Here is a 72,089-nt window from a genome sequence, read left to right as displayed (position 1 = left end):
AAAAAACTGGCTGTCATGTTAATGGGCATGACGGGGTGGTTGAATAAAGAGAAATATGCTTAAGCTGCTAAAAGGGATCTACCTCATGTTAATGGGCCAAAATAACTCGAAATCATTCTTTAAACCCGCTCCATCATTTAAACTGAACTAAATAATAACCCTTAGCCCACTTTATTCCCCGATACATAGGTATGAAGCTTGAGAGGGTGGGGGGAATAAAGGGGATCTTATGGGTTACATTATTTGGTTGGGTCGGGTTTAAACCTGATGGGCAAGGGAGGTTATTTTGGCGTGATGCCTGACCCTTTTTTCCTAGAAGCTTTTTGAATCTTTCACGAAGCTAATACATCATGTCATAAATACCCTAGCCGAATGCTTATTCAAAGGGGTCAAAAATACATAGGTTTGTTTTTGGCTCAAATATACTTCAAACTAACAAGTTAAAATTAACTCTTTAAAAAGCAAATGTTATTAAAAATTCAATTTAAAAAAAAAATGCGAATCTCAATTTTTTAAATCACGGAATTTTATTATTGACCAGATCATTTTTGAAAAAATACTGGATTTTTTTTTTAAATTCTGCAACATGAAAAGGGATTTGATAATTTGTAAGGGTATTATAATAAAGGATTTAGACCAAAAGGTAAGGAGGAGTTTTATGACCAATGTTTTGTTCATAAATCGAATTACTTTTGGATCATTTGAGTTGCAATATATATGTAAGGACTATAATAAATATAGATAAATTTTACCAATGTTTTCTTCATGTGGGAAATATATGATCATTATTACAATAAATTCACAAATGCAAATTTCTAACAATTTAAGGAATTTAAAAGTTAAACCTATGTAATAATAAACTCAAAGTGAATAACATTACCACCTAAAGCAAACATGTACATTAAATAAATAAATAGGTGTGAGTTTTCCGGAAATGGAGGTACAGTAATGGGAAGTAGGTTGGGGTATCAAATAGTATAACTTTTGGTATTTTATTGAGTTTACTCTTTATATATTCATAATGTTAAAAAAAAAAAAAATTATACAATCAAATTACATAAAAGATACCCACATGTACATGGAAAATAACAAAAAATAATTTGATTGTATAAAAAAAGTATTCATAACAGGTGCAAATAGTTACCTAGAAAATAAAGCAATATCGCTTAAATTATATTATAATATTAATGTGCATAAGGGCCTGTTTGGATTGGCTTATTTTAGGTGTTTTTAAGCCAAAATAGCTTTTAAGCACTTTTGTAGTGTTTGTATAATTTAAAAAAAAAAAATGTTTTTAAGCACTGATTATTAAGCCAAAATAACAAAAATAAGGCAAAAGTCATAAGTTAGGATTCCTAACTTATTAATTATCGCTTATAAGCCAAAAGTATAAGCTCATCCAAACAGGCTCTAAATAAATTTACACGGTCAATGCATGATAGTTAATCCCTTTCTTGTTGCATTAATAGTGGTAGTAAAATACAAAATTTGATAAAGCAAGACTATATATTGATCATTATGGAAAAAATATAGAGATAGTGTAAAGAGGAAGAGAGTTGATCAAAGATTACTTGGTTCTCATCATGATTAATGTCAACATGATAATCCTCCTCATAGTAGTGTGGCTCTAGTTGCTCTCTTTCTTTGGTGGACTCAAAATAGGAAAATGGCCTTGAACCTCTCTGGCGAAGAAGAGACGAAGGACAAGCCCTTTGATCAAAATGGTTCAAAGTTCTTCTTGATCTTGAAATCCACATAGCCATTGCTAGTGTTTCTTATGGAGAAATGTAACAAAACAAAAAAGAGCTTGAAGATGGTGTTATTATAGAAGAATACTAGACATGCAACTACTCCAATAATGTTGAATTTCCTTCTGTGTGAAGTAATATTTATAGGGCCTAAATAGGAAATAGTTGTACTTCGCCACTAGTTTCTCTCATTTGGTTATATAAAATACTATAGTATAATCAGAAGCAGAGCCAGAATTTCAATTTTATGAGTTCTGAATTTTTAGAATGACGACTTCAAGTGCTAGCTCGTAACTAATCGAGTTGTAAACTTAATATGTGTGCGTATTTAATATGAACATATTAATAAGGAATATCTATTTGTTTTGAGCAAAACTAACGAGTTCGAGCTTGCCGTCTCGGGGACTTCTAACTACGCCCCTGTTAGTACTTTATTTTATTAATTAAATTATATTTATAAAATCGATAATCGGATTATGAAAGAATATTTGTAGGTAAACCTTTTCAAAAGTATGAAATTTGTAATCTTAAAAACAAGGCAAGTTACTAATTGCCACGGGTAAAATGACCTAACGGTATAAAGTGTTATTTATAATGCCCGCAGTTAAAGTCAAACAATTTTAGTTTTTGAGTATAACATTAAACTTTTTTAGTGCAGATTTTGGTAATTTTGTTATAAAGGCATGCACTTTCTTTCGTACTTTTATGGTCATCTTGGTACCTAACCGTATGTTTTCTTGTCCAATGCCCATGATATCGATGTAGTCGGAGCATTCTATGAAAACTATAATACAAAGATTAAATAATAATAGAATCATTTAGTGAATACATTTTTTTAAATGATAATGATGGATCTGAAACCACAGAAAAGGCAGTACATGAACTATGTGTAAGGCTCATTGCTTTTCTTTTTTGGTTGTGTCAAATAATTGACGATGTTACCCTATTTGGCATGCTTTTAGAAAGTTTAGGATGGTTTGGTTGAAGGGATGATGATAATAAGTTTGGGATAAATGTGATATTGTTTTAACTTTATATTTAGTTGAAATTTTTTATTTTGGTATAAGTAATTCCTCAATTTATCTATACCGTAATTGTGGTATTATTTTTATACCATATTAACGTGGTACAACAATTTCGAAATTAGCGAATTGTGGAATAAATAATCAAATTTAGAAAATGCCCTTCTAGAGAGCTCTTTTTCCGGAGTCCTCTAAGATGACAAGGTTAAAATTTTACCCAAATTTATCTAATATAAAACCAAACACATATTTATATTACAGCACCTATATCCCATTTTAATCAAATTCACTAAATATCTAAAGAAAATGTATCCACTAAATAATTAATCATGCATATTGTAATTCTAATATAACTTATTTATAAACCAAACGACCTCGTACGATATCATGGGCACATTGAAAGAATTGGACAAACGTACGGACCTTAGGTACGAAGATGATCATAAAAGTACGAAAGAAAGTGCATTGCCGTTATAACATATTAACAAAATTTGTTCTAAAAAAATAGCATACTAAAGCTTTCGTCAAATTCCTCAACCAGAAAAACCACGCTTAGTTTAATTAGCGCTATACTATTCAGAAAATATACCTATCGAACACCTTTTTGACACTAAGCAAAATAATAAGGAGAGTGTGATGTACTCGCTAATGACGTGGAAAAGTAGCGAATCAACCGAGTACATGTGTCATTTTGGGTCCCAAATCTGAATGAAAATATTATGAGAAAAAAATTAAAGGGAAAAAAAAGAAAATAAGAATCTAATTTCTGATCCTAGCCCGACATACCAATCTTTCTTCCTCCTTTCTTCAACGCCGCCGTCCACCTGTCGTCGTCCATCCACCTAAAGCCAATATTTTTATTTTCTTTGTTAGATGTAATTCTTTTTTTTATTTTAGATATGATTTTCTTCTATCTAAAGGTGTGGTTCTATCTTCTATGGTTCGTATTCACTTAGCAAAGGTGGGGATGGTGAATCTCCATTTTTTCCGGCTACAAGGTGAAGAAAAAAAAAAGAACTTAAAAAGAACTATACTAAAAAAGGAATGAATTAAAGGAAATTTGAAAAAAAAAAAAAAAAAGAGAGAAAAAAGAAGAATGGCGGAGATAGAGGGGAATGGGGGATGGCAAAGATGTATTGCAGGGTGGAGAGTAAGACGTACAGTGTCTATTTCTTTTTTACTTCTATTTTTTTTTAATTATTTAGATTATAGATATTTTTAGGTGTATAATGCTGGAAAAAAAAATGAAAAATATTTTTTTAGCTTATTTAACACGCTTAGAGGGATTGAGAAACACTTTTTTCTTATATCGGACAAAGTGTTCGATAGGTACATTTTCCTTTGAATAGTATAGGTGCGAAATTGAAACAACGTTATTTCGATGGTCGCGAGGAATCCGATTAAATTTGGGATACTTATAATGGGTCTATCAATGATTGTGATGGTCCATACTCAAAAATTAAAATAGTTTGACTTCAACAGTGGGCACTATAAATAACATGGAGGAAACGAGAGAATTGACTATAGCATTTAACTCGATAAAGCCCTCTCCCGCTGTCCATGCTTGCATAAAAATGGAAAATACCAAAAAAGTAAGAGAGAACCTCTCCTTTAGGTCATAATAAAAAAAGAAAGAAAAAAAAGCTTCTGCATCACTAGACTGTGCAATTTCTGCAACGCATTAATAAAATCATAAAGATTTACCTACCGAAAGTTAGGTAGGCATTTGGGTATGATTTGGTTGAGATTTGAAATAGAGGCAGCGATAAAATTTTGAGTTTATAAGTGCTGGATATTAAAAAATGTATAAGTAACTTATACATATTAAGTGAATTTATAAACAGAAGAGTTTGAGCCGAAGTTACTGGATTATGCTGAATCCATTGAAGAAGCTCTAGCTCAGCCTTTGATTTGAAGTTAAATGAATAATGAGTATTTAAAAGTTAGAAGTTGTGTTTGAACATAAAAATAGACTTGGAGTTCTGTGAGCGGAACTTGCAAAGACTTGAAGAGAAAAAAAAAGCTTCAAAAATCTGCTTTTTCAAACTTCAAATTCTATATTTCAAGTTATAATTTAAATAAGGGAAAAGGGTAAAAAATGCTCCTCTACTTTGGGAAAAAGGCTAAAAATATCCTCCTTTACAAATTTGGGTCTAAAAATAAAGCTCCCATCATTAAAATTTTCAAATATAAGTAAATAAACCTCTCTCCTGGAGCCATCGTTGGGTCCAAAATTTTTAACTTGTTATAGAGGATGACTATTACACCTATAACGGCATTGATAATTAAATAATATTTCGATGTTATAGGCAAAAAAGATGCATAAAATCTAATTTTCATATTTAATTGCTAAATTCTAAGCTTAATCACACTTTGTATGACGAAGGAAAATCGTTCAATGATAAAAAAATATTCATATAATATTTTTTATTGTAATAGTTTATTAAATGTTCAAATATTTGGTCAAAATCTCTACACTTATTGTTGGTAATCATAGATATTTCATTTGTATAAAGATGGTTAATTATTATATTACCATAAAAAGAAGATAGTTGTTATATGGGGGGTAATTTTACAAAGAGCCTACTGTTATAAAGTTGGTTGTTGCTGTTATAAGTGAAATGTTGTTATAGAGAACTAAATTTTAACATAAAAAATCGGTTCCGAAAAAAATTGGCTGTTACAGAGAGGTGTTGTTATATGCGGGTGCTATTATAGAGAGGTCTGATTGTACCCTTATCTTAACGGAAATCCCCAAAATAACTCGATGTTATTTTTAAACCCGCTCCATTTAAACCCAACTCAACTACATAAAAAACCCATATGCGACTAATTTGTTCCCGAGTCCTACATTTGGAGTCACTAGGCCAAGGAGCGGGTAACCATATGGATTTTTTATTTAGTTGGACGAGTTTAAATGGAGCGGATTTAAAAAAGAAATTGGATTATTTTGGGGATTTTCATTAAGACGGGGTATATTTGAAACTTTAATGATGGAAGAGGTATTTTTGACCCAAATTTGTAATTAGAAGATATTTTTAGCTCTTTTTTCAAAGTAAAGAGGTATTTTTGACCCTTTTCCCTTTAAATAATGAGTCAATTTAATAAATAAACACTTATTTAAAATAACTTTCAAATTTTAAATACTTGAGCCAAAACAATGGCCAAACGGGTGTAAATATCTTTTGACAAAAGCAATATTTAATGTTCGTGTTGCAATTTGGTCAATTATTTCAACTTAAAACACATAATTTAAAATTTGAAAAACGGGTTAAAGAAATATTTCAAGTGAATAATGATATTCACTCACAAGCTCTCAATCTTTTCTTAAGTGAAATTCACATCCAAATACAACTTTAGTATGATGGATAAGCAAAAATAGTGATGGGATAAAAATTTAGTACCACCTCATCCTTTGTTTGGTTACTAATCGTGGGATAAGTTATCCCAGGATTAAAAATAGTGATGGGATAACTTATACCCATCAGAGGGTGGAATTATTATCTTGGGATAACTTATCCCAGGATAAAACAGTTAAATTGACTAAAATAGCCCTGAGGTTCTCAAAATCCTTTTTCTACTATATAAGGTGGAGGATATTTTTGTAAACAAACAACTTTTTCTTAAAAGTTATGCAATGCATGTTACTTTTAATACAACAAACCAAACAATCGATAAGAAATAATATCAGGATAACTAATCCCAACATAAATAATCCCAGTATAACTTATCCAAACATAATTAATCCCATCATAACTTGTGTTCAAACCAAACGACCACTAAGTTTTAAATATATTATTTTCAATTTTAACCTTACAAACGCATTTATTTTTAATTTCAATTGAAAACTATCAAATCGCCTACCTAATATTTACAAATGAAGTCATGTTTCTTATTGGGTCTTACGAAATCAGAGCCACAACTAGGATTTGAAGTTTGTAAATTCGGTATTTAATCCTTTTTAATAACTAGGCTCTAAAATAATAAATTATATATATCAAATAATTTTTTTAAGATAAATATAAAAAATAATCAAAACTATTAAGTAGGCGTTTGGACATGCGGTTTGAAACCATGGTTTGAAATCATGAGATGAAACCAACATTTGGACATGCATTTCATCTCATGGTTTCAAACCCCAAATCATCCGAAAAGGCATGATTTGGGGTTTCAAACCATGGTTTCAAAAAATTTAAATATAAAATTTGACTCATAAGTTTATATTTTGTAAAAAGAGACCCATAAGTCGGTAGATATTTTTAACAATTACTCCCACCAACCATTTACCAACTTCATTAACTTTCATCAACATTTATTTATGTCTACCAACTTCATTACTATTCATGTTAAATTTTCGTTTGTATTGAACTAAAGTTTGATCAATTGATATTGTATTTTTTAGAAAGACGCCTACTAGCGTATTAATTTTGTTATGAACTATAACTTGCTCATTTGGTAAGATTGTATAAGAATTGGGAACATTTTGATAGTTTTCACAACTTGTGTAATTTTTATGTCTATAAGAGAAGATACAACTTAATATATCCAAATTGCACGTCCAAACATAATTTGAAACCATGATCAAATCGTGGTTTCAAATCATGTCCAAACGGCTCCTAAGTTCGGTCAAACCCGCAAGCAATAGTTTAACTCCGCACGAAACCCCACCTGCGAAGAGATGAAAGGAGTTCCCACAAAGTTTGTTCATATCAACGGCTGCTCTTTCTCCATTTTTATTAGAAAGGAATAGCAGCCTAACATGAAAAATCCTTTGGGCCACATTGATTGTAATCTGTAGACAAAAAGACGTTGGGGGACTCCGGCTTGTCATGGCATTGTTGCACCATATACCGTTTTGATGACCCATTATAATTCTTTTTTTTTTTTTTTTAATTTTATGTCATGTTGCAAATTGAGAGAAAATGCAATAATATAAAATAAGGTATATTTAGGAAAGAGATGTAGAGAGAAGGGAGACGACTTTTCTTCTTATTTCAAGTGTGTATTTTCATGTGCAAAGAGTGTCCTATATATAGTTTCAAAGTACATCCCAAAGGTTACTAAGAATTAAGTTACCATAATAAATAAATAAATAAATACATGTACACAAGTGGTTCATGAAATGTAAACTATTGGGAAACTAAATGTACAACACCATAATGTAATTGTCACACCCCGATTTCCAATAGGGTGTGATGGGCACCCGACCCTTACCTAGGGCCGAGCGAACCCGCAGACTCTCATAATACTCATAGCCATACTGGGCCCACAAAGCATAACATAAGCACGGTGGTGAAATTTTTTTTTTCGGAAAACACCATGCCTTCCATTTTTTTTTCAAAGCAAAGCGAATTCGTAACCATAGCGAATCTATAAACACACGAGGTTCATAACACAATCGTCTTCGATACATAGGCTTACATAGCCGTTTACAAACGAACATTTCATACACACGACAACTTGTCTGCAAAGTCTCTAACATAACTCCGAATACCGTACAAAGCATTCGACTCGGCAAAGACTCGGAGGAAATGGAGCTCGCTTGACCTAAATAGAACATCTTCTTAACATCATCCGCTCAGTACATTCAGGTACTACATGCGGCATGAAACGCGGCCCCGAAGAAAGGGGGTCGCACGGAATATGTGTACCGAGTATGCAGCGTAAAATACGAGAAAACGAAATAAAGTGTACCAAACGCGAGAATAATAGTCCCGAATACCAACGCACTTACATCCGACATCCGGATCATACATGCATTCACACCTATACCGCGGCCCGGGGAACCCGGCGGCTAATATCAACAATATATAATTATACCGCGGCCGGAACCGGCGGTTAATAGCACAAATATACAAACAACACACACACACACATACCGCGGTCGAGAATCCCGGCGGTCGTATCACGACCAGCGGTCAATATCCGACGGACGATATCACATATACACGTGCCGCGGCCAAGTATCCAGCGGTGTCACCGCAGCTCCAGCATCAAGTATCCGGGACAATATCACACATACCGGCCGGGACTCGGCGAAAAAAGGTAATAACAATACACACGAGCGAGAATGCGTAGCAACCATACGTACATAATTTCTTTTGTGCAAACTCGGCGAGAACAACCCAAGCAAGCCATTCTTTTAAAAAGCAAGTCATTAGTCGTCAAGTCGGGTTTATCGGAATTAGTGTACAATAGTTACAATTTTGCGAAATCGTTCTTATGTGTCAAAATGTATTATCAAACGTAATAAAGTAGTTAAAATAATTATTTTAAAATAGTCGGGCAATGGTCAAAGGTTCTCTTTTCAAAATCACACAAATATACCAAGCAGGGCAACATTGGGAGATCTCGGGATGCGCGGGCTCCACCTCAGGTCGAGCCGAGGCGGCGGACATAAATTACAAACATTAGGCTACCTAAAGCCATCCATAAAAGTTTCGGAGCGATCCGGATACGTTTGCAGCTACAAGGGTTTAAGCAACCTTTTGACCAAATATGAAGATTATAGTTCAATTACGGCTCGAATGAATAGTAGGCAAAATCAACTCGGCTTTCCGAGAGCACTATCCCCGAGGTTCCGATCTTAGCCTAGTAGGGCTAGGACATGCCAAAAAAAGAAAAGGAAGGCTTTACATACACGGATGGCGGCTTACGCTCCTTAAATCTCGGTTCCCGTTTCGTCAAAACTCGCAAATGGTCATTCTTACAATTACTATTCATGCAAGCTTATATTTCAACTTGGGGTTATTCTTGGCTACCGAAATTCCGGCAGCACTTCCCCTATAATTATGACACCTCCGAGATTCAACTCGGCTCAAAACAATCAACAACAACCAACAACAACATCAACAACCCAATAAAACGCAATATGACCTATTTGGTCATCTTTCCAACATAAGGTCATAACTTCCGTTTCCAACTTCGTATTTCCAATTCAATCTCAACATATTAATCAAGATCACTACAATTCCATTCGGAAACATATCATAACATTTCTACCACGCATATACAAAATATCGGTAAAATATACAAAGCATGCAAACTTTCCACCAAAACCACAATTTATCCAATTCTTCCAATCTTTAACATACAAGTTCGTAACACATTTCCATCATCCAAATTCATCAACCTTAATCATAATTTACACCTTAAACACTTCATTCCCGTCATTTCATCAATTCATACTAAATCAACATAAACTTCCACATTCCATTTTCATACAACTTACATCATTTTCTCTACACTTACAATACAAGGATCATAACAACACATCTAACATATCAAACAAAACAATTCATCATTATTTCCAATTCTTCCATATCCACGGCCAACTTCTATATTTTTCCAACTCAATCAAATTCATTCAACTTTCAATTCCAAAACGATTTCTACCATAACCACAACTAGATTATAACATAATTTCAACACCAATTCCATGCACACACACGCGCCACATATCTACATACACACACACGGCCTATTTCCAATTCATAGCACTTCCATAATTTCCATTCATATTTACATACTTCAACATGCATACACCCTTCACAACACAAGAAAGAGAAGCAATTCTTACCTTTTCTTCCACTCCACACGTTAGCTCAAGTCTCCAAAGATGAAAACGAATGGCTTGTTGGTCCAAACAACGATTCCACGTTAACGAGCACCCTTGAATTAGTAGGAATACAATAAGAGAATAATTTTTGGGGACAAAATTTGAAGGGTCAAAAGTTGATGACCATGGCGAATGGCCATGGTTTATGTCTCCTTTTCTTTCTTTCTTCTTTCTCAATTTTTCTTGAAGCTTCCAAATGATAAGGCTCCCTTATATAATTGTCACATGGAAAATTAATTAAGTCAAGTGGGCTTGGCCATTGTATGGCCGGCCACCCCTCACTCTTTTGGGCCTAATTTTTCCTTTTTATTTTTTTGAGCCCAATTGGTTGTAAATCTCGTTTTGTAATTCCCGAATCAAATTCTCAAAATTCCAATTTTGCCCTTGGCCTTCCTCAATATTTCACATTCAATATTTCCTTAGACATCACATGCACCTTAAGTAAGATCCATCTAAAGCCTTATTTCTTACCATTCCGAATTATCTCCCGATTTTTTCCGAATACGCACAAAATGCGAAATATAACACCAACCTTACTCTTTAACACTTCATACCATCGAAAGATGAATATATCGACTTATCTTCAAGGAAAAATCAACAAAATCGGAAATTAAAAGTCTTGTCTTTAACTCGTCGCAAAACAACTTAAAATATTCCGACATACAAAGTACGGGGTGTAACATCCTTTCCCCCGCTTTAGAACATTCGTCCTCGAATGTTCAACTAGCCTTACGAGGTCTTACAAGCACCGGGGAGATTTCGACGAGTTTCCACTCTACATTTCTTGCTATCTCAAAACCTCGGACACGAAGAAAATACCAACAAAGTGCCTCATGGCCATCATACGTACATACATCATACCATATCGCGACCACGCGTGGCTCCCAATATCATCAATAATACCAAACGATAAACATACCTCGCATGCCCAACTCAAACGGCACCTGCTACACCTTCTTATTTGCTTTCCCCTTTAGGCTTCAACTCGTACTTCGATCGCAACTTCAATATCTTTCCCAACATACATCTTCATACCTTTGCTTACCCGTACTTCGTGACTTCCAACATCATCAATCACTTCCTCCTATCGGCGTCGTTCATTTCTGCAATCACAAATCGGGATAAGGAGTCCCATCTCCTATGTCTTGGCTCTATGGCACGATCTCGAAATGAAAGGAGAGTAACCATCCTAAATGCCCAAGTAGCCTCCTCGTTTATAATGTGGCGCGCAACACACCATAAACAAGACTCTACTGGACACGACTTTGCAGACAACCCCTAGGACAAACCTGGCTCTGATACCACTTTGTCACACCCCGATTTCCAATAGGGTGTGATGGGCACCCGACCCTTACCTAGGGCCGAGCGAACCCGACTCTCATAATACTCATAGCCATACTGGGCCCACAAAGCATAACATAAGCACAGGGTGAAATTTTTTTTTCGGAAAACACACATGCCTTCCATTTTTTTTTCAAATCAAACAGAATTCGTAACCATAGCGAATCTATAAACACATGAGGTTCATAACACAATGCGTACTGATACATAGGCTTACATAGCCGTTTACAAACGAACATTTCATACACACGACACTGTCTGCAAAGTCTCTAACATAACTCCGAATACCGTACAAAGCATTCTGACTCGGCAGCACTCCGGAGGAAATGGAGCTCGCCAACCAAATTTTAACATCTTCCTCGCTAACATCATCTCATCCGTGGGTACACACGCGGCATGAGCTTAAACGTGCGAAGAAAGGGGTCGTGCAGAATATGTACCGAGTATGCAAAGCGAAAAATACGAAACGAAATAAAGTGTACCAAACGCGAGAATAATAGTCCCAATACCAACGCACTTACATCGACATCCGGATCGTACATGTATTCACACCTATACCGCGGCCGGGAACCCGGCGGCTAATATCACCAATATATAATTATACCGGCCAGAACCCGGCGGTTAATAGCACAAATATACAAACGACTACACACACACACACACATAGCGGTCAAGAATCCAAATCATGTCACAAATGCAGGATCATATCCGACGATATCACACATACACATGCCGCGCTAATATCCGGCGGTCATGTCATGACCGCTGTCAAGTATCCAACGGACAATATCACACATACGGGCCGGGACTCGGCGAAAAAGGTAATAACAATACACACGAGCGAGAATCGTAAGCAACCATACGTACATAATTTCTTTTATTGCAAACTCATAGAACAACCCAAGCAAGCCATTCTTTAAAAGCAAGTCATTAGTCAAGTCGGGTTTATCTAATTAGTGTACAATAGTTACAATTTTCAAATCGTTCTTATGTGTCAAAATGTATTATCAAACGTAATAAAGTAGTTAAAATAATTATTTTAAAATAGTCGGCAATGGTCAAAGGTTCTCTTTTTCAAAATCACACAAATATACCAAGCGAGGCAACACTGGGAGATCTCGGACGCGCGGGCTCCACCTCAGGTCGAGCCGAGGCGGCGGACATAAATTACAAACATTAGGCTACCTAAAGCCATCCATAAAAGTTTCGGAGCGATCCAGATACGTTTGCAACAGCTACAAGGGTTTAAGCAACCTTTTGACCAAATATGAAGATTATAGTTCAATTGCGCTGAATGAATAGTAGGCAAAATCAACTCGGCTTTCCGAGAGCGTAATTATCCCCGAGGTTCCGATCTTAGCCTAGTAGGGCTAGGACATGCCAAAAGAAGAAAAGGAAGGCTTTACATACCGACGGCGGCTTACGCTCCTTAAATCTCGCCCGTTTCGTCCAAAACCGCAAATGGTCATTCTTACCAATTACTATTCATGCAAGCTTATATTTCAACTGTTATTCTTGGCTACCGAAATTCCGGCAGCACTTCCCCTATAATTATGACACCTCCGAGATTCAACTCGGCTCAAAACAATCAACAACAACCAACAACAACATCAACAACCCAATAAAACGCAATATGACCTATTTGGTCATCTTTCCAACATAAGGTCATAACTTCCGTTTCCAACTTCGTATTTCCAATTCAATCTCAACATATTAATCAAGATCACTACAATTCCATTCGGAAACATATCATAACATTTCTACCACGCATATACAAAATATCCGTAAAATATACAAAGCATGCAAACTTTCCACCAAAACCACAATTTATCCAATTCTTCCAATCTTTAACATACAAGTTCGTAACACATTTCCATCATCCAAATTCATCAACCTTAATCATAATTTACACCTTAAACACTTCATTCCCGTCATTTCATCAATTCATACTAAATCAACATAAACTTCCACATTCCATTTTCATACAACTTACATCATTTTCCTACACTTACAATACAAGGATCATAACAACACATCTAACATATCAAACAAAAACAATTCATCATTATTTCCAATTCTTCCATATCCACGGCCAACTTCTGTATTTTTTCCAACTCAATCAAATTCATTCAACTTTCAATTCCAAAACGATTTCTACCATAACCACAACTAGATTATAACATAATTTCAACACCAATTCCATGCACACACACGGCCACATATCTACATACACACACACGGCCTACTTCCAATTCATAGCACTTCCATAATTTCCATTCATATTTACATACTTCAACATGCATACACCGCTTCACAACACAAGAAAGAGAAGCAATTCTTACCTTTTTCTTCCACTCCACACGTTAGCTCAAGTCTCCAAAGATGAAAACGAATGGCTTGTTGGTCCAAACAACGATTCCACGTTAACGAGCACCCTTGAATTAGTAGGAATACAATAAGAGAATAATTTTGGGGACAAAATTTGAAGGGTCAAAAGTTGATGACCATGGCCGAATGGCCATGGTTTATGTCTCCTTCTTTCTTTCTTTCTTCTTTCTCAATTTTTCTTGAATCTTCTAAATGATAAGGCTCCCTTATATAATTGTCACATGGAAAATTAATTAAGTCAAGTGGGCTTGGCCATTGTATGGCCGGCCACCCCTCACTCTTTGAAATTTTTCCTTTTTATTTTTTGAGCCCAATTGGTTACAAATCTCGTTTTGTAATTCCCGAAACAAATTCTCAAAATTCCAATTTTTGCCCTTGGCCTTCCTCATATTTCACATTCAATATTTCCTTAAACATCACACGCACCTTAAGTAAGATCCATCTAAAACCTTATTTCTTACCATTCCGAATTATCTCCAATTTTTTCGAATACGCACAAAATGCGAAATATAACACCAACCTTACTCTTAACACTTCATACCATCGAAAGATGAATATACGACTTATGCTTCAAGGAAAAATCAACAAAATCGGAAATTAAAAGTCTTGTCTTTAACTCGTCGCAAACAACTTAAAATATTCCGACATACAAAGTACGGGGTGTAACAGTAATGTAATTGTAACACTCCCCCTTGGATGTCCATTTGAGAGATAGCGTGTCTCGTTAAAACCTTAATTACTAGGAAAAAGAGTACACACATCTTGTAATACGCATTGAGTGCTGCCTCGTTAAAAACCTTACCAGGAAAACCTAATTGGGATAAAAGCTAGATTAAGGGAAAAAGAGTACAACACGAATTTTCTTCCCCCTGATGGAAACTTCACTTGATATCTTGGAGACGACACATTGCAATCTTTTATCTCTGCTTCTCAGTGGTTGATGTTGGTAATGCCTAAGTGAACAAATCTGCAAGATTATCAATCGAATAGATTTGTTGAACATCTATTTCACCATTTTGTTGAAGATCATGTGTGAAAAAGAATTTTGGTGAAATTCGCTTTGTTCTGTCTCCTTTGATGTATCCTCCCTTCAATTAAGCTACGCAAGTAGTATTATCATCAAACAATATTGTTGGAATCTTCGTTTGCAAAGAAAGACCACATAATTGCAAAATTTGTTGAGTCATTGATCTCAACCATACACACTCTCGACTAGCTTCATGAATGACTATCTCCAGCATGATTTGAAGACGTAACTGGTAGAGTTTGTTTCGTTGAACGTCATGATATAGTTGTATCCCATAAGTAAATATGTAGCCTGTTTGATACCAGGCTTTATGTGGATCGGACAGATAAGCTGTATCTGCATAACCAATCATCTCTGATTTAGATTCATTAGAATAAAATAATCTCATATCAGTTATTTCCTGAAGATCAGTATTGACCATTGATCATACTACTTGCAACACAATTTAAAAGAATGCAGGTGGTTGATGCAGAGATCAAGAGAGTTGGAACTCTAACATATAGCTATAGGAAATAAAATAGGATAACAAATCTACTCGAGAAAGAAGAAAGTAGAGAAGTTAGCAAGCATAAAGCTTTTTGAAAATACATTTTTACCTAGCTAGCCTCTTGTTTTGTTGATGAAACAAATTAGAAATTACTTGTTTTAGACAAACATAGAGTAATACTAATTTGGTAAGGAACAATTTAAATTTGTGAGGACAAGCAGTTCGTCTCACACTGTACTTTATTATGACACATAATAATATCGTCCGAACCTAATAAAAGAAAGTAACATCTGTTTACCCCAAAATTAGGTAATAAGCTGAATTTGTAAATGAGGTATAGGATATGTGGATACTTTAATCTATTTCGATTAATGAGGAATGTATATGCGGATTCGTTTATATTATGGATTTGAGCTAGATATATATATGTATATTTCAATGCTATATCGAATATGATAGAACGACGTTAAACAGTACAACCCGGGCCAAAATTAGAAAGAGAGTGAGAGAGAGAGAAAGCTTCAATATAAATTCTAATACAATGTTTTAGATCTGAAAAGTTAACCCCTAAAAGTAGGGAAGTGGCCCCTATTTATAGTTTTTCTCTATGGGTCTTTCATACATCATAAAGCCCTTTTAGAATAAAGGAAGCCCTAATATGGATAAGGTTGGGTCGTACGGTCCGTCACCCGTACGACCCGACAGTAATATATGGCAAAACGGTCTTCACGATTGACGGTCAATGGCCATCACGATCAACTCGGCCGTAGCAGAAACCGGACCAACGGCCCGATCAACTTTTCGGCCGTAGAAACCGAACCAACGGCCACGATCAACTCGGACGTTCCCTCGGTTTCTTCTCAAGGAGCCGAGCCGATATCTCAACCGAAGAGAAACCATAGCGAGCCTACGGCACTTTAGACATAGTTCGTCCAAGCTCAACTACAACAAAGAATTCGAAGTCGAGAAACCTTCCTAGTTGCGGACGGAGGCACGCACGTAAGGCGATATCTCTGCGTCAATTCACCGAAGATAAACGATCGTGTCCTGGGCGGTGTGATGGGATAACCGTACGGGTGCAAGTGTTCGCCCCCGATCACCGATGAATCGAATTATCGACCATAGGAAGGCTTTTTGTATGTCAACGCTCAAGCTCAAAACCCACAATCGATCCCGATTATATTGGAGATGTCACCCAGGACTTATAATGTAACGGCTGCTCAAATTGGTCCGATAACTGAGGACCGTAGTCGCTCCTCACTGCTGGCCAACAACGCCAAAAAAGAATTCACGACGACCCATTTGATCCGCTTGTATTCCCAGAAGCCCGTTCAGGGGTGTAATAAAGCTGAGACTCTAATCAGATCTTTTCCAAAATGGATGAAGACGTAGACCGGGATGGTTAGAGCACGTCTAGGTGAGGACCGCGACATTATTCCGGTGAGTATATGCCCTTCCCGAAAAATGAACGATAACCGTAAGTTCTCGATTCTCTCATTATTTATTCTTGGATTCTTTCATCTAACCCTTCGTATTTACACTTCCCCTTTTCTTTTCATCAGTAGTGGTACGGATACCTCAGTAGTTCACATATGAACGAGTGGGTTGAAGCGCTCCCTCGACTAACATAGCCACGAAGAACTGACATGGGGAATCCTGTCGCGCGGTCGATGGGTTGCCTAAAATCATAGTTACACCGCTTTTGAGTTAGAATATAACGTATCTTCATATAACGTATCTTCGCCGTTTTTTCTTCTTTTTCCATAACCTCTTCGATATTTAGTTTACCCAAGGCCTTGAACGAATCGAGGGCACCGAGAAAGCGCCCGAACAAGTCGGCCGACAACCGCCGTTGTTCGACGACGGTCATCCCGCATCATCGCCGCCGCAACAAAAGACTTGGCCGAAGCCCCTGGACAAAGGGAGAAACCGAGGAAAAGGGCTGGTGACATCGTCCTAGACTTCTAAGAGACGAAGAAGAGCCCGATTTGATTATTCGACTGGGCGGCGTGGCCCCATCCTTCGAGTCCGTCCCGAGAAAGAAGCTACCGTTCCACCCTCCTCGGCCCCGAGAGACCTTCCGTCCACCGCTAACAGGAAGAAATCCTTTACCCGACACCTCTAAGGTCCATTGAATTCATTGATTTTTCGGTGATGCCCTTCCGAGGAGATTCCCCCGGCAGCGTTCCAGAAGATCCCGCCGACTCCGACCGCCGAGGCCGACCAAGCGCCGAGCCGACACCCGACACCGAGGTCTCAACGGACATCGGCTCACCCAGCCCCGCCGGGGACCCGCCACCATTCGACACCTCGCTCCTACCGAGGCCGCCGCGTTTATTCTCGCTCTTCTCATCGCACCGAGGTCGACAACCTCGATGACATGTTTTTTGATACACTCGCTACCTGGAACATAAGCTCGACATCTTCCCATCCCTTGTAGCCACGAGGCGCTAGTCGGGCCCACTGAAATTGGTGCAAGGAGAGTTTAGCGCGCACCTTTCCCGCTCCAACGTGGAACTCGGTGAGACTCTGGACGGCCGTGGTTAACGTTCCGGAGCAGACTGCAGCCTTTCTTCGTCTCGATCGTGCGAGGCATACGAAGGCCCTCGTCTCGGGAGCTCTGGAGGAAGAGCAAGCACGGTCGGAGTCCCTCGCGCAGCCCAATTAACGAAGGCACGCAGATGCTGGCACCTGCAAGCTTATCACCCTATCCTTGCATAATTCTATGTGAATTTTTAGTTTTCGTTTAACTTCTCCGTTTTTTTACAGAGTGTGGTGCTTGTTAACGAAGCCTTCATCCTGCTCGAAAGAAGAGCAAGAGCACGACCCAGAGGTCACCGGACGCCTGCCGTTCCGGGAAAATCTGAGAAGTTCAAAGACCTTGCGGTGCAAAGGAGATGAACCGAGCCGAGCAGCCGTCCTCACCAACCTTCAGCCCCGAGTTGATGCAACAAAGGCCGGTAGAACCTTTGATTAAAGGATGAGCTGGCCGGGATTGCGGAGAAGAACCGGCTTCCGGGCCGGAGAAAGTCGGTCTCAACCAAGACAACGCCGTTTTTCTTCCAAGCTTAGGCGAGCTCGAAACCATTATCTCTTAACTCCGAGAGGAGCTTGACCCTGGCCAAGTCCGCTGAACATGGCCGAGAGGCACCGATAACTTGAATCCGAGAGTGCTGGCATGAAGAGAGAACGCAGGGCATTCGAGCAAAAGTCGAGGGATAGGTCTCGAATACGCGATGAGCTAAAAACCACATTCGAGGAGACGGCCTGGGGGCTAATGACCTTCTCAAAGCCGAGCTTGAGTCGGCCACTCATCACCAGAGAATCCTCGAAGGAAGCAGAGAGGGACAGAGCTACCGGCGGAGCGGCCCGGCCGAGGCCGATTTGGCGTAAGCCCGAGAAGGTGGAAGTCGCGAGTGCTTACTCCACAATTGCAGAGCATGAACGGTGGAAGTCTCGATGCGATCACTCTCGATGAAGCCGAGCGTGGCTTTACGATCTCCCGGCCCTTATACTCGAGGCTAGAAGGACCGAGAAAGAAGCCGAAGAGCCCTTGATTCGCATCCGAAGACTCGAGCGCATGCTGTCCGAACATCTCCGTTTCCTCCAACATACGGACAGGCCGTGTCCGTATTAGCCTTCGTTTTTTTTTTTTTTGCCTTTATTTTTTTTTCAACTTTGTAAAATTTCAAGTGTAAAAAAAATTTACATATATATGAAAAGCGCATCTTTCTTATCGACTATTCTTTGCTCGAATGTTTGTTATGATTTTTGTCCCGAACTCACGGTCATTTTTTTGACCGCGCCTTATACATCGTTTTTTAACTTCACCCGATATGTTTTTTCCGAGAACCGGATCGAGTGGTTTGCCCTCGCGGACTTATTTATGCTTTGTGAATTCGTACGTCTCCGAATCACGTTAGGCATTTTTTGTCGTATATTCTTTGGCTATTCGCTTATCTTAGATTAGGTTCGGACACCGAATCTTTGCCTTACCAATTTCTCGATGTAGCAGCCCTATTCGGGGGTGTTAAGATTTTCGCCGGTTCAATGTGAGCTTGTTGCCTTTTGTCGAATTTCAATCGTAGTGCCCGGAGTTGGGTATACAGACAAAACGATGTTCTCGATTTTCTCGTGGGTAACGTGTTTTTTAACAAGAAGACATATCCGAAAATGTAACAATTTGATTTTTCAATAATTCTAAGTATTTGTACATGATATGAGGGCTTTATCCGTTTCCTTCGTTTTTTTTCGGGTAGCAAATTCTAAGTTGACACGATTCGTTCGATCGTTTGGTCCTTACATCAAACCTAACATGGTATGTCCGCTGTTTTGCCGTAGCAAATATTAAGGACACGATTCGTTCTTGATCGTTTGGTCTCACATCGAAACTCCACACCGAGGTCCTGGTTTACGAGACCCAACGGTATTCTTTGTTAAACTTCTTCCGTTTCCAACTAACCGGGTAAACCTCGACGCAGATAGCCTTTAGCGCTTATTCGAACTCGCGAAGTCCGGTAAGCACTATCAAGTCCCTACTCGTGTGTTCGTTTCTCCAGTATTTGTCCTTGTTTTTTTAGTAACACGTTGTACTTGTTGCCTCATTAAAAACCTTGTCGAAAAATCTAATTTGGGACAAAACCGTACTAAGAAAAAGAGTACAACACGTGTTTTCAGACCTAGCAACTAACTATATCCGGTACTAGGTTTCCTGCAAAAAAGGAAAGGTTAGTAAATAAACAAAAAGTGTCCATACCCAGCGTAGTATCTCCTTCAAATGAGCCGCATTCGCTATCGCGCAACCGTTGCCCGTCTACGGATTCCGTACTCGACATGACCTTGCCCGTTATCTCGTTATCTTCACGGCCCTTCCCGCCGGGGCCCGCTTTCTCTCGTTGGGGATTCTTGGTGTTCGCGGCAACTTTTCGATACCAAGTCCCCAATTTGAAAATGTCGAAAATTAGCCCCTCCTAAGAGCAAGACCTTTCCATCCTCTCGTCGAAGGCAATACTGACTCAACGCTGCGCGAAGTTCATCCGCGAGATCGAGTCTTACGGGCGATGACCTCCTCGGTTGATCTCGGTGTAACCGAATCGAGACTTGGTTCACCGACTTCGACGGTGAATGAGGGCTTCGGCCTCCGAGACCAATCGGCGGCGTTTCTCCCGTACTGGATTTTGATGCGTGTTCTCAGAGGCCCACGAAAAGAGTTCCTGTGAGTATTTCTCCAGAAGATGGCGATGTTTCAAGTCTTTTTCCTCAAATTCGAATTATTGTTTTGTTCGTAGATTCCGCTTATCCGCTAGCACACGGGTGATACGGAGTTGATACAATTTTCTTGATCTTCAACCCTTCGAGGAAATCATTGACTTTGCCACCAACAAACCGGGAGCCGTTGTCACAAGTTATTTCGCTTAATGCCGAACCGCAAATACGTGTCCTATATGAAGTCAATAAACTCCTTTTCTCTTATCTTTTCGAAGGCTCGTGCTTCAACCCATTTGGAGAAACAGTCACTATAAAACAAAAGAAAACGGCCTTACTCGGTGCCCATGGCAATCTGATCAACAATGTCCATCCCCCACTTCCGAAGGGTCGGCGATATCACCGAGCGCAGAGTTCCCAAGCTGATGAATCACCCAGGCATGTCTTTGACACCCGTCGCACTTCCGGACAAATTCTTCGAATCTTCCTCCATCCGGTTCCAAAGAATAACCGCCCGATGATTTTTCGGACTAAGGTTTCAAAGACGGAGCGATTGCGCAAGTCCCTCGTGTACTTATCACGTACTCGGTTTAACCTCCAAACACTTGGCCAAAGGACCCAAGAAAGCTCGTCGATATAATGGCCGTCTACTGCCGTGCGGCCGTTTTTGTCCTCGTTAGACCGTGATTCTTGGGTCACTCGGGAGCTTTCCATCTTGGTTAGCGGTCGACGTATTTGTTGCGCCAATACCAAGGTAAACCCATTGTGTTTATTTCAAAGATGCCCGTTTTCTATTGCCGACTCATCATGTGTACCCCGGGTTAATTTCTTCCCCTTCAACCGAAGATCCTGGGTTAGCCACCCTGGGCCACTGTTCGCTCCTCCTAAGACGTACGTACGGTCCATTCTTTAAACCCGTGGAAGAGATCACTTGGATTTTTTTTTCATACTTTTGCATCCGTCATCGTCTGACCTCAAAGACGCCATTCACCCGGTTAACGACCGAGAGAGTCGCATTTTGCTTCAATTACTTTCGGCCCCCATACTCCGAGCTAATTCCAATCCCGCAATCATAGCCTCATACTCGGCTTCATTGTTAGTCAATTTAATGGGGCCCAATGGATTGCCGAACCGCATCTCCGCGGGAGTTCTAAGAATGATTCCTAGCCCGAACCCTTAAGGTTCGAGGCCCCGTCCGTGTGTAGCGACCAAATACCCGAGGCTTTTTCGAGGTTAGCAAGCTCCTTCTCAACCCGGGGACCATGGTCGGGACGAAGTTCCGCCACAAAGTCGGCTAAGATCTGGGGACTTGACGACCGTCCGAGGCTTGTATTCGATATCATATCTGGCGAATTTCTACCGCCCATTTAGTTATTCTACCCGATAATTCGGTTTACGACGATGTTTTTAGAGGATAAGTAGTCACTACACATATCGGTGGCACGAAAGTAGGGCTTCGTGAGATTGGGCACTTACTGCCAATGCCAACTTTTCAAGACGGATAACTCCGTATCCCCCAAAGTTCTACCACATTATATGAATTGCGTACCGACTCTTTCTCGTACCAAAAAACACCACTTACCGTGTTATATCCCGTATTTTGCACATTGGGACAATTCGGGTTAACTATGATAAGTTAGGGTCAAGACCATTCCGGGATACGAAGTCGAGACTTTTGACCTTCGATTTTATTTTAAAACATGAGTTGTTCATGAATTTGTTGTCATGGAACATTTAGGAAAATTTGGGGCTAAAAGTGAAATATTGGAAAGTTGGCAATTATTGAAAAATTGGCCATGTTGGTCGTGTGGTTTGGAGATGGCCCCATACATTTTGTGGACAAATTTAATTGGTCCAACCCATGCGTGGGCCATGGACACTTGTATAACTTATATTAGTATACAAAAGATGACTAATAAGTCATCTTTTCATTCTCCCACACTTAGAAAAAAATTCAAGAACTTAAGATGAACAACAAGGCCATTCGACTGTTTCCTCCCAAAATTTGAAGATCAAATTTAGCCATCACAAAATTATTTCTTCCTAGCAAACCCACTAATCAAGTGGTCCCTTAACGTGAAGTTGTTGCTCGAGGCAATAAACCGCTCGTTTTCATCCGGTTGCTAACCCCAGCTGTTGTGAAGGAGAAGAAAGTAAGGTTTAATCTTGTTTTTATATGTTACATGGAAGGTTTATGTATGTCGTAGTATGAAAATATGGATGAAATTCAAGAAATATGGCATGTCGAGCCGAGGCCGTGTGCATGGTATATAGCCGTGTGCATGTGATATTGTGTTGAAGTAATGGATTAAATTCTATGTAGCATGTTTGGTTATTGTAGTGTGTTGAAATGAATGAAAATCATGAAGTGTGTATGTGGGTGTGTTGGCCGAATATAGCCTCTCATGTGTGGCAAAGAATGAATTAATTTTCTTAGAGTTTTGGTTGTTGTTGTTATGTGGATTCTATGTTGGAAATGAGAGTTTAATGATTCAAGTTGATGTTGTAATTGTTATGGGCTGATTTGGAGGTTAATGTGCATTTAAGGTGATTTTTATATTTATGAGAATGACATGGTTAGAGTGTGGATTGTTGGTGCAAATCATGATTCGGAAGTGAGAAATGTTATGGACGTGGTTCTCGCTTTGGGATCAACAGTAAATTGGAGTGTTGTTTGGGATGTTTGAAATATTGTGTGAATTGTTTAAAATGTCCTTGAATATTGTTGGTATGGGTTCGGCTAGTATTTAAATGTATGAGCTAATGTTGGTTTGAATGTGTAAGCTGTTGAACTGAATGTAATGAATGTTGTTGGATTATGTAGAAAGAGTATTTAATGTTAGAATGCGCTTTGAATTGATTATTGATGTTGCTAGTTTGGTTGTCGGTGTTGTTGTTGATGAACCGCCGAGTTGATTTCGGGTTGTTGCATTTATAGAGGAAATGCTGTCCAAATTTCCGTAGAATTACGTACTAGTTTGGAAATGAACTCCTAAATGCCTATAGTTAACATTGGTATTTATTGATGTTATGTAGATCTTGGGGAGTCCGAGACATAGGTTTGATTTGGATTAAGCTTCGAGAGCGAACGAGGTATGTAAAGCTTAGCCCTTCCTTCTTGCATGCCTTAGTTATGAATAGGCTATGACACGAGCCCTCGAGAAAATTCTATTTCGCGATCCGAGTATGCCACGATTCTTATTTGTATTTTATCTTTGACATTCGTAATGTGGTGGAATAATGGCCCTTATGTTTTTGGAATAATTGGTTTTCAAATGTTGCATAAAAAGTTTTGTTTCTTAAAAGTTCTTAATCGCTTTAAAAAGTGGCCGTAACTTTCAGAGATGAACCGGATCGCTCGATATGTTCGTAGGAGATTTGATGGCATATGATGATTATGCCGGATAGGCGGGCCCGGCCGGGTCGACACTCCGTCCGTGGTCCCGCGACTTTCCTTTATATATTTCGATGACTTTTGAAAGAACATACTATGACTATTATCCCGACTTCAAGTATGGTCGGGCTTTGTTTATCTTTTGAGTCTATGATAATGATTTTATGTACGTGGTTACTCACGACTCTACTCGTGCAAACGGTTATTGCATCTCTCGCCGAGTCCCGGCCTGGGTTATGTTATCGTGCGCACTATGTGATATTCGGAGTATGATGTGTCCGGCTCACGAGCCCCTCGCTATAGGCCGGCACCGTGTATATTCGGGGGATGTGTCCGGTTCGCCGAGCCCCTCCGCCGCGTGGCCGGTATCGTGTATATGTGATATGTGATATGTCGGGTTTCGAGATATGAAGTCTTCTCGGAGTATGATGTGTTATGGCGCCATTGACGGGCGGGCGACCATATTTTCTCGAGCCCCATGCATGATTTGTATTTTTAAAAATAAACGTTTTGATATTTTGGATATTGCACTCATTTTTCGTATTTCGTTTCGATTATGACACGCTTCCTCGCTTACCGTATTTTCAGCTTTTGCATACACAAGACATATTCCGTACCGACCCCCTTTCTTCGGGGCCGGGTTTCACGCCCTCACAGTACAGACGCCGCACGCGCCCGTGATCCGCCGCCCAGGGACACCTTTTTCGCTGGCTCGAGTGCTCCCTTATTCCGGGAGCCCACATTTTGGTATATATTCGTCCGTTGCATATGTATTTGTTTGTTCGTGGGCACGGCGGGCCCCGTCCCGTCATATACCCCGTTGTTCCGTTTAGAGGTCCGTAGACGTACACGTGGGTTGTGCCTATTCGTACGTGTGTTTATACGTGATATGTTCGGGGCGATCCCATTCGCCGTGGGGCGCCCCCGTCGCTCGCATTTGCACATACTTTGGGCCGTCGCGCCATTTGACAGCCTTGCGTTTCCGTGATATATTTGTTTGTGTTTGAGACGCTTGAGACAACGTTCGATATTTGTATACGTATAAGCCATCTCTTTGTCAGTGATTCGGATTAATGAATATACGTGCTCGGGCGCCCGCCCGGGCACTAGTCACGGCTACGGGGTCGGGTCGCGACATACCGCTACCCCGACACGGCAAGGCAGAGAAAAAACCGCCGTCCGTTATCGGTGTGCACAGAGGCGGGCCGGATAAGTACCTTTTTTAATTTGTAAGGTTTTTTGGCATTCCGTGTCCAAGTGAAGAATCGTGACTCTTGTCCGAAGATCTCGATATGAACCGACTCGCCCGCTATCCTTCCGGCGAGCCTCGCACCCTTTTCGACTTTATTTACCACCTCAATATCCTCGATTGCTTTGATCTTGTCCGGTTAATCTCAATTCCCTAGTTAGACACCATGAAACCGAGGAACTGCCCAACCGGACACCAAAAGCACATTTCTCCCAAGTTAAGCTTCATGTTATATTTTCGTAAACGTCGAAGGTTTCCTCGCAAATGTTTTAAATGGTCCTCTCGTTTCCGTGGACTTGAAAACCATGTCATCAATATAAACTTCCATTATTTTCCATATGTTCTTCGAACATTCCATTAACTAGGCGTTGGTAAGTTGCACTAGCATTTTTTAATCCAAAAGGCATGACATCAGCAGCAAGTCCCATATCGTGCACAGCGATGTTTTCTCGATCCCCGGGTGCATCCGGATTTAGTTATACCCGGAGTAAGATCGAGAAAACTTAACATCTCATGCCCGGCCGTCGCATCGATCATTCTATCGATGCGAGGCATCGAAAATGAATCCTTCGGTATGCTTTGTTTAAGTCCTTATAATCAATGCACATTCGAAATTTATTACCTTTTTTCGGCACCACCACTACGTTAGCCAACCAATCCGGCATTTTACCTCCCGAATAAAGCCTATTTTCAAAAGCTTGGTTACCTCATCCTTCACGAAGGCATGCTTCTGCTCTCGCGCATAGGCCTCCGCTTTTGCTTTACCGGGGAAATCTCCCCGTCAATGCTGAACTTGTGAGTTGTTGCTTCCGGCGGCACACCTGTCATATCTCTATGGGACCATGCGAAACAATTGGCATTAGATTGAAGAAATTTAATTAACTTGTTCCTGAGCTCCGAGGTTAACCCCGTGCCCAGGTATACCTTTCTATCCGGTAGATGATCAAACAAGGTGACCTGCTCCAACTCCTCTACTGTAGATTTTGTCGCATCCGAGTCATCCGGCAAGACGAATGATCTGGGTATACCGAAGTCATCCTCTTCATGCCCCGGGTCCAACCCCTTCTGCTCCGTTGTCGAACCCGTGCACGGTAGTTGCTATTTGGAATCCTTACCCCCGGTTGATTCTTCCTTTTGATCCGATTTTTTGAGAAGGGGTGATGCTTCCTCAACGGCGAACATCTCTCTTGCGGCGGGTTGTTCTCCCGGAATGATTTTTACCCCCTCCGGGGTCAGGAATTTCAACAACTGATATAATGTCGATGGCACGGCTCTCATGCTATGTATCCACGATCTACCCAAAGAATGCATTATACTTCATATCCCCTTTCTATCACATAGAACACCGTTGTCGGATAGTGCCATCAATGTCGACCGGCAAAGAAATCTCACCCTTCGTGTTTCACCGCCCTTATTGAACCCGCCGAGCACCGGGCACGGCAGACGATCCGGTCGAGTAGCCTTAGTCGTTCAACCACTCTCCACCGGATGACGTTGGCCGAGTCGTTCGGGTCAATTAAAATACGTTTAATTTGTGACTTAAAAACAAGAATAGAAATTACCAACGCATCATCACAATAACGATGCCTTCCGCATCCTCGTCGCTCGAAGGCGATGGAAACCTCGCACGTAATCCCGCCTGCGCTTTTCACGAACAATGAAAACCTTTATCCGTTTCATCACCGCCCTTCAGAGCATCCGTACCCCCGATTATCATGTTGATTATATGCCGAGGTTCTACCGTTCAACCCGTTTGTTTGACTTCTTTTCCTTGTAGTGGCTTTTCGCTCACTGGAATTCACGATGTGACCATTTTTCAAGAACGGCCACCTCTTCCCTTAATTGGCGGCTTGGCAGCCTTCGCCCGCGACCACGGGTTCCATGGTATTCACATATCATGTTCGGTCCCGCTGACCGGGATCCGACCTCAATGGTCTCGCCACCTTGCTTTTGCTACGCGACCTACGGCTCAGACGAGATCCGAGGTATTGACATTAAAGTTGTATTCCGATATCCTCGGGCCGGTTTTTGCTGGTAGCCGAGCTTCCGCATCACTCCTAAATGACAACCCTGCTATTCGACGGCCACGACTCCGGATCGTAATTCTTTTTCTCGATCTCTGTAGCCTTTGTTCATGTTTACGGACCCGGGGAAGTTTCAGGAGTCGGTCATCTTCTACCCGAATCTTTGATTCGCACCGTTGTGCACGTTCGCCTGTGTCACACCGTATTCCAATAAATTTTCCTTTAGTTTGAACGAGGCCGTCGAACTCCGAGGATCGAGTCCTTTAGTAAAAGCTTGCTCATTCCTCCCAAGACCGAGGGAGTTCCATCCATTCCCTTTGGAAACGGTTGGACAAATTCACGCAATAACTCATCGTCCATTCGGGCTATCGGAAAATATCCGCCACGGCCGCACCTTTGGAACCGGCATGAGCTTTTATGAACGCATCCGCGAGCATTTCGAAGCGATCGAATGCTCGGCGTATAGTCATACCAAGTCAATGCTCCTTTTGACGCAGTCTCCCGAATTTTTTCAACAAAACGGATTCAATTTCATCTTCTTCGACATCGTTGCCTTTTATGGCACAGGTGTATGAAGTCACGTGTTCCTGAGGATCCATTGTACCGTCATATTTCTGGATATCCGGCATTTTGAACCTCTTCGGATTAACTCGGAGCCGCACTGGAGGAAAAGGCTCTCGAACGTACCGAGTCCGGTCCTTTCGTAATGAGGTGAGCTCCCCGGATCTGATCCACCCGAGAGTTATATGTTGGCAAAAGACATCAAAACCCCCCCGAACTGTACCCGAAAAGTCGATATCACACCTAAACTATACTAACGACCTATTACACACCTTAACTTAGTAAACCGAATTAAACTACCCCTCGACACCAAAACTCCCAATCGTTGAATGTCGTGCAACACTCGCCCCAGGATGAAGCCACGTATTAAATGAACTAATTTATTTTATAATCACGTCATAATAATATATTTAACATAATTAAGCCATTTTAATACCCAAACCCATTTTTAACCCCCCATACCCATTTTAACACCCCCAAACCCGTTTCATCCACCCTAACCCACCCAAACCCACACACATCGACGCCCAAATGTAGAAAATCAAACGACAAAGACAAACAACAAATCGTTCAATATTCGTCCTAAATCATATATTTTTATAGTTTACCCTCGCTCAATATTGTCGGATTTCATACAGTTTTTTAGTTTTTCTTCATCGTAAACCTTTAATCGAAGTGTTGGTGATTGTCTGAACTTGGACGATTCCAAGTTGGGTTTTTTGTTGACGTTTGGAGGGCAAAAATCGGCTGTGCTACTAAAAGGTTAGTCCATTGTCTCATTTTGTTTCTGTATCGTGCGATTAGAACTAGGGTTTTTTTTCGCTTTAATTTTTCTACAAATTTACAAAAAGGTAAACGACCGGGTAAATGCTTGAAACGTAAATGTCAATTTGGTTGTTGTGTATTTCATTGACTATGAAATTGAAGTATTTGTACCGTTTTCAGGTGCGGAAATATGTCTTATGAATCGATTACTTTGCGATTTTACCACGGTGGTAATTTAACGATCGGCAAAAAAACCCTACGTCAGCGGACAAGTAACCGAATTTACACGTATGGATTTAGATAGATTTTGTTACTTTGAATTGCTTGATTGTGAAAGAATTAGGGTATGACCCCGATAAATGCACCATTTATGTTAAATTTGTCGATAGTGTGGTATTGGCAGTAAATCAAACGTGATATGGATACAACCCGAGTTGTCGATGTTCGGGGGACGATGGGGATTTTGAGGCTTTTCTCGTGTCACACGGTTGAAGAGCCCCCAGCGGTCCCACCCTTATTAGAATATGTAACCATGAGTGAGGAAAGTGATGTTTCTTTTGATAAAGTGATCGGTCAAGACTGGGGTAGCGGTGTTCCATCTTTCGACGCATTTCCGACGTCGATTTAGCCATTCAACGAACTCTCCTTTTTGAACCAACTCAAAACATCGCTCTCTCCAACCTAACTCTCCAAGTTCGTCCTTGTACTCCTCCAATCGTCGACAATATCGAATCAAATTCGCTTTTACCACTATCACGCCGCATCAAATCCTCGCCCCTAATACTACTATCGAACCAAATCCCCGCCCCTAATACTATCACGATCAAATCCTACCCCTACTTTTTCCGAAACCGGTAGTGATTTAGATTCATACCTAGATGGATTGTTTGACGAAGGAGAAATACATAGTGAAAGTGATGTAGATGAGGAGCCTGGTGGGTTTTATGATGTAAGAGAGAGCCGGAAAAAGAAAAGAAGGAAGAGGTGTGGTGAGAGCCTCGTTCCCGAACATGTTAAGTTAGGTTCGACCAAAAGGGCATGGGGTGGGGTATGATGAATCCGGGCGTGCTACTAGAGACACCATGGAAGGTAAGTTAGGCCAGGACGATTTAGCCTTATTACCCTCGACGAAGCCGCCGCTTTCAGATCGATCCGTATTTACACATCCGATGATGACGGCGATAGTTGAACAAAGAGTAAAGCAAAAAGAAGGAAGTCGACAAACAGAGTTGTGTTTGATAAAACCTCCAAGAAAATAAAGCGGAAACAGTGCCTCCAATTTGAAAGTGTTAATGAATTTAGAATCGTTAGCTACCAAGTACGCAGTCCACGAGCATGTTGCTATTGAAAATGTATTAATGAACCTACAAGGGTAAGGGTTAGGTGTGTAGAGGGTTGTCCTTGGCTTTTATTTGCTAGTCTTGACTCTAGGACAAACAACTTTTGCGGGTGAAGACCTATAATCCAATTCACATGTGTGACCCTACCAATAGGAACAAGCTTTGCAATACCAAATTCTTATCTAGTCACTATAATGAGAATAAAGGAACAACCAAACATTAGGATTTTTGAGTTCAAAAGAAGCTCATTAAGAAAGAGTTGATCTTTATGTTGGTAGAACTGTGTAGTAAGAAAGCAAAAACAAGGTTTTAGCCGAGTCGAGGTGACCATGTTGAGTTTGGGGAGGATTTTAGACATAGGATGAGTTGTTAAGATCAAATCCGTGTAGTACATGTGTAGTTAGGCTTAGTGATGAGACATTTGAAGGTGGAAAAACGTTTAGAGGATTCTACATATGTTTTGACGCAACGGAAGTCATACTTACCGAATGGTTGCAGTGAAGGCATTGGTTCGGGATGGTTGCTTTTTGGTGGAATCTCAAAGGTCAATTACTTGTCATTGCCGTTTGTAAAGATGGAAACAATCGATGACGCGCCACCGTCCGGCGTAGTCGAGGTTGAGAACAAGCACAATTGGACTTGGTTTATCGAATTTTAAAGGAAGATCTTCGACTGAGACGGATGTACATGGCCGTTATAACGTATATGCATGTAAGATTTAAGTGTCAAATTCCACTCCATTTCATAACTCTTTACCCTAATGTTCTTTTACTTTTTTACTAATCGCCTATTTTTTATTCCTCACAGGTCTTGAAAGTGCCATACCGTAGCAAATTGAATGTTGAACATGAATGTGTGCTAGGCATGTTTTAGCCAATCGTCCCAAAAATACGAGGCCTTTGAGAGGAAGAATCGTTTCGGAGGTGTGCAAAGTCAACTTTTGAGTCTCAAACGAGAACTTAGACCGCATGAAATCGTTGGGAGAAGAATGCCTTGATAAGTTGATGTACTACAACCCCGAAAGGTGGAGCAAGGTTTACATGAAATATACCACAAAGTGTGACATTATAGACAACAACATGGCCGAATGTTTCAACTTCGGATACGGGCCGCAAGGCACAAGATCGTAATAACTATGCTTGAAGAAATAAGAGTCAAAATGATGAAGAGAATAGGACAGATGAGGGAGTTTGTGACGGATTCATGACTTTTCTCCAATGGCATTGAAAGTTCGACGGACAGAAAGCTTTCACGGCAAGTGTCTATGAAATGCGTATTGAATGGAATTCGATACGTGATACGAGGTTGTTGAAGGTCATTTTAGACATATTGTGGATCTCGCTCAGACAAACTTGTTCTTGTAGAGCATGGATGTTGAAAGGCATCCCATGTCCTCATGCAATCGTCGCTTCTTCACCACAAGAGTTGAACCCAATGGATTACATTTCTCGGTGGTATTCTGAGATACCTATACGAAGACATATAGCTACTTTATTCAACCAGTTCTAAACTTGAAGATGTGGCCACCATCCACAAATCCTCGTTATACCACCCGAAGCGAGGGGAAGATGCCGTGTGCCTAAGACGTTAGGAGGAAAGAGGCAAAGCGAATCCAAAAAAATAGGAAAACCGTCCAAAAGGGGGTTGAAATGATACATGCGTGTGTCATACCCCGTCATAATAAAAGGAAATGTCTTAGTAGATCCCGCAACCGGGCCGGCCAAGTGCAAATGCAAGTGCTGGCCCAAGTGCAACCGGGGCAAGTGCCGGCCCAAGTTCGCCAGCAAGGCCCAAGTGCAACCGCAAGTCCGGCGGCAACCGGCAAGGCCGGGCCCAAGTTCGCCGGTGCGAAGTCACGGCCCAAGTGCAACTGCAAGTGCTTCTGCTGGCCCAAGTTCAAGTTCTGGCCCAAGAAAGGCACCGTCCTCCAACTGCAGGAAGGGGTAGGCCAAAGGGATCAACCGAAAAGGTAAATAATTTCACATTCTTTTTCATGCGTACGCTCCGTTGTCAACTAGTTGCTAATATTTTGGCATAATTTGGTAGTGTTGCTACTAAAAGGCCAAAGATGGTCAGAATGGGAGTGTTGACACACAAAGTGGAGCAAATCGTCATCAATGTAAGATCGTTCTATGTTTAACAATTAAATAACATTTTCTCGAAATTAAGTACCACTAACAAGTAGTTCTATTCATTTCGGGAAAGAAATTTCGGATTGCCTAGCGAAAAGGGTTCAAGCATCAAATCTAGTGCATTGTCATCAGTGAACTGCAAGACAAAGCAAGTGGTGGTGTGAAATGGCAAGGAAGACAAGCTATGACCTCAGGCTGACTTCAATAAGGAAGGAACAAAAAGCGAGAGTCAAACCGAGACTAAAGTCAGACAAATGAGCCAAGGCGACTACCGCCTCGTGAATTTGACCATTCTATCTCTATCGATCGTTTTTGGCAAATTAGATCGTTTTGTGAATTTGTTTATGTAGTTTTTTAAATACTTTGTTTAGACAATTCGTGATCGCATTTGGTTGGGGTTACTACAGGCAAAATACATCAAATCTATATTTTTGGTGCACTTTAAGTTGTGATTTGGATGTATTTTGCCTTAACTATATGTAGTGTTTTGGTAGATATGATCGCATTTAAGTTTGTTTTTGGGTACCGTGATCGCACTTGAATTGTTATGGATCGCACTTGAATCAAGCACCGTGATCGCACTTTTAACGTTAGTTCTTGTCTATGTAAAGTCACTCTCTTTGATCAACGGGTATGTACCGTGATCGCATTTAACGTTAGTTCTTTAGCCTTAATTGTTGCGCTTGTTAGCCTTAATTGTTGCGCTTTGTTAGCCTTAATTGTTGGGTTGAATGGCACGATTTTATTCGCCTTTGGTCAAGTCTTGGTACACTTTTTGAAGTCATTGTACTCGTTTTAATTCAAGATTTTGACCATTTCCTTTGGCTTCTTTAAGCGAGGTGGTTGGTGGTTAATGCTTCACCCAAATCGCCTTCTTATTAAATCATACTTCTCTCTCACTAATTCTCATTACAACCTCAAACCAAAAATGACTACCATCCTAACAACATTTGAGAAGAAGTTAACAAAATCATACGTGGACAAGGATGACTTCATATTTCCTTTACATACTTTCGAATTCCTTCCAAACCATGACCGTGAAGCGGTTGTTCTTCACAATGCTCACGCCTACTATATGCAATATAAAGTGGGTGCATACAAGCGTCTTTGCCAAGGATGGAAGGCGTTTGTTGATGACAACGGATCGCAAAGAGGAAATGTTTTGGAATTTCAAGCTTTCATGGTGTCAATGGGCGCATATGCTTTTCGTTAATAAGAAGGCACGGAGATCGTAATCATAGAATAGTCTCTTTATTTATTTTCATGTTTTATGCCTTCGATTAATGAAAGTTCTTTCAATGTTAAATGAAATGTTGTCACTGTTATATGCCTTATACTTACTAATTTTGAGACGCAATTGCACAAGACTAAGAATTGCACAACAACAACATTACTGGTGCCAACATTGCCATTTCATTTCACAAAATTCCAACACCAACAAGTTGTTTACAACACTAACAAGTGCAATGCCGCAACGACATGCCAAACTACAACAAGAGCTTAGGGCAACTTCATTGAAACACCTCTAAAAAAAAGTTTTGAAATAGAAAACTTACTACTACAATACAAATACACAATAATGAAATCAAAAGAACTTTCTCCCTTTTTGGACTTAGCTAACTTACTCTTCCACTTCTTCTTTTTCCTTCATCTTCTTAATGTCTTCTCCAAAATTTTCTAGTTGAATTTCTATGTTGTTCATATCAATTTTGCTTTCCACGGAGTTTGTTGTGAGAGAAGGCTTGTAATCATCTTTTCCAAAAGACTCCAATGATGCTTCAAGTTCACCAATTCTTCCCACCAATTTAGGAATAACAAATTTGGATCTTGGATCAATGTCGCATCCTTCCAAAGATAAAAATCACATGATCTAGCACCCTAAAATGTAATAAAATGAATTAAAAACAATCGCCTTTCAACTTTTCAAAGGCAAATTCACTTCTTCAAAGTTCAATTTTTGAAATAAAATTCACTTACACCATAATATGGACAACCCAATATCTTTCACTGTGGTTTCTTGGGGTCCGAAGTCAACAATGGCAAAAGAAATCCATGTTTGCATCGCACATCCTTCAACTCATGATCATCCTCTGCTTACAAAACTTACTTAAGCCTATTTTAGCCATTGTATAACAATCTTTAACAGAAAAAAGAACAAAAAAATCAACTTAACAAGTGCTCCATACGAAATTAAAGAAAGTACGGATAAATGCAACAAAAAAAAGAGATGTAAAACGGCAAAATACGTAGAACAAGCTAAATAAAGTTGAACTTAGTTACCTTTGATTCAAAAACAAACGGTCTTTTGCTCCGATTGGGGCGTGTTCTTCACCAAATTTAGGGAGAAAGGCTTCAAGCCCAGGGTTCTAAAACGGGTATGGTAAATGTGGGTGGGTGAAGTAAATGTAGAAGGATGAAAATGATTTGAACCGTAATGTTAATTAGGTTTTAGCAAGTTATTTTCCATTTTTTTAAATTATCACCGGCCCTCCTTTTAATACTCCAACGCGCTCAAAAATGTGGATAATAACGCGCCGAGTTTTGGTCCGTCGAGGGTAGTTTAATTCGCTTTTACTAAGTTAAGGTGTGTAATAGGGTCGTTAGTATAGTTTGGGTGTGATATCGACTTTTCGGGTATAGTTCGGGGGGGGGTTTGATGTCTTTTGCCTTATATGTTTCACCCTCTTCTCGGCCGAGTCTACCCCTTCGCTAATGTTTGAGTATTCTCGACGCCGGTGGACGAACCGGCCCCGACCTATTGCTTTCGACCATCCGCGCTTCACCGTACTTCTAGGTTCCCAAGAACACCCTTAGTCTTCTCCGAGTCGTTTCATCATTTTTGCTTTGCAATTGGGCTATTGCGACTCTTGTTCGGCAATAGCCGCCTCTCTGTTCTAACATTTCAAAGATAAGACGTAAGTTAATATCATCGGGTATTTGACACTTTCTCGCCTTTGTGCAGGGACAAAATGGCCGAATTAAGAGTATTTAGGCGGACGGTGGCCGGTTGGGCGGCGTTCTCAGGTTCACGGTGTTTTGCCGAGGCCTCTCCTGAATCTAGACTCGTATTTTGGGTCCGACGGCCCCGCCGGCAATCCCCGTAGCCCACCGTTCTCGTTTCCGGCACCACAATCTCGTTGTTGTTGACGTGACCAGATTGTCCACCGTTCGCCATTTGGTCCGTTTTTATAGAGACGAACAAAAAATTGAAAAATCTTTGGGTGAGCAATAAAAAAAGCGAGTGGGCGCCAAACCGTTTACCCAAAATTAAAGTAATAAGTTGAATTTGTAAATGAGGTATAGGATATGTGGATACTTTAATCTATTTCGATTAATGAGGAATGTATATGCGGATTCGTTTATATTATGGATTTGAGCTAGATATATATATATATATATATGTATATATATATATATATATATATATATATATATATATATATATATATATATATATATATATATATATATTTCCGCTATATCGAATATGATTGAACGAAGTTAAAGACAACCCGGACCAAAATTAGAAAGAGGTGAGAGAGAGAGAGAAGCTTCAATATAAATTTAACAATGTTTTAGATGCGAAAAGTTAACCCTAAAAGTAGGAATGGCCCCTATTTATAGTTTTCTCATGCCTTTCATACATCATAAAGCCTTTTTAGAATAAAGCGGGGAACCCTTTAATATGGATAAGGTTGGGTCGTACGGCCCGACACCGTCGACTCGATGCATGATAATAGGTGCGCAAAACGGTCTTCCACCGTGGCGATTGAATAACCGATTGACCGGTCCAACGGCCACGATCAACTCGGCCATGTAGAAAGCAGACCAACGGCCCCGTCAAGCTCGACCATGTGTAAACCGACCAACGGCCACGATCAACTCGGCCATGGTAGAAACCGGACTAGCGCTGGATATGAAGTTTACCCCCCGAATAAATCGACCTTACGGTTTCCCTCCGACTTCTTCGATCAAGCACTACCGACGAATACCACTCACCGAGCACTCGTGCTCGTTTTTCTTCCTTTTCTTGGTCCCAGTCTCATGACTAAGCCTTAATCTAGGTTTTTACCATATCGACATCATCAAATTACAAGTAGACAACTTAACTTGTCTCTCCTTTGTTAGTTGAACACTCCAACTTACGCAATGATCATCTAGATAACTCCAAAATTTTGTGCCACGTTAGTGCCATGTCAGCATTTGTGTTTATGTCTTCAACTTTATACAAATTGGGGTGTCCACTTGTGCACATTGAAATTGGAGGCGTCACATTTGATGTAACATTTGCCAGTGCGGTTTGTGTAGACATATTAAGTTGCTTTAGCCACAACTTTACAAGAGGGCAAGGGTTGATGCTTCTTCAAACTTCAAGATAATGTTTCTAGAAGTACACTATTTTTAGATCAAAACTTCAAGGCACTGTATCATGGTTTAGTCTTTCAATTAAAAATGGACTTTTAATTCAAAACTTTAGGACATTTAGTCCTGAAGTTTTGTTTTTTCAGTTCAAAATTTCATGGGATGGTATTTTTAAGTTCAATTTTTCCAGTTCAAAACTTTAGGATATTATGTCCTTAAATTCAGTTTTTTTCAGTTCAAACTTTAGTATATTGCGTCCTCAAGTTCAGCTTCTTTTTTTTTCCCCAGTTCTAAACTTTAGAATATTATGTCCTTAAGTTCAGTTTTTTCTAGTTTAAAACTTTAGTATATTGCGTCATTAAGTTCATTTTTCTCAATTCAAAACTTAAAACACAGTGTCCTTTCGTTAAGTTTTTAGTTCAAACTTTTGGATTTCAGCTTTAATTTTTCTAAAATTGAGCTATTTCAGTTCAAATAAAACATAAATTATGTATTGTTTGAATCACATGGTTTGAATGTGAAACAGATATCTCCTTATTTATATTGACACCACAATGAAACGAAAATCTTATTATATGTACTGCAAAGAAGGAAAATTTGAAATTTGAATTGAAAAAACTGAATGAAACCTGAAGTATCGGACTGTAGAGTTCGACAGTCCTGAAGTTTTAGCTGCTCTTGATTAAATTGTCCTGAATTAAAAAGTACTTGGAGTTAAGTTTGAGATTGATACGCAAAATAAGTGACATTTTTTTATTGTTTATTATAAAAAATAGTCTAATAACTTTTATGATATTTAAATAAAAATAAGGGCCCGTTGGCCATGAGAATTTTTCACTTTTTTCGGAAAATTATTTCACTTTATTTGGAAATCAACGGTTGGCCATGAAAATTCCAAATACAACTTGAAGTTGTATTTGGAAAACTACTAAAACCTTATTTTTACTTTTTTCACTTTCAATATATTTAAACAGCCAAATATTCTTTGCAAAAACTATAACTAAACACAACTCTATCCTCAACTCAAAAATTCCAAATAAAGTAAAAAATATTTGATTTTCCTGGTTTGGCCAGAAAAATTATTCACTTTATACCAGAATTTTTTTTCACTTTTCAGCGTTTGGCCATAAGAATTCTGAATACAACTTGAAGTTATATTCCGGAATACCAAAAACTCAAAAAACTTATTTTTCAAAAAAATTCACTTTTTTCACTTTTTTACAACTACATTTTACCAAAAACAGCAATTTCAAAAACTATGGCCAAACACAACTCCAATTCCAACTCCAACTTCAAAATTCCAAAAATGTGATTTTTTTTTTTTTTGTTTCTATGGACAAACGGGGCCTAAGTCTTTTTGCCTAATTAAAAAGAAGGGAAAGTCACACAAATACAACTTTTTCAAATGGTAATTAAAAAAATTACAACTACTTTAAAAAAATTACATAAATACAACTTATTCAAAATTTTAATTTCTTAATTACAAAAATACAACTTTTTACAAATATTAATAAAACTTAATTTTAGAAGTTACTACCATTAATCCATATCCACTTTTTACTTTCTCTTTCTTTCAAAATCATTAGAATGTAATTTTTGAAATAAACATAAAAAAATCAACTTCAAATCCCATATTCCATCTACCGTTTTAAAAATATTTTTTTCCTTTCGTTTCCTCCTTTTTATTCTTCTTTTTTTTAATTTCACTTGATGATAATTCAATTATTTTTTGTGACAAAGAAATTATTTGAATATATTAATATTAAGAAAAGTACATGAAAAGATATGGTATATGGAAATATGGTATAAGAAATGTACATGAAAATATACCTTAAAAAGTATATGGTATATTCAAATTGGTATATTTAACTGAAAAGATGATAACAAAATATTTGTGAATATAATAGTAGAAATTAGTATATTTAAGTTTGTATATTATATATAGTATATAATATAATAATATTATTTGTGCATATAGTATAGAATATTACGATATATATTACTATTATATATAAGGGACAACCAAGTAATATAGTCCTCACAATATTTTTTAATTTAATGTCAAACTTTTCAATTAATTACTTCTAGGTCAAATTTATTTTTTAATATAAAATATTTTTAAATCTTATTGTCTACTTTTCATTACTTATTATTATATAAAGAATACCCATTTTTACTTATGGATTTTTTTTTTTTTTTTGGACCTTTTTATCCCTAATTAAAATTTTAATGGCTTTGTGAATCTTACATTAATAGTTGACAACTTTAAGGACCTTTTTCATGCCTCTAAAAATGATGATTAAAAAAGGTTATAGAGGCTTAAAGCATACTCATGCATATTTGCCATCAGAAATATTATTAAACTTGTTTCAAATTATGTTTTTTCAAGAATTTTTATCTCTCATGTCATTCAATTCAATCTAATATAGGAAAATTATTGAACTAAAATATATTCTTAAATACTTATTAGTTATTATATTTATTTAATATTTTAATAAACAATATAATTTTCCTAATATATGCAATATATTTATAAGGATTTCACTTAATATATATATATATATATATATATATATATATATATATATATATATATATAATCGAAAAATGATATATATTAATTAATAAATTTTGTTCGTACACAATTAAAATAAAATTTATTTACTATATATATATAAAATATTATTTTTTATATTCCGAAAATGTTTGAAAAAATAATGGTAGTTAAAGAAATTATTTTATATATATATAGACAATTGCAAAAATATATTTTTTACTTTTTCTTATATATTAATATTTTACAAAAAATAGGATAATACTTATATATAGTATATAATAGTGTAAATTTCATAAAATGATATTAAATTATGAAAAGGTGAAAAAATATATTTTTTTAACATGCATCTTTTTTAAGGAATTAAAGTCAAAATATATACTTTTCAAATTTTTTTTTGTATATTTAATTTAAAAGATTAAAATGCTTGTAATATCAAGGCTTTTTTTATTATTTATATTTATTTGTAAGTTAACTTTATGATTTCATAATGCAACAATATTTGGCATCATATTGTACATTGAATCACTAATATCTTTAGTAAAAAAATATTATTAGCCCAATATATTCAAAGAAACAATGAAATTAATTTAACATGTGAAAACTTAATTTGGATCATCATAGACTTTAATCTCAAAAAGTTTAAATAAGATGGAAATTAGAAGAGCTTTCAAATGTTTGATTTTTTTTTATTTTATAAATCTAATATATAAACTAAGAAAAATACTTTTCTTTAATTTTTAGGTATTTTTGTGCTTTAATATTTTCAAAATATCAAATTTATTTTACAAAAATAAAGCAGCAAAAGCAGAAAAATTTAAAAGATATCTACAAATTAAAATTTTAAACGCGCTTGGGCCCCACTTAGCATGGCCAAATGAAACTGTGTCAACCAATTGTACCAATAACATATAAAATATACAATATACAATATATAGAAAGAATAACATAATTACTTATGGATTACCACACATCGATCTTAATTAATAATCCACCCCATTCAATAAAACTTGCACTTTTGTCTCTATTAATTATTCATTTTCTCTCTCTCTCTCTCTCCCATGAAATAGGAAAAAATTAACTCAATTAAATTTATATTTGTATATATTTAATATAATAAACTATATATGCCTAATATATACAATAATGTATCATCAAATATATATATATATATATATATATATAATACTTTAGTTTACTATACATAAGAAATTATTTTATATATAGTATAAACTAGTTAATAAAAAAAATAATATTAAATATAGTATATAATAGTGAAATATACGTATATATAAGTATAACAATATATATACTTGTTTAAGGAATTTCTAATATATATCATATTAGTATACTATTTTAATTAAAATGCTAGCTGAGTAGATTGGGATGTTTAGAAAAGTTAATGTGTTCAAATGTATTTAATTTGGTTATCATTTATATTTTAGCCTTTTATTCATAGCAATTTTTTTTTTATGGTATAAAATTATACATATAACCTAAATATAGAGTATATATTGTAGATTATGTAATTTAGTTAATAGTTGTAGATTATGAAATATTTTAATTATTTACTTGTATTTATGTAACTTTCCCTAAAAAGAATCTAATAAAGCCAGTGCAAAAATAGAAAGAACTGGGTTGAAGCAGCGGGTGCGTGCATAAGGAAGGTGGGCCCATCCATTGTTGCAGTAGTCCCAACTCCATTTACCCACACACCGACATAACCGAGTGTCATTTGCACTTTTGTCTCTATTTTGTGTTGGTTTGTAATTTTTGGCCCTCAAGTAAAATAATTTTTTTTTGCGACTTGTAAGGTTATATCTTCGTGTCATAGTATACTTATAAGTTATAGTAATGACTTTAAAATTGATGTAAATGGGGTCATCTTTATAAAAATAAAAAATTTGAGCCCATTTGAAAATTGAAAAATTAAAGACCAACCCATTTAAAAGTGAAAAAAGTAATTTCCTCACATTTTTGGACGTTTTACTTCTTCAAGTATTCATTGACTCAAGAAAACAGGTATCAGAATTTCTCGTGAATAATTCTCATGGCCAAATGGCCCTTATAACATTAAGGGGTCATTTGATTGGGAAAAAAGTTATCCCAGAATTATTTATCATAGAATTATTTATTACACCCTCCCATAATGATAAAATAATACTATAATCTCGAAATAACAAATCTCAATTTTATCCCAATCAAATATTAAATAAATTCATCTCAAATTTAATCACCAAAATATTTATTCCTTATTTCCGAAACAAAAAAAGCAAAAATCGACCACCAATTTAATTAAAAAAAAAACATTAAAGACCACAAAATAAGGGTCCAGTTCCCCAAATAATACGGTAAAAAGTCGCACCAATACCATTCTTATTGTCTACCATCTCACAATTTCTTTCCCTTCAGGTTCAACTTTGTTTTTTCATTTATAACTCTCATTCTTTTACAAATTGATTTATGATATAAATGCAATTTTTTTGGTTTTCTAGGGTTTTATATTGTTGATTCAAATATTTATTATTTGGAAAAAGAAAATGGCAGCTCCACCAGCTAGGGCTCGAGCAGATTATGATTATCTCATCAAACTCCTCCTCATTGGTGATAGCGGTTAGTTTTACTATTTTTGATTTATAACTTTTTCCTTACCACAAGTTAATTTGAATCTGTTTTCAGATAAATTTAATTTATGTAAAAAAACAATGGAGCCTACAAATGGGGAAAAAAAAAGTAAAAATTACACAAAAATGGGGACTGTTTTTGTAAAAATGCAATTCGTAGCTATGTTTTATTTGCACTTTTGACCCTATTTGAAAATTGAGACAGAAGTGCAAATGACACCAAAAGCATATATGTTTATAGAGGTTCCTCAATCTACACAAAACCCATTTCTCAGAAATATGAAATTCCTCAATATATATCTTCCAGTCAATCAAAAACTCCAACTATCAGTTTCTAATAAATTAGGTAATTAATCTTCAAAATTCACCCTAAACTTTTATAATCTCAATTATGCACACTCATATAAATGAGTTTAAATGACTAAAGTAATTGTTAAACCCTACGGTTTGTTAAAATTCCAATATTTTTGATCTTCTTAACTTTTTCATGTATTTGCTTTTATTTATTTTTTAATTTTTAGGTGTATGCGGAGCTATTAGAGATGGAATTGTTTACGGAGGCAATGCCTGAAGAAGATAACTGTTGTATTGATGAAAATAATGATGTAAGTTTCATTATCACTGCCCTGTTTATTGGTACTCTATATGTCCCAATTTACAGAATTTTTAGTCGGTCCAAATACTCCATTACTTCCATTTTTATACACTTTCCCCTTTTATTGACTTGGAATGACAAAAAGTTACATTTATAATTTAGAAAGATTTTCTGTGTTTATCTCAGTGTTATCAAAGGCGCGCTTAAAAGCGTGCTTAAGCCCCGAAGCGAGGCTCAAAACATGTTGAGCGCTTCGCCTTTCGCTTTATGTGCGCTTCAAAGTGTCATCATCAAGGCTCTAAGACATACTTTTCCTTGTCAATGAGCCTCTCTTGAGAGAGATGACACTAGATGATTGATATTTCACTTTATCGTAATATTTTTACAATTTGTTTGTCCGTATATTTGTTATTCATGCTTATTACTATTAATCTTGGACTAAACATATACATATTTGTATTTTTGCACCATTGCGCTTTTTTTCATTAAAGCCCATGCTTTATTTGCGCTTAAAGCCCCAGCTAACCTTAGAGCTTTTTTGCGCTTTTCGCTTTTGATAACACTGGTTTATGTACATATATTAACTTTTGAATACCCTGAACAAATGCAAAAGATTATCACAAGTAGTCCAGGTTGTTCAAAATTGTCTCTGGCGTCCTAGGTTCGATTCCCAGGAACAACATTAATTTTTATATTTATGTTGTTTTTTCCGAACCCCCTGATTGAAAATCCTGGATCCGCCACTGGGCACGCCTATAAGGAGCCAAAAATAGAATTATAATTTTATTATATCACCCCTAGTTATTGCTAAGTAACTTAATGATTGAAAGCAATAAAACTTACTTTAAAAGTTGTGCAACTAATAAAATTCTTTGAACTTTCCAACTTAATAATTAATAATAAGGGTAAAATAGATATGAAATGGTAAATTATCTCTTGGTTTTTCAAACTGGACAAGTAAAAATGGACAACTATTTTTAGTATAGATGATAAGTAAAAATGGATGGAGGGAGTACTAGCTTATTTAAGTATTTAACTATAAACTTCCTATTTTACCCTGAAATGATTTATAGCCACACAAATATCTATGACTTATTTTAGATCACAAATTTCAAAAGTCTTTCCTTAATTCTTAAACTTCGTGCCCAGTCAAACACCATCACATAAATTGGGACACAGGGAGTACTGTTATATAAAACTAAATGGGTATTTGTTTCTGTCAGTTGGCCTAACTAAGTATTCAGCACTTAATGTGGTTACTCCCCTAAAGCTTGATTAGCCTGAAAAGTGGGTCATCACTTACTCATAGAGATGAGAAATACTATTCATGTAATTAAGGAGCCGTTTGGACATGATTTCATCTCATGAGATGAAATCATGAGATTAAATCATGTTTGGACATGCAATTTGGATTTCTTAAGTTGCAGTTTTTTTTATAAACATAAAAACCCCACAAGTTGTGAAAACGATTAAAATTTTCCCAATTCTTATATAATCTTACCAAATGAGTAAATCATAGTTCATAATAAAATTAATACGCTACTAGAAGGCCTTTCTAAAAAATACAACATCAATTGATCAAACTTTAGTTCAATAAAAAGGAAAATTAACATGAATAGTAATGTAACTACTTTTTAATATAATCCTCCCACATGGTAAACATGATTGGTAAATATATTTTACCAACCTGCAGATTAATATTTAATACAATTGGTTGGTAAACATGATTGGTAAATATATCTATCAATTTATGGGTCTTTTTTTACAAAATACAAACATATGGGTCAAATTTTACATTTATATTTTTTGAAATCATGATTTCAAATCCCAAATCATGCCTTTTTGGATGATTTGGGATTTCATCTCATGAGATGAAATTAGAGATGAAATCGCATGTCCAAACGCCGATTTCATCTCATCGCATGTCCAAACGCCTACTAAATTTTCTTATTCTATGGGTGTGTTTGGTAAGAAGGAAAATGTTTTCTTACTTATTTTCTAGTGTTTGGTAAGTAAGCAAAAATATATTATCCCAAGAGCATATATATGTACAACAACAACATACTCAGTGTAATCCCGCATTTATATGTAATCTAGCAAAATATTATGGGGGTGGGATGGGGTGGGGAGTGGGGGTTCAGGGGTGGTGGGGGGTGGGATGGTCAAGGTGTGGGGTTTGGGGGCGTTGAATGGGTGGGAGGAGACAATGAACTTGGAATGTGACTTGTAGAACTTGTTTTCGCTACTTCCATTAACGAAGTCATTATCCTCATTTTTAAGGAACTTGTTTTCCTTGAGAAAATGTTGTCCAAAATATTGGACCAACCAAACATGACCAAAACACACCCTATTACGAGTTCAAAGTCAGAAACTTGAAGAAGATGGGTGTGCAAACTCTTGGAAGGAGAATATAATGCTGTCTTAAATATGTTCAAAGATGACGGAAGATGAGCCAAATGAACCATATAGTCTTTAAAAAGTCAATCTTTCATGTAGGCACAAAATGAATTATATCGTGCCTAACCGTTTGATGTACATTTTTCTTTTCGAAGTGGACTGATCCCAGATGCATTTTTTTAGTTAATTTACTGAACTAAGATTCTGATTAAAACTTTTCATGGAAGTTTATGTTGAAGCGTATATGGATTTCATTGCAGGATCCGTCGATGTTGGACGGTGAAAGATGTGGGATATGTATGGATGTTGTCATTGATAGAGGAGTTCTAGACTGCTGTCAACACTGGTAATTAACTAAACTATTTTTCCAACTTCATCACTCTGTGTGACATTGAAATAGAGAAGGAAGCAATTGTAGTTTGGCATAAATGGATGTTCAGTGCGTTTATATTTGAGAGACCTTTGGCTTCTCCCTTTTTTCCTGTTCTTTCCTCTTTCCCTTAAGCGCGGTTAGTTGACTTACTCTTTTCTTAGTGCAATTGATTTATCTGACCCTTTCCCTTCACGACAATCCTAAGTTTAATATTATTATGATTTACTCTTGGTACGACTTCTTTTTAGCATACTACGTCTATGTGCCTGCAAGGCTGTAACAGTATGTGGAGTTCAGAAATTTCTATGCTTGACAGCACACATGATTTTTGTCTTGGGTGGCAGTTATGCTTTGTTCTCTTTGAGTAGACATTCTGCAGAATGCTTCAATTACGACGTTTTTATTGTTTATCTAAATTATTCATGACTTCGGCATAGTTTCACTCTGCAAATCAGCTGTAATCTTGATTGGCCTTGTTGTTTATGTGACTCTGATATATATTTTTGCTGATGATGCCACATCGCCGGAAATTATGCAAATTTCCAGTTCCACGACTTTTATCTTCATCTTCTGTTACTACTTATGATGAGTTGCGATATTTGTGAAGCCAATTACTGTGCCTGCATACCATAAGAAGTAAGGTTTTAGTAAAGCTTTGTGAATGTGGACATTACTGAGATTAATTTTTTCAAATTTGGACTTTTATCCAACCTCTGCTAACTCCTTGCACAGACACAAATAATGACCTGAGCTCGTCATTTAAAATTTCAGGTTTTGTTTTACATGCATTGACAACTGGGCTACCATCACAAACTTATGCCCACTTTGCCAGAGTGAATTTCAATTGATCACTTGTGTGCCTGTAAGTAACTGGAACTATTGGTGCTGCTTCACATTGTTTAATCCTCTTTCTCAATTCATTAATGAGTTCAACAATGTCTTAGTTACACACTTATCGTTTAATGCTTGCTCTTTGTTTGCCGATGGTTCTGAGGTTTTTCTCCCATCTTAAGTCAATTGTAGAAGTTTTCGTAAAATTATATTGAAAGATCTTTGAGGAGCCCAATTAATTCTTACCAATTTTCGTGAAGGTATTTGATACCATAGGGGGCAGCCAGACTGAGGAGGATTTATATACCAGGTATAGTTGTTGTGTTTGTTTCTTTATCAAATCTATATCAATCACTACATCTTTTCCAGTGATGGTCATTATCCACTGCTGAAAAAGAAAGATTCAGTTAGATCCATTTCTTTTGTTAATTTGATTGGGGAAAGAAGCAACTATACACTTGATGTAAAAAGAACACCCAATGGAGGGTTGGTTGTAAATGTGTGATCTTGAAATTGTTCGAGTTGTGAGATTAAACAATATGGAATATCCATATACTAGCCAAAAATAAAGGTATATGTGAAGAACTTTAGAGAAATAAAGCCACAAAAAAGAGAAAACCTGAGAAAGCCTCAGTTTGGCTGGTTGCCTGGTTCAAAGGAAATCACTTGGCAATCACAAGTGAAATCTATTGTCTTTGCAAATCTTTGAAAGCACTACCTTTGTTTTTCTCCACAAATGTGAGAACTCATAAGCCTCGGTCGTGCTGGTTCAAAGGAAATCACTTGGCAATCACAAGTGAAAATTTATAATCTTTTTGCAAATTCTTAACATTTTCACAATTCCTCTCTCCTCAAAATGGATGCTAAAGATTTTCTACTGTTTGTGTAGGGACTTTTCTTGTGCTTCAACATTCTAGCTGACCTAATAACTATCTGGAATACTAAAAAAATTCTACTTATAAGATATTTCTGTTGCATGTTTTGGTCTTTGCTAATGGCATATAACGGTCTTTTCCAACCACTTCCATAAGACTGCATAGTTGCAGCTCATGTGATGCGTGGTGCTGCAAATGTACTCTTGTAGATAACTCTCTCACTATTATCAAAAATCTCAACTTTCTTTTGAAGCTGATGCTGTATTTTTTAGATTTACTGCAGTTAATTGCTGTACTTGCTATTTGAATTGCTCTTGCAGGTTTCTGTATCATTTATTGTTCTTCCTTAGTTTTTAAAGTTTGGACCTTGAGGTTCAAGGTTGTTGAGTATGGATATGGTGAAAGCTTCTAGCCATAGTCTGAGTTTTAAAACTTAATTTCCTAAAGTTTATACTGAGATACATTATCCAAAGAATATTATTTTCATTCTCAGGTAATTCAGTATAGATCTTTGATCTTATATCATGCATATCTTCTGAGAAGGTTTAATTTAATAATGCTCATTCTCTAGCAGTGGCTTGATTAGTTATTATCTGCTAGTAAATTGCAAGCAATTACTATCGGGTTTAACTCTCTGATCTTTGCAGAGATGATGATTGGTCCATTGAAGGGAAGACTAATACTCTTTCATTCCCATCATACTATATCGACGAGAATGTGAGTTAACATGTTCCAGTGACTGTGAGTAGTCATTGTCCACCTTTGCTACTGGCACCCCAATCTCTATGGGAGCCATACCTGTAGAGCCTGCATAAAATAAATACGCTGAAATCTCATGACTTCCTTTTGATCAACTCATAGTTTTCCTTGCACATAATAAATTACTTATGAGATTCGGGACTGGTTGTATGCAAGTCATGTAAAGCTGCATTACCTCTTCATTTCTTTGACATGCAACATACTATGCGTTCTCATTTCTCTTCCCATGCTTCCAGTGCTATCATTTGACTTCCTACACTAGAACAAAACTCTATTAGGTGATGTAATAGTTTCATGCTTAGAAAAGCTGAGATTATGTTTCTTATGTCATTCATTGCCATCCTAGCAGTAAGATTTCTTGCATATTAATGAAACAGAGTTTTGCTAGTAGTGGTTGTCTTTTGTTGGAAATCTTATGCATTTTTTTGGGGTTTCGATGAGACGATGACTATTTTGGTCATATTGCGTTCTTATCTTGAAGTCAACTCTTTGTCTGTAATTACTATGTTTTGTCTTTTCTAGGCAGTTGTCTGCTTGGATGGAGATGGCTGCAAAGTTCGGGCTGGCGCAGTTAAAAATGAAGGAGATCTGAATCTTGATACGTCAATTGCTTGTGATTCATGTGATATATGGTATGGTAATATATCAATTTTTTTTTTTTTTGATCAAGTAAAAGATTTCTTAATCTAATAGTAACTGTTTTGCTAATATAATTGCCTACTGCTAAGTTGAATAATTCTGTGTGGATGATGTGAAAAGACGAATACAGCCCTTTCGTTTTCTTTCTCCGTTTTGCTTATTGCCTGTTTAGAGCATGTTTGGTTTTGTGTACATATAAAGCACTGATGCAACAGAATGTTGTGATGTATTCGGAGGGTTTGTATAAAATTGATAGCATCGTAGTTATGGACCTAAGATGCAGTAAGGAGAGTGATCCACAGATGGTATAAGCTTTGCAACATGGCATTTTATGAGAGCTTGAGAAGCACCCCATGGACATACTTTGTGTTGTGGAATTTCTTATTTTACATATTCTACAACAATTTACTTCCTCCATCTCAAAATTTGGTCTACTTTGACTTGCACAAGGTATCCAAATGGATATCCTTGTTGCCAATGTTAGTCAGTTCCATATTGGTTGATGGAATGGATTATTGTCTCCTTACGGTGTTGGACTTAGAGTTAAGTTCAACCCAACGCCCATTTCTCTTAGCACGGTAACGGAGACAGACTCATCTAAAAGCCTGCTTATGTATCTTCTAAATAATGTTATCACTTTATCCAGCAGTGAGGTTTCCCGTAACTTTTTCTCCTACTGTAAACTTAAACTTAGGAAGTGCTTCATGCAGCTGAAGTTCTTAATTTCCTTACTTCTTTTTCAAGGGCTTCTCCTCTGAGTGATTCTTTGCATATATGTGAGTAGGTATCATGCCTTTTGTGTTGGATTTGACACTGAGGACACTTCTGAAAGTTCATGGCTATGCCCAAGGTAAGCAAGCATGAGTATTAGTTCCACATTTCTTTGTTTATGTGTATTTAGCAGCCGAACATGTGTAGATTTCCGTTAGCTGCTATTGTTTTATGTGTGTGACTTGTCTGTTTTTGAGACTACACAAAGATTATGCCTGATTTGTACTTAGCTACTGCAGTTATGCCTAGAATACTTAAAATTAGTCAGGACTTGTAATCTTGCCTAGAATCATAATTTTGTAGTTTACATAAACTATAATCTTTGTAACTTACTAAGAATATCAACCATGTTTGAGAGAATAACCAAGTTCTACAATCTTTTTCAATCTATTCTATTTAATTGTCATGCTTACAGATTTACGGATTAACTTTATCCGATAACTGAAAAAAATCAGATTTAGGGAGTAATCCCAACTCTTTGAAACTCAACTGTGTAGTTTAAAAGGCAATTCAGTACACTTCTACGCTGATCACCAGCACGGAAGATCGAGCTGTACCCCTTTTAGCTTGTGAATTTTTCTAGCTAAAACAGCTTCTTCAAGAATTGATGTATAATGAAGTTAAATAGATTAAGCTGATATGTAATCAGTTTGCCTTTCTGATCATCTCAATCCTGTTTATAACAAGAACTTATAAAGGTGAATTTTCATTATACTAGACAGAATATTAAATTTGGATGTATTGCCATTGGTTTGATCCACTCAGTTTAGATAATTTCCATGGTTTTAGATGTATTGTCATTGGTTTCGCCAACTGAAATTACCAACTTGTAGATCTTTGTATTAAATTCCTTACAAGTTCTCAGATTTAATATAATGTTACAGTCTCCTCAGATTTAATATAATGTTACAGTCTAGACATATAACAAATAGGCTCTAGCTTGAGGGGGAGTGTTAAGATTATGCAAAGACAATACTTGAATAATTACTAATTTAGGTGCCGTAGTCGTGCCTAGAGTATTCAGGATTAGTTAAGATCTGTTGTCTTGCTTAGAATTGTACATAAATTTGTGTAGTTTGCCTAAATTGCCACCTATAGAAAATTCCTTTTAAAAATGCCTTCCACATATAGTTTTATTTGTCAATGTATCTTTGGATTTTAAAAAAATGTATCCTTGGATGGAGGTAAGTTGATATTTTAATCTTGAGCACCTGTTGTGGTTTTAAACATAACTCTTATTATTACCACGCTATGCAGATGTGTAGACAAGCTACCCGAAAAGTCAGAATCTTACAAGAAGTTTGGTCCAGAAAATGCCAGCAATAACTGTTTGCTTGAGGCTTCCTTTTCAGGGGAAGTGTCTGTATCTGTTGCTGATGCTGGTGAGACGGCTGTTGTCGTCTCGATTGTTGAGAGGAACAAACAGGATGAAGTACCAGGGAGAAAACTTTTAAATCTAGATACTGAAGAGGCTATAAATACTGGCATTTTGATCCATGATCCTGTTCCTGATACTCCCAGTATAGAACTGTCCTTGCCACAAAATGAATGTCCAGATTCAGCGCAGCCTTCTGCTACCCCTGTGGATGTGAAGTCTGATTCATCAACGCAGTTAATTAGTAATGAACCGGTTCAACCAAATCTAGATCTTCATCTGGGATTGTCAGTGAACTCATTTTCAGCATGTAATGGTATGCTTACAATGTTTCGGGAATTTCTTTTGTTCCTTTGGATTTGGATATCTATCTTAAGCTGGGCCAGCTAGATAGCTAAGCTATTAATGTTCTATGCATCTCCAGTAGACGTTACAAATGCGAAGGTAGCTGGATATCAAGTACCTCAAGCTGCACGACCGAAGAATACGTCAGAATGCCTTCCTCCAGGTATATGACCGTAGGCCGTAGCAAACAACTTTCCCAAATGTTGGATTCTTGAACATTGTTGCTTCCTGAAAACGTTTAGTTCATTATAAACTTTATTGACATGTACATACATGCTTTCATATTTTTCTTCTCTGAAGTGTTTGCCATTGATGTGTCTGTCTAAGTATATGACCTTAGCAAACAACTTTTCTAAATATTGTATTCTTGAGCATTGTTGCTTTCTGAAATTTTTTAGTTCATTATAAACTTTATAAGACATAGGTACGTGTGTTTTTTTTTTCTTTCTGAAATGTTTGCCGTTGATGTGTCAGGTGAAAAAGTGACGCTTGATAAGAACGAGGACAAGGTTGTGGCTTCCGGTGCAAAAAGAAAGCGCAGGGAAAACAGGTATTATGCAATTAAACCTCTTCATTTGATTAAATAGGATCATTGTTTCTGATTATCTTAACGCTTAAACCTGATGCTATCCAGTGAAAAAGTTGCAACTGTACCTGTGATGATCTTTTTTTTTTTTTTTTTTTTTTTACATGGGTTCTTTAAGTGGCTTAAGCCCATGTTTCCAGCTATGTTGCTCGGACTCTTCGAAAATATTGACGGGTGCGTGTCGGACACTCCAAAAGTAGTGCATTTTTGGAGAATCCAACACGGGTGCGGCAACGAAAGTGAAGAGTCCACGCAGCTTAGGTTGCCAATGACTAATTGACAAAACATGTGGCTACTAGTTGTGCATCATCTGGCATGACTCTCCTGGACTTGCCCCTGGCGTACATATTAGAAAATTGAGATGTTCCATGTGACTGAAGTCACTGAACAACTTTGATCTTTTTCACTGAAAAACTTTGATCTTTTTCTTACTATGTAAGACATAGGAATTAAAAGATAGACATTGAATTGTAATGCGTCCCCATATTTTTTGTGATTGGGTATGTTTTAAACATCTAGACGTATCCCAACGTTACATGCAGTCTGCTAGTTGCATATTAGTTTTCTTTTCCTCTGTACAGGTTGAACTACATTTTTCTTCTTTCTATAAGTGATAAAGGCATGTCAAGCCTATTAATTGGCGGGAAAGGCTCAGAGTCTTTTGGGACATAAGCAACCCGATCTGGGCTTCTTTTTAATGACCTGTACTTCTTCTTGGAACTTCTTGCGCACTGACAAGATATTAATTGCCTAATCTTGTATTTCACTATTCATAATATATTCACCTAATTGCTTTTTGAAAATGATTCAATGTTTCTTTCCAATTTCCCTGTGCATTCATGTGTATTGTGTTCTCACAAAATGTAATCCTATGAAGCATGAGTTTTAAGTAGCCATCACCAGTCTATGTTGTTGTCACGTTAAGCACTAGTCTTGTGGAGATATAATAATCATCAAGTGCTATAGAAGTTAAGCTCTCTAAATAACTACTATATGCTATCGTTCTATCAGAAACCTGCTAGAGCCAAATGTTCAACAACTGCGACCTTCTTTATTAAGTTTACTTTTGTCCTTCCATTTCTATTAGGATTGCTTACAGTTCTGATAGTGATTGCAGAAATGCTGATGATGGAGGCATTAGAGCCAAAGCTGAGCCTGCCAATTATCCGAAGAGAGTTAAAATCGAGGGAACCAGTGAGCAAATTAATACAAAGGACCAACCTCCAGTATCTGCTTCTGACAAGTCCGATAAACCTCGAGCAATCACCTTGAAGGACGAGAAAATGAAATGTAAACCTGAAAATAAAAATCTTAACACTGACATAATGAATATAGTTCAAGGAACAGGTCGTAAAACTTTGAAGAAGCTTGCACATAGCAACCAGGATGGAATGTCCTCTGAACTAAGAGAAAATGCAGCTCGCTTGAGGGTTAAAAAGATCATGCGGAGAACTGGTGATGAGGACTCATCAGTGCTAGTTGAAAATCTGAGGAAAGAAATTAGAGAAGCTGTTCGTAACAAGTCTTATGGGGATAAAGGGGAAAAGCATCTTGATCCGAAACTTCTGACTGCTTTTAGAGCTGTTGTGACAGGATCTACAGCTGAAACTAAGAAGCCTTCTGTGGATCTGAAAGCAAAGAGGTCACTGTTGCAGAAGGGAAAAGTACGTGAAAACCTAACCAAAAAGATTTATGGTATTGGAGGAAGACGACGGAGAGCATGGACTCGGGATTGTGAAGTAGAATTCTGGAAATACAGATGCTCAAACATGTCAAAGCCTGAGAAGATTCAGACATTGAAGTCGGTTCTTGACCTCCTGAGAGATGATTCTGAGAATGCAGCAACAAAGCCTGTGAATGAAGGGGAAGGAAGGTCTTCCATTCTTTCAAGGCTATATTTAGCAGATAATTCGGTTTTTCCAAGAAAGGAGGATATCAAGCCTGCCTCTACCCGTACTGTTGTTGGAGCTGATCAGAACAAAGATAACGGATTGACATCAAGCACTTCAGCAACATCTTTTGCTAGTCCATCCAGTATAGTTCCACCCGTAAATGTGTCTTCTGTGGTGGTGGCTTCTCCTTTGGAAATTAAGGGGGCCAAGGTAAGTGTCCCAACCACTAAGGCTGATATTACTAGAATACTTTCAATCAAAGGCACTGATAGGCCGTCTACATCAACATCAAGTGGTTTGAAATTGTGTACCAAGGAGGAAACAGCTGTAAAATGTGATAATACAAGGAGCGATAAGAGGAAGTGGGCACTAGAGGTTCTTGCAAGAAAAACAGCAGCAGCAAGCAAGAGCGGGACCCTGGAAAATGAAGAGGACAGTGCCGTACTGAAAAATAATTATCCTTTGCTAGTACGTTAATTTTTTTTTCCTTTTGTACCATTTCTTTTTGCTGCCTGTTGTTCTGCACCTGATCATTTCTTGTTTTTAAACTTCTGAGCAGGCTCAGCTACCGAAAGACATGCGGCCAGCTTTGGCACCCTGTCGTCATAATAAAATCCCCATGTCCGTCAGGCTGGTAAGCACTGTCCTTTTCATTTCAAGTCTTTTCTAAGTGTACTTGTTACCCAGGCCCCAGGGTGATAATTTTGCTATTCTATGGTCTGATATTCGAGGTGTTAGAATGTTATGGTAAGAGTGCTATAAAAATTGCATATTGTTGCAGGAAACAATGTGCCTAGCATGTATAAATTGGTGTGCCCTTGTATTCATCATATCTTCAATAAATCTGTCTCCTCGCCAGTTTTTATTTATTTAAAGAATTTGGTAGCAGATTCAGTTTCAAAAAGAGAATTTGATTGCAGAGCCTCTACAGGGCTCAATTAGCTTCGCGTTATCTGCAAGTGGCTTTAAATATTCTGCTTCTGTTTCCTCTTTCCGGTGACCGTTCCAGAGACACTAATCTTATTTCTGATTATTGTTACACTTGCACGATACCTTTTCAGCAACTATTCTGGTGGCACCACTTTTCTTTCCAGCGGCCGTTCCAGCCGTTTCATGCCTCTTTCCAGTGTCTATTACGTCACCGTTCCTCTTATGGAGACTTTTTTGGCATTGGCACACCTCTTTTCGGTTTATTATTTGGGGAGCAGCTTCTCCAACGAGATTCCAGATGACCTCAACTTTTTTGTTAACTTTGCATTTTTTTTTTTTGGCGATATTTACTTCCTATATTTTCAAAGCAAGCAAACTCAAGTTTGTCTCTTCACTTTGAGTTTGAGGGTGCTTGTTAGAGTGTTTAAGTGGGAGCGTTACGATGTTAGGATTTGAGTGTTACAAAGTTGGATATTTTCCCACATTGAGTAAATATCCTATTTATATTGTGTCAAGCATCTATAAGCAGATGTTCCATATATTCATTATGCCATCAAGCCTTTAATAACCCTTTTGTTTTCCTCATGGAAAACGTCGTACTGCTGGAGATGCTCACCACATAATGAAAAAGAAAAATAAGTGAAAGAGATAAACAAAAAGGTTCATATGGACTGACGGAAAAGAATCCCCATTATTCTGATTTATTTTGCAAAAATGAGGATCTATGAAGTTATTTCTTTAGCTAAGTATATGAGGCTCCTACATGGCAGTGGAGGTGTGTTTAAGCGCTGGAGTTAGGTGCAAAGCAGGTTGACTGTTTCCACTTCCATAGACAGCTCCAGTTCAGACACCAAGACACTAAGGCGCACACCTCATCACCCATCGGCTTTGTCTTGAATGAGACAACATGAAACAATAACTGTTTCACTTAATTGCATTTGTTTCAGTTCCTCTGTCAATATAATTAGTGTTTGTGTTTATAGTCATCATTCTTGAATTGTATACGGTTTCTTTCTTTTTTTTTTTTTTCCCCCTCTTCATTTGCATCTTTCTTCCTTAAAGCCGAAACTTCATTCGTGGTTTGCGCTTAAAGCCTGACAATTCTCGACACTTCTTTTTCTTTGCTTTTTTTGTCTGCTTTACTCTTTTGAAGCAGCAAGGCATTTGCTACTGACAGCACTGTTGTGAAACACGCCTCTATATTTTGTTTCCTGTTTGGTCTTTGATTCTCAAATTTGACGGAGAACCCTGAGCTCCTAGGAGATAGCTTCATTATCTTAGGTAGCTAGAAATCATTCTCACAGTAGATATCTACATTATCACCACAATTCCACTAGCATCTATTCCATATGTTGATTGGCATCTAACAACTTGTTAATCCTTCACATGTGATAATAGGATCTATTCAAAGTCTTGTCCCTTCGGGACGTCCAATAGAATTAAAACTATACAGAATAATGACTTATTCAAAATCCCTAGTTAGTATGTTGCTTATTGGATTACAGATCCATATAACCAGGAGATGAATGGTGCCCTTTTTTTTCACGTTACCTTTCTAAAAAAATAGTACAGTTTTTTCCTCTATAATATAACAGATTCCTGGGGGATTTTTTCCTTATAAAATGTTGTCCGTTTGCTCTGTTCTCCCATAACCACAAACTGAGCAAATCATTCATCTTGGTTATATGTAATTTATCAATTTTTTCCTCTGGTTTTTCTCTCAGGCTCAACTTCACCGTTTCACTGAGCACCTCTTAAGGAAAACAAATCTGTCAGTTGTTAAACAGAACAGCAGAAACAGAACTGGCAATTGCAGACGCGGTTAATATTGAAAAGGAGGTTGCTGATAGGTCTAATAGCAAACTAGTATATGTAAATCTCTGCTCACAAGAACTGCGCAGATCAGACAATGCCAGTCATGTTGGTGTTGCAGAGCCAAATCCTTGCCAAACATCAGAAGTTCTAACTAACTCATCAGAAGAATTAAGCGACGCCCATTCTTCTGATCCAGCAGTCAATGAAGCGCTAAGAAATGCAGGACTTTTGTCCGATTCACCTCCAAATAGTCCAAGTTGCCCCTTGGAGGAAGTCAAAGAGGAAATTTGCATATCAAAAGAAGTTGAAGATGACGGGCCAGAGAATGTGTTTGAAGTGGATGCTCCTCCAGAACTTGATATATATGGGGATTTTGAATATAGTTTGGAGGATGATGACTTTTCTGGTGCTGGAACTTCAATGATCTCTGCGCTGCAGCCAGAAGAATCTAAAATGAAACTTGTCTTCTCCACAATCTACCCTGTGGGATCTGATGGTTCTATGGAACTTCAAAATCACGAAAAACAGGACATTCCTGACATCCTGTAGACACATCTTCCTTGAGTGGATGTGAAACAAGTGGTGGGGTTGGAAGCTCAACTGCAGCTGAGCAGACTGAAAATTGCCTTGATCATAGTTCCCTGGCAGTCGATGAAGAGTCTATTGTAGACTGTGAAGAGTTGTATGGACCAGATAAAGAGCCGCTGATTCAGAAGTATCCTGAGATGGCATCACTCAAGCTTGATGAACTGGCCATGAACATTGAAGTTCAACAAAGCAATGGAGTCGATGAATCCAATCAGGCTTCAAAGTCTTCGGAGCAGGGAAACGACAGCAGCTCTAATGCTTCCAAATCACCTAACCGGCTTACCAAAAGTGAAAATCTACAGGTGAAGAAGACATCGAAATCCCTTGCTGAAAAGGAATCAGGCAGCAAAAACTCTGTATCGATGAAGGTAATAAATGAGCACTCGCTTCCCTGATCACTGATAAAACCATTGTTCTCTTCCTGGAATCTTTTCTTTCGGGTACTAATTAAGTTATATTGTGACAGGTCGAAGCATACGTGAAGGAGCACATTAGACCACTTTGCAAGAGCGGGGTGATCTCGGTTGAACAATATAGGTGGGCTGTGGGCAAAACTACTGAGAAAGTCATGAAGTATCACCCAAAGGACAAAAATGCTAATTTTCTCATCAAGGAAGGAGATAAAATTAAGAAACTTGCAGAGCAGTACGTTGAGACAGCTCAAAAACAAAAAAACTAACAAGTATCTGTCTTAGTGATAGTTACGCGATGTACAGCTTTTGACTCCTAGTTTTTTTTTTTTCTCTATTCTTTTCCATATTGCTTCTGTTTTTGTATCTATGTCGAAGCTTAAGAAGTTACACTGGGGGACTAGGCTGATGTAAATGTAATTTAGTCTGAGTCTCAAAATTAGTGACTCAGACGACGAGGCATTTTCTTTTAGATTATAGACTAATTTTAAATGCAGAATGCTGCATCATTTGGACTTTGGAGGGAACATAAATGTATTATGAATTTATGACTTAGTTGTATAAAGATTAGAAACTATAGAGATGCCAATTGGCAGTCGAAGCTTTACTGCAATTTTATGTAACCTATTCAATCCTTAATTTGTTACAAATCGAAAGTGTTTTTATCTTCCAAAGGTCATCTCACTCGGCAATATGCTTTGTGCTTTCTGGAGAAAGATTCATAGCACATATACTTTGATAATTCAACACCGAGCTTATATGACGCGAGAACTAATACCAATAGGGCTATATTTGCTATGTCATATTTTTGCAAACTGGGTGAAGATTATATCCCCTGTATTATTTTGTGTGAAAAGTCACTCTTCCTCAGACACTGATAAAACCATTATTCTCTTCATTACCATAGCAAATAACCATACCAAACGCAGATAGCAAAAGAGATGAGTGTGTTGTTAGGAATCTCCAATATGCTAGTTTCAATAACTCTCGTTCTTAAAAGAATATTCTTGTGGCTTTTCCTGGTAAAAAATATAGTGAAATAAGCTTCTAAATCCAAATTTAAGGGTTCGAAATATTTAAAGATCCAACGGCGTTAAAATCTGCTTAATACGAGATATCAGATCAATCTTAAGGCTTTCATTTTCGGCCAGAGTTTGCCTTGGTGTTAGTTGAGTTTCTCTTTTTCCTTTCCTTTTTTCTTCAGCATAAATTTTTACTTATAAATTGGTGCATTCTCTTTCTTGAAATTCTTATACATTGGTGCATTCTCTTTCTTGAAATTACATTCTCTCAAATCTATTCAGAGAACAGATAAAGAAATTATTTTAATTGAGATTGCTACAAAATTTATGTTATTTAAGATAATTCTTATTTTATTATTATGTGCATTGAGCATTTGAGTCCCCCTTTCTTTTACATCAATCTCCATAGATAGGTTTATGAATTTTGATTGCCATTTCCTTAATGGACAACTACGTATATATACATCTTGGTTATAAATATTTACTAAACGCGACGTATGGGCTTTTTTTTTTATATTTACAAAAAAGATAATATTATAAACTTATATAAAACATATTAAAAAAAAAAATTATTTTTTTAAAATATTTTTTTGGCTCAAAAATTTATGTATTGAAAGTTGTATGAAATAAGAGTATTCACAAGGCATAAAAGTTCACCAAAATGCAGTGTATTGAAATCCGTATTAAAAACGTATTTGTAAAATGCTAGAGGTCTCGCTTAAGTGCTTAAAAATCCGCTCAAAATTGTGTGTATAAAAATGAAGTATACCTAGATTGGCCAAGTCTTAAAATTTCACTCACATTTTCGTATAAAGTCTTGTTAGATTGTGAAATTAATACAACTACAACAACATTTTATACAACTTCGATACAACATCCACTTTTAAAATAATCGCCTCTCGCATTTTTTAAGGTGATAAAAATGCAGATATCTTTCTCAAGCTACGAAAAGTTCATTTTCTTCAACTTTGGTGGCTAAAGACGTATTTAAATGCGCAGATATCTCGATCGCTAAAGATTACTACCAAAATTTTATGCATAGAACTTTATTTAAACGTATATCTCGCCTTTCAACATTCGTAATTTGCATTTACATTTATAAATTATATTAGGATCTTTGAAAATTAATACAACTACAATAACATTGTAACAACTTTCGTACAATTTTCAAGGCTTAAAGTTTTCACTCACAATTTTGTGTATGAAAATTATATTAAAAATTTCGCTCACACACATTTCATACACAAAAAATTGAGGTAATTTTTTAAGCCTTTGAGCAAAAAATAAATAAATATATTTTTAAAAAAAAATATATTTTCTGGAAAAAAAAAATAAAAAAAGGAAAAATATATGAAAATCCGTCATGTTTCGTAATATGTTGTTATGTTTTGTAAATAAGGAAAACTATCGTCACGTTTGGTAAATATTTCTCCTTAATATGTATATTCACGTAGTTTTCCCTTTCCTTAATAAAGGGAAAATTTCACTAATAAACAATTTATGAGTCAAAATTACATATTCATAGGACATATTTTAAATTACAAACCTGCGGCCCAACAAATCATGGCCCAACTATAAAAGAGGCTGGATATTCTCTTTCAGCTCTGTTTGGATTGAGAAGGTAACGCCCATTAATTTCTCCTCCAAATCCTTGCGAAGATTTTGTTGGAAGATTTTTCATGATTTTCTCCAATATACAATCGTATATGGCAGTAAAATCGTGATTTCAGGTTCTTCGATTTCTCCGTCCAATCCTGCATTCCTTCAAATCTGCATGTAGATTTTGCTAGACTTTTTCCTTGATTATTAGTGATTTTCAGAGATTCTTGGATCAAAAGTAAGAGAAAACACTGATTTCGATTCAATTCTATTTAATGGAAGTTTATCCTATATACATTCAACATAGTGGTGAATAGAATTCTGAAAATAATTTTGTCAATTTTGTTGGGGATTGTGTTGTTATCGAATCTAGTTTCAATTTTGAAAACTTAGTTGCAGCAATTTCAAAACAAATCCGGGTTGATTCTGAATTGAATATCATAGAGATCAAGTTCATTCCGAAGGATGGTTTACTGCCTATGCTAATTCACAATGACACTGGTGTAGCCTATCCGTTGTGTATAACAGTGAAGAAGGCGTCAATTGCCTGCTACAAATCCAGTGGGCTTAGGTAGAGGTGGACTTATGCAAGAGATTGATGATGCATATACAATAGATATGATTGAATTAGAGAATGATGAAATTGATTTACGAGAACGATGAAGAAGTTCGTGAAATCGAAAACAATGATTGTATAATAGAAAAAACGCTTTACACAAAAATGTTGAGGATAAAATTTACATAAACAAGAGACGCTTAGTAAAAGTAAAAAAACTAAGGCTCGATGCAAGAAGTTCCAAACTTAAGGTGAAGAGATCAAGTGCAACAAGGTATGGTATAAAATTGTATATTCTGTATTTGTATAATTGAATAGTATGTATGTTGATAGAGTGATTCGTGTACTGTATGTATGTGCTTTGTGGATATATTTATGGATATTTGTGTATAAATTTGTATTAAGAAGTTTCAATTATTTACTACTAGGTATCACCTCTCTTGTGTGGATGAATTCAGATTGAGTTTCAAATCTTCGCCGTGCAATACGGAAAAAATATTCAAAAGTATGAGGCATTTCAATAATGTTCATACATGTTCGTTTTCTGAAAGATACTTAATGCAACGTCAAGCTACTTCGGTTGTAGTTTCTGGTTTTGTTGTGGATAAACTTTCTGATCCAAAAAGATAATACACTCCAAAGGATATACTAAGTGACATGCAACAGGAGCACGGTGTTAAGTTGAACTATATGAAAGTGTGGAGAGCTAAAGAAAAGGCAAAGGAAATAATAAGAGGGAAACCTAGTGTATCTTATAGGGAGTTGCTGTCATACTTGTATATGTTGGAGTACACAAACTAAACGGTTACAAGGTTGCATAAGTCGGATGAGGACGTTTCCTTTATGTGATTTGTTTCCCCGTATTCATCTATCAAGGGTCGGGGAATATTATGTGCCAATAATGGTGGTTGATGGGAGCTTTCTCAAAGCAAAGATATAGGGGGACTATTTTGACTACTTGCATACTAGACGCAACTGGTGAGTACACTATATCAAGATTCCTTTCTCTTAATGGTTGTTTCAGTTTGTATATACTTGAATAAAACATGTATAATTGTGTATATTTTTCTATACTGACTGGCAGTGGGGTCATGAATGATTTTGTTCTTATCATTCTTCCTTCTTATAAACCTTTGTCTTCTTGGCAGATTTACCCCAATAGATTCAATGTCCTCTTCATCATCCCAACCCTCATCCTCATCTATTTCAAAGCTATCATCGTGTAACTATCAATGTAAGGTTCATCACCTCCTAATCTACCCTCAAGACCAACCTTTACCGTCAGTAGTTTCATCAAATCCTAGATCCACACTCCCTTCACCCACTGAACCTCTTCACCATCAGGTTTTGCCCTCTCACTTCTTTTTCTCCTCTGAACTTCAATCCTCATTTTAGCCCTCAACTCTCTTACCTCATCAGGCTCATCACTTGCATATCCATCCTCACCTTTCCCCTTCTATGTCATCTACAGATTGTTCACTATCATCGCCTGAGAAATCGAACCCCTGATCTAAGGAATCAACCAATCGGACCTAGATCTTCATGAACAGCAGGTGTAGAAGATGAAGGACCTGCTGTATTTTCAGCAGCACTAGCAGCACAAGTAAAAGAACAATGGGGTGGATTATTTTCAACTGAAGCTGCAGATGTAGAAGAGGAAGGGCCTCACGTATTTTCCAGTGTATCAAGACAAGAAAAGAGGAATGGGGTGCTGTTTCTTCAGGAGCAACAGCAGGTGTAGGAGAGGCAGGAGGTATTTTTTCTGGAACAAAAAAATTTGAAGTAAAAGAGGAATGGGGTGGTGTGTTTAAAGAGGAATGGGGTGGTGTGTTTTTAGCAGTAGCAACAGGTGTATAAGAGGTAGGAGGTGGTTTTTTTTTACAAATTTGAGTAGAAAAGGACAAAGGTGTATTAGGACAATTGAAGGGCTCCTAAACAACCCTTTCATTACTACCTCTTTCATCGACCCCTTTATTAAAAGGGAAACAAGATTCCTCCCTATCCCCATAACTAACATATTCTAATAAAGGTGAGTCCACAACTGCTTCATCAACCATGTGCTTGACAAAAACCTCCACAATATCACCATCATTCAAACCCATAGTCATATTTAAAATAACCTTATCACTATCAACATCTACCAAAATGCTACTATTAGGTGGCTTAATACTAAATGTGCAAGTATTTGTGTATCCTAATTCTTTAATAAAGTCTCTCAACTCAAAAAAAAGACAACATATCAACATCGACATTCAATATATCAGTAACTTCCCACCTTCATATATTGGTTCCCCATTATTTAACTGTAATACACCTCCATGGTACCATCTTAAGGTCACATACACAAAATCAGCCATGTACTACCTAAATACAAAACAAAAAAACAAAGAATAACAAATAATTCAACTTAATGTCAAACGGAATAAAAAAAAATGATAAGCATATGCACAGTAACTGAAAACCCTATACTACATCATTTTTTGAAAAAAAATAATCAAACAATATGCACAATATGATAATAAATATGCTGATTACAGTTGGGGAACTATGAAAATTTGTTCTTTATAGTCCAGATTTCAGGTAAGCCGACAAAGCACAAAATCCTAGTATCATTTTTTGAAAAAAAAAAAAAATGTAAAGAACTAACCTTTACTAGATGAACAATGAGTAGCAACGAAAAATAAACTTTAAATCGCCTTATGTACGTGATAATATGTTGACAAATATTGGGGTTGAAAATGGTGTTGATCGTGATATTTGGATTAGGTTAGGTTTTAGAATATGAGAATTGGGGTGATTTAATTTAGAATGGGTGGGTTACGGGTCGGGTTAATAAAAAATGGGGCAAAATTAAAGATGTGGCATGTAGGCCAGACGCGTGTGGACAAGCACCTGTTAATAATTGGGGGTTGGCATATTGGACTGCCACATCAGCAAAAAAGGGGCATTTTAATGCTGAATTTTTTTTTCCAGGGGGGTAATAGGACTAACGCAAAGGTTAGGTGTGTAGTTGGGATTTTGGTTAAACGTTGGGGGGTATTTTGAGTATTTTCTCTATATGTGTATAATTGAATAGTACGTATGTTGATAGAGTGATTAAGGTATCGATGTATGTGCTGGGATATGTTTATGGATATTTGTGTATAAATTTGTATTAAGAAGTTTCAATTATTTACTACTAGGTATCACCTTTCTTGTGTGGATGAGAATTGTGATTGGAGTTTCAAATCTTCTGCCGTGCACATGGGAAAAATATTCAAAGTGAGGCATTTCAATAATGTTCATACATATTCATTTTCTGAAAGATACTTAATGCAACGTCAAGCTACTTCGATTTTAGTTTCTGGTTTTGTTGTGGATAAACTTTCTGATTCGAAAAGATAATACACTCCAAAGGATATAATAGGTGACATGCAACAGGAACACGGCGTTAAGTTGAACTACATGAAAGTGTGGAGAGCTAAAGAAAATGCAATGGAAATAATAAGAGGGAAACCTAGTGTATCTTATGGGGAGTTGCCGTCATACTTGTATATGTTGGAGTACACAAATCCAGAAATGGTTACAAGGTTGCATAAGTCGAATGAGGGACGCTTCCTTTATGCATTTGTTTCCCTGTATTCATCTATCAAGGGTTGGGAATATTGTAGGCCAATAATGGTGGTTGATAGGAGCTTTCTCAAAGCAGCATATAGGGGGACTATTTTGACTACTTGCATACTGGACGCAGCTGGTGAGTACACTATATCAAGATTCCTTTCTCATAATGGTTGTTACAGTTTGTATATACTTGTATAAAACATGTATAATTGTGTATATTTTTCTATATTGACTGTATAATTGTGTATATTTTTCTATACTGACTGTATAATTATGTATATTTTTCTATACTAGTTGTATAATTGTGTATATTTTCCTATACTGACTGTATAATTGAGTATATTTTTCTATACTGACTGTATAATTGTGTATATTTTTTCTATACTGATTGTATAGTTGTGTATATTTTTCTATACTGATTGTATAATTGTGTGTATATTGTCTAAACAGGGAATATCCTACCGCTAGCCTATGCACTCGTCGACTCAGAAAATGATGCATCTTGGGGATGGTTCTTCATGCAACTGAAGAATACTTTTAGGGTTAGGGAAGGAATGTGTATTATTTCGGATAGACATGATAGCATTCAGAATGCAACATCAACTGTTTACCCGGAAGTGCCTCATTGTTTTTGCATCTACCATTTGTGGAACAATGTCAAGGCACTATTAGGAAAAATAAGGAAAAAAGGAGACCGATCTTTTTTGCTTTGGCTAAGGCTTACACCACTGAAAGGTTTGAACGCTACATCAACGAATTGAATAAATTTGATCGGCGAGTGCAGCCTTACTTGTTTAATGTTGGGTATGAACGGTGGTCTAGAGTAATCTATAGAGTGAAAAGGACAATTTTCATGACCTCCGATATCGCTGAGTCAATGAATTCGACAAACAATTTGCAAGAGAGCTTCTAGTAGGATGCTTGCTGGAGCTTTTGACAAAGTTGATGACACAATGGAGCTATGAAAATAGGAAACATGCAACGAAGTCTACAGAGCTTGGCAAAATGTACAACAAGATGTTGAAGAAAAATATGATTGCATCACAGAACATGACGGTAAAAACTTAAGTATAATATTTCATTGTATTACTGAATTGCATCCATAATAACTGTTTTCTGTTTTCTTGAAAAAACTGTAGGCGATACCTTCTATAGACCAGTTGTACACAGTGGTTGGTTAAAGGGAAAAGGATAAACATAGTGGACCTCGGAGAGGGAATATGAAGTTGTAAGAGATTTCAAATGAATTAACCCTACGTCGGCACGCTTGGCTTAGTAAAGCCCAATGGAACGGACCCAATCCAATTCTGCTCTTTCTACTACAAGAAGGATTATCTCATGAAAACATGGGAAATTCCTGTGAATCCTATTCCAGATGAGACTACATGGGTTGTCCCTAGAGAGGTCATGGAGAATGTGGTCTTACCACCAGAAGGGAAGAGAAGTGTTGGAAGACCAAAAAATAAGAGATACAAACCGGCTTCGGAAATGAATAATAATAACGATAAGAAGAAGAGGGCTACGCTTTCATGTGGGCTGTGTGGACAAGCTGGTCACAATAGGAAAGCATGCAAAAACATACCAAAGAACTTAGTTTGAAACACTAGAATTTATGTTACGTTTCTAATTCACCGATGAACACATACCCTTTGGAGTGTTCGGAGTATCTTATAAAGATACATTTCTTCCCTTTTGGACTCAGTTTTCCGAACTTACCAAAACGATCTTTTACATATGCAGCACAACCCCAAGGTCGTAGATCATTCAGGTTTGGTTTATGACCAATCCATAGCTCGTACGGAGCGAAAGTAACTGAATTAGAAGGCACTTTATTCAATATATAGGCCACAGCCAATAAAACATCTCCCCAGAAGCAGATATGTAAATTTGCCTGCGGCATCATGGACCTTGTCATGTCCAATACTGTTCTATTCCTCCTTCCTGATATACCATTCTATTGAGGTGTGTAAGGAATAATTAACTGTCAAGTAATGCCTTTTTTCATAACATAATTCTTCAAATTATTTTGATAAATATTCACGGCCTCTATAGGTTCTTAAAGTGTTTATACTTTTATCTAATTGATTCTCAACTTCATTCATATATCTTCTAAAGAATTCAAGGGCTTCAGATTTATGAGAAATCAAATAGACATAAACAAATCGCATGAAATCATCAACAAATATAATGAAATATAAAGCACCAGACCTTGCGCTCACCTTCATCAGACCACATATATCATAATGGATTAACTACAATGGGGAATCGGCTCTCTTAGCCTTCCCAAATGGTCTATGTTTAATCTTTCCGGCAAGACAATTTTAACAAGTTAACACTTCAATTTTGGAGAAAGGACCCAAATGCCCTTCCTTTGCTAATCTATTCATCCGGTCTTGCCCTGTGTGACCTAATCTTGCATACCATGTAATAACATCTCATTACACAATGGTCAACATAATAGTCATAAGTTGAAGGATTACAATCTAAAACGATAAAACCATCATAACGAAGTCCAAAAAAATAATAAAAAACACATTGTCTTGAGTAATTCTAACACCATTGCGACTAAAATTTAAACAAAAACCAAGATCTAGAAGAATAGACACAGACACTAAGTTTCGTTGAATCTCTGGAGCATATAGGACGTCATATAACATCAAAGATGGGCCACCACGCAAGTCCATTTTACAAGTGCCTATCCCTTCGACTTCAAGCTTTGCATTATTTCCTATATGTACCCACCTTGATCTAGGTGAAACTCGACAGAACTACACAAACGCTTCTCGATCATGACACATATGGTCGGTGGCCCCTGAGTCTACAATCCACACAAGATAAGATTTAGTTAGTAAAACAGTGCTAGAAACATATGTAGCACTTAGAGATGCGTTTTGAAATGCTACATTTTTTGGCTCGGGACACTCACGAGGAAAATGCCCCGGAACATGGAAGTTGTAGCATTTCATCTTACTCTTGTCACGACCCGAACTACGGGCCGCGACGGGTATCCGGGACTAACCACCGAACACCACTCATTCCATTACCTATATGCTCTCATTCATAATACTTGCTCAATTTTATGAAAACATATATAGATCATAGGGAACGTAATTACTTTTATAAACATAAGCCCTTCGGCTATCAAAACAATATATACATACACATACACATACACATACACATACATGGAGACCATGGGACCATACTACCCACACATGCGTATCTACGAGCATCTACTAGAGTACTAGACATACGGACGGGACAGGACCCCGTCATGCCCAATCATGAACATATACATGTATGTACCAAAAGAATAATCAATGGCACCTCCGGACAATGGAGTGCTCACACGTCTACCACTAGCTCCTATAGATCGGCACCCGTCTCCTTGCCTACCAATGGCATGAACATGCCGGCCCAAAGAAAACGGACGCCGCACGAACATTATGTTCGAGTATGTAAAGCAAGGTGAAAACGAAATAAGCATAGTAAGCATATCATAAGTCACGGGATGGAGATACAACTCGCGCGTACTCTATAATCATAGGTACATTTCATATACATTCATCATACATAAGCATGTCATATACATTACCATAGCGTATGCTCTATCATGTCACATATACATCATCATGCCATACATGCATCGTCATATCAATCGTACATCATCATGTATACGTTAACCCGCGATCCGGTAACCATCATATGCCGCCCACTAGTATGTCATGCCCGGCCTTCTAGGCTCGGTAGAATCATAGCAGCTCGCCTTAGCGGTGACATGCCCGGCCATCTAGGCTCCTGTAGGATCATAGCGGCCCCCGCCTTAAGCATTGACATGCCCGGCCATCTAGGCTCGGTAGAATCATATCATCATACATAGCATGCATTCATCATCGTACATTATACATCATCATAGTCATCACTATCATTCATTTCATATTCATATCATGGTTTCATCATAATTTAATATCATCATATATTTATTATCCATTCATACATTAGGACTTGGAAGCAAGTATAGTCATGTCGGGGTGACATAAGGTCGTGGACCCCCGATTTCATTATAGAGCATTCATAGGCATTCTATCTCACCTTGGAAGAATGGGCATAAGGTGAGTATATATAATGGTCAATCATCAATGAACCACGGATAGCTTCATTAGCTTAATAGGAGCATCATATCATTGACTATGCGCATCTACGGAGCTTACTTTGTCATTATCGTTAGCGTAGTCGTAACATATCTCTTATCTCGTATGGCTATTCGTGCATAATGGCTCGTAGCCTTCTTGAAGATAGGACATTCGTAATAAAGAGGACATTCATGCCATAGGACTCATGCCTTAGAAAGAAAGGATTAGCCTTACATACCTTTGTCGTTTAGCTATTCTATCGCTTGCTCGTTCTCCTTTAATGCACTTGTTTATACCTTCAAGAGAATTCGTATCGATATTAGCTATATAAATGCGTTGAGATACTTACTAACGCTAGAGAAATTTGGGCAGCATTTCCTTTGTTTCTACTACTTTCCACCATATTCCATATCAACTCCCAACGTTCATAACAATCATCACAATATCACTAACAACAATCGTCATTCATTTACATAATTCGCATTTCACAATTCTACTTAAATTCTCCATATTCATGACTAAAAGTCCATCGTCGTATTCTTTCATATCCAATACTTATTTCATGCTCTATAGGTCATTTATAACGCATTCATATCATCAACACATATCATCCATGATTCAATTCAACTACTACTCACTAGCAACACTATTCACACATTTGATGACCTATTTGCTATACACTTCTACAATCCATGTGTTTCAATCTATAAATAATTCAAACAACATGTAAAGATCATGTGACTTACCTTAGATGATGGAGGAATAAGCTTGGAATGGTGATTCACCCTTAGCACCAAAACCCTAGTTTATCTCTCTTGGGATTTCTCAACTTGGATGACTTTTAATGGGTTTCCTTCACTTGATTCACCTTAATTCTTGTTATTGATCCTTGATTTCTCTTGTTTTCTCATGGATGAAATGTTTGGAACTCTCTAGAGGTTTCTTGAAGTGTAGAGGTGAAGTGGGAAATGAAATAGAAATGAAAAATAGTCCACCCCATATAAAATACACTTCGGCCCGACCTTATACGGACCAACATACGGTCCGTATGTTTTATACGGTCCGTATGTCCGGCCGTAGATCTGTTCCAAGTATCCCTCACTGGGATTGGATCTACGGTTGAACATACGGTCCATAAAGATTTTATACGTGTATCCGGCCGTAGGTTGGTCCAAGCCTTCAGAATCGTTTCGTCGACTCGTTTGATCTCCGATCCTTATGGAACCTTCTTAACACTTGTTCCTTACTTCAATACCATTCTAAGGGACATTATAACTCTTCTTCAAAGGGTCGTTAAGACATCATTAACTTAATACTCGTAATTCTTATCCGATACATTCAACTCATAACTCGCTTTCCTTAGCAACTTTCTTTCCTTAACTCGTATGTCTTTGGAAATCTTAATTAGGATCGTCAAATACTATTTCTTACTTGTCCAACCCTCATATACATCATACCCCTCGCTCGTCTACTCACTGTACATTAATGGGGAATTTTCCGAGGTGTAACAACTCTTGTCTTTCTTCTTGAAAAATCATTCCCTTCTTGGAATTTGGCTTGTTCCTTTTCTTAGAGGGTCCTTCTCCGGTCTCCTTACCCTTTCCGTCATTTTTTCAAATCTTCTTGCGCTTGAAACCTAAAGACTTCTTACCACTTGATTCTGCCACATCGGCACTAGATACAGTTTTAGCTAGGGCTGCTTATCGGGCGGATCGGATGGATTATTACGTTTAACGATTCGGCTTAACAGTTATCGGCTTTTAAAAGTACTAATCCGCTAGCCAACCTATAAGATATCGGTTGGTTCGGTATCGGATTACAATTATTGGACGGTTATTGGGCGGTGTATCGGCTAAATATAAGAAAAAATGAAAAATCCTTCTCTACACCAAAATCTTTCTGGTTTTGTACTCGCTCCTGATTAACCACATTAAATTTATTTTGGGGTTATACTTGGGAATTGATGGATTGCGCTTATTAGCAACTAAGTTTGACACCTCGCATTGGACATGGATTATCAAGACTTAAGACAAAAGGCACCTCATGTAAAAATGATTAAACGCGTGTATGTATATAAGCACCTTAATTGTAAAATTCTTGAGTCTTGCACACGCGATAAGACTAATGAGTAATGACTTCATCGTGCTTTAGCCTTCGGGTAGATTAGGGTTATAAAGTATAAACTAATAACTAAAGTAATTAAGTGAAAAAGTTAACGACTTTTACGAAATGGGCTTGTCATATTTTCTTTGAGGCTTAGCTTTAGGTTTAGAAATTATAATTACCATACATATTTTACATGTTTAGGAGTAAAAAAAAAAAAATATGAAATATGATAAATTAAAAAATATGAAATATGATAAATTCTTAACGGGTTAACGGTTTACCCAATAAGAAAATTAAGTAATCCATCACTTTTGATAAGCCGTTAATTATAAAATTGTAATCCATTCCCCACCTGCTAATCCGATAACCCAATACCAATAAGCCAATAACCCACTTTTGCGGTTGGGTTATCGGTAGCGGTCGGTTTTGAACAGCCCTAGTTTTAGCAGCACCGAGTCGCTCGTCTTCAAGTTCGACATAACGGACAACATCAGAAAAAGTTTTGATGCTGCCATTATGGGTTAATTTAACCTTAAAATGTTCCTAACTATTGGAAAGAGACTGGATCACTGCCTGAACCTGCAATGACCCACTTAGTCATTATTGAAAACCTTCTGCGACCCATATTTAAACCAAGTTTCAAGGGGATTAAAAGCTAAGTTTTTCTTATAAGTGTTGCGCAAAATTGAAATCGTGATCAAATCCTGAGAAATCAAAACACACGGGCCTGGATAAAAATCCTTCGCCGCAGCGGTATAGGGACCGCTGCTGCGGGTTCGTTGTAGAGAAAAGCCCATCGCTGCAATGAAGATAGCGAAAATCAGAACTATATATTTAGCCCTATTTCGGGGTTTTGTCCCACTTTTCCTTAAAACCATATTCTAGGATGCCTCCTGGAGATATTTGACAGAACATTCGGAGACTTCTTCAAGGTAAGCCCTCAAACGTCTTTATTACTAAAAATCCATAAAGATAATCCCTCCTGTAGTGAGTTTCCCCACGAGATTAATAAAAGAAGAATTATTCGTAAACGACGTAGAAACATTAATCACCATGGAGTCTAGATTAATTATGCATGCTTGATTTTGACTCTTGTTCTCGGGTTCGTGGAATTCTTAGAATTCGCTGTCAAGGCTTCTGTTCGGAATCTGCGATAGGAGGAGATTTCACGACGCTTATGATAGTTGCTCGGCATCGAGGTAGGTTATGATTTACTTGAGTTAGACTTTGATTAGTGAAACGTATATATGACGGGAGAAAGCATGATTAGGTCTTCGGACGAGAAGTTCGGTTTGATATACGATAGGTTGACATTATTAGTATTAAAAAGGGCTTGTAGTAGTGAGAAACTTAGCTAATTGTTCTAAGAGGGATATTAGTGTTCCATGCGTAATCATGGAAGGACTAGAAGGGTTGGGCGTGATGCGGTTGTAAATTGGTCTTAGTACAGGTTGGATTATGATATGTTAGGTGCGCGTACTTTACTATAGTAATTTCCGTTTTGGGTATGCATGATTAATGTCGAGTTCTAGTATGGCTTGTGGAAATCGATTGGTACATCACTGATTCTGGCATCACTTCGTGTTTATGATTTGATTACGTTCGACTAAGACATTATGGATAATAGCTTGTAATGGAAATTACTGATAATATATTGTGATGGATAATATTGATAATAATTGAAGATTAATAATTGAAGATGGAACATATACATCTACGTAAGGCACATTTGACAGGGGGTGACGATGTGGCCTTGTTGTGAACTTGTGGTCCGAGGTTCGTTTCGGAATGAGTGGTACATGGACACCATGGGTCCCCTGCAGGTCATGGCTATTTGGGAAAAACATTACCATTTAGCATGTGTGTACATGGTTGGTGAGAGACTACTTTTATTTCATTGTACTTCCGTAATGATCTTCTTTTTGTATGTATATATATATATATATATCCTGTTTGGTGGTATTCACGAGCCTTATGGTATTATATCAAGGTATGACTCACTTTCAAGAATTCAAGAGTTGAATCCTTTCGTAGTAAAGAAGTTGTGATTT

The 72,089-nt window shown here is 37.3% G+C and overlaps 3 protein-coding genes across 5 annotated transcripts in view; 2 read left to right on the top strand and 1 right to left on the bottom strand.

Moving 5' to 3' along the window:
- Nucleotides 1-1,886, bottom strand: part of LOC132040214 (2-oxoisovalerate dehydrogenase subunit alpha 2, mitochondrial-like) — a 6,819-nt gene extending 4,933 nt beyond the window's left edge. The window contains exon 1 of the mRNA XM_059430843.1: nt 1,572-1,886. Coding sequence (XP_059286826.1) covers nt 1,572-1,763 — 192 coding nt within the window. The 5' untranslated portion in view covers nt 1,764-1,886. The remainder of the gene's footprint in view (nt 1-1,571) is intronic.
- Nucleotides 1,887-42,335: 40,449 nt separating this feature from the next.
- Nucleotides 42,336-56,756, top strand: LOC132040750 (uncharacterized protein At4g10930). The gene is given in 14 exon segments (XM_059431419.1): nt 42,336-42,446; nt 45,094-45,179; nt 45,978-46,068; nt 46,298-46,347; nt 47,560-47,629; nt 48,194-48,303; nt 49,095-49,160; nt 50,339-50,772; nt 50,881-50,964; nt 51,276-51,351; nt 52,505-53,747; nt 53,839-53,913; nt 55,934-55,993; nt 55,995-56,756. Coding segments are annotated over 14 exon segments (3,087 nt in total). The 5' UTR covers nt 42,336-42,383; the 3' UTR covers nt 56,574-56,756.
- Nucleotides 56,757-59,519: 2,763 nt separating this feature from the next.
- Nucleotides 59,520-65,046, top strand: LOC132040102 (uncharacterized). Of its 3 annotated transcripts, XR_009410560.1 has the most exons (4): nt 59,520-59,881; nt 63,382-63,932; nt 64,250-64,855; nt 64,939-65,046. XR_009410560.1 is itself a non-coding variant. In XM_059430717.1 (3 exons), exons 2-3 carry the CDS (start codon nt 63,611-63,613, stop codon nt 64,558-64,560), a joined length of 633 nt encoding a protein of 210 aa, XP_059286700.1. In that variant the 5' UTR covers nt 59,520-59,881; nt 63,382-63,610; the 3' UTR covers nt 64,561-64,923. The 3 variants fall into 3 exon arrangements, 2 of the variants coding, with proteins under 2 accessions (XP_059286700.1, XP_059286701.1); XM_059430717.1 differs by lacking the exon at nt 64,939-65,046 and having other exon boundaries at nt 64,250-64,923; XM_059430718.1 differs by lacking the exons at nt 59,520-59,881; nt 64,939-65,046 and having other exon boundaries at nt 63,325-63,932; nt 64,250-64,923.
- Nucleotides 65,047-72,089: the final 7,043 nt, after the last annotated feature.

Source organism: Lycium ferocissimum, chromosome 12 (genome assembly GCF_029784015.1).
Source record: "Lycium ferocissimum isolate CSIRO_LF1 chromosome 12, AGI_CSIRO_Lferr_CH_V1, whole genome shotgun sequence".
In the NCBI taxonomy this organism is placed as follows: Eukaryota; Viridiplantae; Streptophyta; class Magnoliopsida; order Solanales; family Solanaceae; genus Lycium; species Lycium ferocissimum.
Note: the sequence above shows the minus strand (reverse complement) of the source record. Positions and strands in the feature narration are given on the sequence as shown.

Bases quoted from the DNA above. Each gene is read 5' to 3' on its own strand.
- LOC132040102 (XM_059430717.1), top strand. From the start codon at position 63,611: ATGCAACAGGAACACGGCGTTAAGTTGAACTACATGAAAGTGTGGAGA. The intron at 63,933-64,249 runs GTGAGTACACTA...TTGTCTAAACAG, and splicing joins TTGCATACTGGACGCAGCTG to GGAATATCCTACCGCTAGCC.